The sequence below is a fragment of the Aphidius gifuensis genome, linkage group LG5, assembly GCF_014905175.1.
Source record: "Aphidius gifuensis isolate YNYX2018 linkage group LG5, ASM1490517v1, whole genome shotgun sequence".
Lineage (NCBI taxonomy): Eukaryota > Metazoa > Arthropoda > Insecta > Hymenoptera > Braconidae > Aphidius > Aphidius gifuensis.
In genome coordinates, this window is record NC_057792.1 from 20852079 (window position 1) to 20924167 (window position 72089).

Here is a 72089-nt window from a genome sequence, read left to right on the forward strand (position 1 = left end):
ATTTTTAACCACTTTACTATAATATTTTTTTTCATTATTATTTATATTTTGTTATGGTTGATTTCATTCAAGTTATACATTTATTCACAACTCGTGTATTAGGTTATGTACATATCGATAAATTGAAAAATATAATAAAAAAAATATAAAAATACTCTCGTTGACGGAATAAAACGTAAAATGCATTTTCCATAAACACGCAGCTTTTATATTCAAGTGCTTTTACCTCATATTTATTCGTATTTTAATATTTATTTATACTTCTTTATTTTGACATATTTTTAAATTTACAAAAAAAAAACCAAAATTCCATTTTTTTTTTTTTTTTTCATAAATTTTACTTGAATAAACACGTTACCGCATATTCACCTTTATAAATAAAAAATACAGCTATATATTTGGCATGGAAAAAAAATATATACCTATATAAATACAATTGTATTTTTTTTTATATAAAAAAAGAAAAAAAAAAAAATTTGTATGTGTGAATGAAACGATACAAAACGCCATTTGCAGAAAAATGGCAAGATGAGGTGGTGCCAAGTGAAGAAAAGTGTGAGTCAACTGAGCTTTTTTACATCCAAAGAAAATATATATTTTTTTTTCATTTTCTGTATATGAGAATTGAAAAAAATTTTATACCATATATTGTAAATACAAGAAAGGGCAAGTAAAAGAGGTTCTGCTTTCAAATTTTATGGAATTTTATTTTTATTTCGTCAAAAGTGAAAAAAAAAAATCCAAAAAAAAAACGTGCTGAGTGAAACAAGTTTTTTTTTTTTAATTTAAAATGAAAAAAAAAAAATAAAAATACATTAAATAATGGTGGTACGTATATAAATGAAAATAAAAATGATTGTTGGTTTTAAAAATGTTGAAAAAAAAAAAAAAAAAACTATATAATAATTAAAAAGAAAAAAAAAAGGAAAAAAAAAAATCAACGATTCATCCAGCTTGTTTAATTTTTAATTTATTTTTTTAATTTTTTTTTTTCTCTTATTATCGTGATATGGAAAATGGTGTATTAAAAGTCACTGTGTGTATGTCTATACGATGTCGGTAAATTTTTAAAGAGAATGATCAGTTAATGATTACCAAAATGTTAAAGATTACGTCGTTCAATCATTGATCTAAAAGTATCGTGATATTGAGTGACATTGAGCAGGATATTCTTCATATACAAATGTTGTTGTTTTTTTTTTTTTATATTTGGTATTTTATGTGTGTATAAATGTATATATAAATTATATCTTAAATGATCAAACACGTGAGTCATCGATTATGCGGATACGTGGCATTTCTTCTTCGGAGAGACGATCGGTGTCAAGCTTAAAGTATCACCACAACCATCAGCCGGTTGAACCGGTCATTCTGCAGCGCTGGATCATCATCTTTAATCGCTTATGTTTATTTTTTTATTTTTTTAAACTTTTATCTTCTCGCACTTGTGCAATATCTGTGTACTGTCGATTATCTACCAAATTGGACGAGATGAATTTTTTTTTTAAATTTCAAAATTTTAAAATTTAACTTTTGCTGATGAATATCAATCTGCATTTAAATATTCATTTTTATATATTATTTTCTAAATATCATTTTATCATTTACTATTAATGTCAAATTTTTCAATATAAAATTAAATATTTATGGCATTTTGGATTATTGTAAATTGAGTCATTCAATGACACCTAAATTTTCATGAAAACATCTTGCATAAAATTGACACAAATCATTTAATTTAAAAAATATAAAAATTTTAATTTATTCAACAAACAACGTGATAAATATTAATTTAAATAAAATACACATTTTTCTTTAAATAAATTTCGGTATATAAGCTTTGAAAATACACAAAAAAAAAAATTACAAAATAAAATAAGTGGATGAAATACAAGAAGCCAAAGAAGAGCAACAACAAAATTAAAAAATAAAATATATACAATAATAATAATAATAATAAACTTTCAATTCATCGATACATGTACATGCCAATCAATGAAAAAAAAAAAACAATGTAACGAAACAAAGTAAGACAAAGAATAAACATAAAACAAAATATAAAAAATTGAAGATAAGAAAGGCGCCAGAAGCAAATAGTTATAATGAAAAATAAAAATTTTATCTATATGATATGCGTGTACATAAACAGATACATATATTTATAGTTTATGTAGTGAATAGTAGAGTACAGTGTTCACAATCTGCGTTAGTATAAAAAAAAAAATTGAGAATGTTGGGCGCGTCGACTTCTTGCGAGCGCAATGAACTTGACCATGTACATTCTCTCTCGCTCTGGTTAATACCCACCACTTTTATTTTATTTTTTTTTTTTTCATCTTCATGATGTGTACCATGAAGTGCAGCAATACCCTGGTGATATTCAAGGTTATATTATTGAATCTCAAGAAAATGTAGACTTAGATAAATAAATAACTTTTTGAGTTTGTTTATAACCCAGGTATTTTTTTTTTTTTTTGCTTGGATCCCTTTCGTGCACTTCTTTCGTATATAAATTTTAATTTAATTTTTTTATTTTTTTGACTTTTCTATTTTATCGTTTTCATTTATTCTCATCTTCATAGCCGTATTTTTATCTGTTAATATGTGTTTGTGTATGAGTGTATTTATTGCTGGGTATATCGTCGACTTTGCTGTCTTGAATGTCGTTGTGAACCTCGATCTTTCGTGCCACTGTCCATTCTCTGGTTTATCTCGAGTCTTTGCTTGCTTTGCTTTCAATATATCCCGAGCACAAAAAATAAAAAAAAATAAGACGTATGTGCTTGATATTAAGAGACGAAAAGAGTTGAAAAAAATAAAAATAAAATACAAGTAAAAAATAGAATGAAAAATAAAATGAATTAAAAAAAAAATTATTCTCTGAAGAGATGAGGATAGATCGATCGGTACAATCGGTACAATCGGTATACGATCATACTGAACCGATCGTGACGATGCGTTGAGCCGAATCGGTTACGCTTGGATGGCATTGCGCGTGGAGTCTTCACGATTCAAACATTTATTTATCCATATAATAATGTACAAGAATTTACCTATATACATGTGTGTGTGTGGGGTACTTATGTATATACATGTATAAAATACAGCATATCGAATGGACTTTAAGAGAAATCTTGATCTTTTTTCCGCAATTTATTTATAAAAATTGTTATATCTAAGAAAAAAATCATCGAGATTTTATAATGATCATACGGAAAATATAACGGTTATATTTTCAATAAAAAATAATAATATTAATATATCGAATAATTATTTAATAATACAAATTAATATATTTAAAATTTCATATTTTATCTTAATTTTAATTTCGCAGGTGTAAATTATTTGGTAGTTTGTAAAAAAAAAAAAACTACTACTTGTATTTTTTAGATTAATTATTTTGTTTTTTAATCAATTTTCATTATTAAAATGGTAAATTAATCATCAATATATTTTAATTTTCAAGTCATTTAGCATAGTACATTGTTAATTAATATTTATCATTACACAAAGATAATTATTTCAACGTATTATAAAAAGAATAAATAAAACCAACAAAGCTGCAGTATAAATATAAATAATCTCATAACAACAGGAAGAATAATATGTATAATAACCTAAATTTATAAATACATATATAAATAAATTTATCCAACTACAGAATAAACTATTTTACCGTATAAAATAAATAAATATATTCAGTTGTATTTAAAATTAAAATAAAAAAAAACCATTGCAGTTATTGTTGATTATAAAGTGGGTATATGTATGTTTAATGAATATATAAGTCGATTAGAATTGCAAAAAGACTCGAGTTTATTGGAGTTTATGTAATTCAAAGAGATGAGAAACAAACGGAACAAACGCATTTCTCTTGGCTTGTATATACAATCTGCACAACTGAACTCGTTCTTTGTCCTTGTTTTTTTTTATTATTTTTTTTCAACTCTGTAATTTGTATAATATGTATTTTGTGTTGTGTGTATATGTATATATGAAACACGCGCGAGTACACTTTTACAATTTTCATATTTTCTTCTAGCAGCAGCAGCACAATGATGTTGATGGTGGTGGTGGTGGTGATGCTAGTAGTAGATGAATAGAAACCTGAAGTTTCTTGTGGTCCGTTTACCTTCTACGAACTCATCTGTTATGTTTGCCAATTTTTTCCAGCATCCACTGTACTATATATATATATGTACAAATACATGCGCGCTCAAGGCGTTTGCATAACCCTGTGGGCAATGGTGGTTAGGCAAGGTCGGCTAGTGTAGCTTGGCTTTATGCAATAATGTTTATTGTCGAGGTGGTGGTGGTGGTGATGGTGGAGATGGTGGTAAAGTTTAAGGGATGAAAATAAAAATAATAAAAAACAAAAGACTCACGTGGTAACTTTGCTTGCACTCTTAACTCTGAATGATGAAGATCACGGTGGTTTTCATTACGCAGTACATGCCATAGGGCGGTTCACCCTATTTTATATATCATCCCTTTTTGAACACATATTAAACAAACATGATGATCTCTCTTTCTAAATTACCTCAGGGGGTTCTCAACCACTACTTATGTTGTGCCCAAAATAACCACACAATACACACAATGAAATTTTAATTTGATCTACATGTATCCACATGAGTTATTTTAATTATTTTCAAAATTCATATTTACTATGTTATTTTAAAGATAACATAAATATTTGTATGTATTTATTTCACTGCAACATGTTGCATTAATTAAAATTGTTTTTTTTTTTTTTTAAATATATTTGTATTACTAATAATTCCATTGTTTTATTAATCTATTTATAGTTTTTTTTTATCGATTAAATCAAGACCTCCCATGTGGTTTGAGAGCTTAAAAAAATTCCAATTTTCAAAGTTAATTTATAATCATAATTTAATTTTAAAATTTCGACAGGTTTTTCGTTATTTAGTGGTCTATATGTCATGAATTTTATTATAGTTAATTTACTAGTTTATTATATTTTTGATTTTATGATGATGAAAAATGTATATATTTTCACCTGAATTATTGTTTATCGATGTGCAAAAATATTTTCATTAAAATTTTAACAATGCACTTGACATTTTAAATTTTATTTTTTGATAAATTAAAGGTTGTAAATGAATTATTATTTACCGTTTGAATATTCAGTCAATTGGAGGATGATACAGCAAAGTCACCCCGCACGACCTCAGTTATTTTTTTAAAATTTTTTTATTTCATGAATTTAACATCGCGTGAAACAATGTCTTACGGCTCTTCGGCCTCGTCTTATCCTCCGCCCTCCATTGTTTTGTACCGACATTTTCTTCGCCTCTTGTGCGTTTCGCGCCTGTAATATCTTTCTTTTGCGGGCTCAACTCTTTCGCCCCCCAGACAAACTTTCAGTCAATATAAAATATATATACATGTGTGTTTATAAATTTATGTATTCTTGTTAAAAGACTTGTTGTTGCATCCCATTATTTCTTTACTTGTGTAAATTTTTTTAGGGTGGGATTTAATGGTACTTGCTTGATTGTTTTATACTAAAATTCATTTTTTTATATTTATCTTTAATCAAAAATAATAAAAAATTAAATAAAAATAATTATTTATTAAAATAAATACCATTTATAAATCCACTTTTTAAATATTAACCTTTTTTTTTTATTCATTTTGATTTTAGTTATCTCATTGTACCTGTGTGTAAACTCAAGGGCCATATTTATGAACCATAAATCTTTCGTACGTGTATATAAAAAACAAAAAAAAAAAAAAAGCTTTATTTTTGCTGACATTTTTATTGTTAAATAAATGCTATTATTGTTATTTGTTTTTTGTTTTAAATTTTAATATTTGATGTATACAATTTTAATGAAGAAAAAATGTATAATTAAGGTTTGCTTGAGTCATCTTGAAGTAGGTAATTTTATGATGCATTAAGAAACTTGACAAAAAAGTTGGTTTAAAAAATTAAAAATATAATGCAGCTGACGATACCATTTCGAATTTTTGGCATTTGTGACTCTATTAGTCACAATATACACCAGCTTTTTGTAAAATTATATATTTTTTTTTTTGCTCATTCTTATTATGTAATAATAAATTTATGAAATTTATTTTATATATATTTTAGCTTGATTATGATTATCAACAACTAACGAATAAAATAAAAGTTAATTTTTAAAAAAATATATATTTTTATATTTTTTTAATTTTTTGATAATGAAAATTACAAAAGAAATAAAATAGGATGAAGGCGGGTACATTTAAAATTGCATGGCCATTATTTTCAAATCTACAAAATTACTGACATCCTTTTTGAGAGGTTTGTTTAGGAGCGCATACATATATCGTGAACAATTTTTGTCCTTTCGGCATTCAGCCTAACGATATAGCCGAAAAAGGTTTTTACAAAAAAAAAGGTAAAAATTAAAAGAAAAGAAGGACGGACAGTCAACGAAAACTACCGGGTTTCAGATTGAACAGTGCCCTTTTAATTTCGTAATTACCGGACGTTTTTTCAAGCCGCACTGTCGTTGTGTCGTCGCACCCACCGACTCACAACCCACACACACACACGCACGCACGTGATGAATTGAAATGAATTTAGATCAGCATTTGGTCGAAAACGGATACGAGGATGACCAGTATACATATATATATATAAATTTATCTGTTTCCTATTCTGCCTACAATATGTCCATCCAAATTTTTTTATATCTGTCTCTCGTCAAGCATTGCATTTCCGGTCGCTACATTGCCCTAAAAATTATGGGTGTGGTTACAAAAACCAATTACAAAAATTTCTATTTTTAATTTTTTTTATTCTCTATATATATTTTATTAATTTTTTTTTTTTATTTTCTGGATAGAAAGAAAATTATTCACTGCAGAAAAATTCAAATGGAATAGTTGAATATTTTTTTTTTCCATTCAGTTGAATGAGAAAGAATTTTATTTTTTTTTTGTTTCGAGTAAATTGTATTTCAATTTTTGAAACAGTAAAAGTTGCATGCAAAAGTCGATGATCTTTTTAAAATTGCCATGCACGTATATTAAAAAAAATATATATCTATGAAATATGGGATCGTTTTAAATTGTCCTTAGTAACCTAAAATTATTTTAACGTTTTCATAATAATATTGTCTGGCTTTAATCTCTGATTTTAAAACCTTTATTATTTATATGTGCGTGTGTGTGTTATTTAGTTTGTTTTTTTTTTTATCTTGATTTAATCATTACCCAACCTAAAAACGTATTCATTTAAATTGTTTTGAAAGTAGTTTTTTTTATAATTTTTTATTCTTTCTAATTTTTTTAAATAATGTCCCAGAGAGTCGTTTTGGCCCTAGTCATTTTGTTCGCATTTAAATGACCTTTTAATTTGGTGTGACTCGAGATATTTGCTTTAACGAGGACCTGAATTCGAGAGGGCCATTTCTTGGCTATGAATAGCATTAAAACTTTGATAGTAAAAAATAAATAAAAGAATAAAAAAAAGGTGCAAAGTAGAGAATAAAAGACATATCAATAAAATATTTGATCTTGAAAGAAAAAAAAAAAAAAGCTTGAGACGATTCGTCATGAAATAAATGAAAAATATATCATTACTTGAATAAAGAAATAAAAAATAAAAAACACGAAATTTCGCTTCGCTTACGAATACATTCGTCATGTGTCTGTGTTTATTACGAAAGCATTTTCAAGTTTTTAAAATAAATTTCCCAAGTGATTCGTTTTGACTTGAATGATTTATTTCACTCAGTACATTTGTTGTTTTTATTCCGCAGTGTATTTTTACCTCGACAAATTATTTATGATTTTTTTTTTTTTCATTTTTATTTCTCAGGTTGATTTTTGCTATAAATAAACTATCGATAATTTTATTTTTAAACTTTTTCTTTTTTTATATATCGTCAATTTCGATCGTACATATTTTATTCACAATGTTTTATTTTCATTCAATGATATTTTTCATTTAATAATTTGCTTGACTAAAAATATAATTATCGACTTGGTTTTTATTTTTTTTTGCAATTTAAATTGGTTATATATTTTTAAATTTGTGGATTTTTTTATATTTGGTATAAGATTTTGGTTTTTTTCACGAGTCTCGTTCGTAGAATCAAAGGATCACAAGTTTACGACTTGGCCCTGAAAGTTTTTTTTCAACGTCTCTTATCTCGGTAGCCAGGGTATTTCATGATTATCAGCACGACAGGGTCTTCAGTGTGATCAATGGACCAACCACACATCCAGCCAAAAAAAAATCATATATATATTCATCTTAAACAACAAGAAAGATTTCTAAAAAATCCCACAACTTTTTGATCCTCAACAAAACAATAGTAAAACCCTGTCAAACAAAAAAAAAACTACAATAATACTAAACAAAAAATAAACTTAAATCTTACAAACTTTATAAAATTTCTCGGTAAAATAATTTATAAATAGACGAAGAAACAAAAAAATCCGTAAATAATTCAATAGTCATAAATGCAGAATACCCATTCATCCAAAATAAAAAAGAAAAAAAATAAAAATAAATAATCCAAAGTAAAAATTCACCAAGTCTATATCATTCTTTACGGTGGCTTTATTTTGTTGGACGAGCGTCAAATAAGCCGACCACAAAAAAAAAAAAAATGTAAAAAAATAAAAACCTAGGATTTCATAAAGTAAAAATATCTAAACAGGTGAAATATTGAAAGCCAAAAAATAAAAAACAAAAAATGATTTCGAACAAAAGAAATATGTGAAAAGAGCTTTGCGGTGACGATTAGTGTGTCTCTCGATGGAACAAGCTAAAAAGTCGCGGTTAAAAAATGAAAAAAATATAAAAAAAAAAAAAAAACGACTTGATTTTTGCACACGACAAAAACGTCAGTAAACGTTAATCCCTCAAGTCTGTAATCCACTCAGAGAGATAAATACAAAGGTGAATGAAAATGGTCTGTGTATAACTGTAATTATAGGGGATAACATAATGGACCCTGTTAAATTCACCGTCAAAGTATTATTTTGTCTTTTTTCAATCTATAATATTATTAAATATATTTATCTTTTTTTATTTAAAACCATCACTGTATCTTGATAGTCCATAGAAATCCCAATCGTCCACTATTAAACCCAACTGCGACTTCTCCACCCTCAATTTTCTATTCGTATATTTTGTGGCCCTTAACCTCGAAGAAGCTCAACAATTTTCACCAACTTTGGCAATGTTGCTTCCAAGTATTACAGTCTAGAGATAGACTCTCAAATCCTCCTTCTTCTTCTTCTACTTCTCGTTTTATTTCTTCTAGGACTTTCTGTGAACCTTTTACACGAAAATATACTGGAGATATACTCGAATATCTATACCCCTTCCTCGTTAATGGCAAATGCCTAAATAAGGCTAAACACTGGACTATTAAATTCACGTGTTTAAAAGCCAACGACTTAACTTATCTTCAAAAAACAATTTAAACTTTGGACTATTAATATTAACCAGTTATTTACTAATTTTTTTTTTTTTTTTTCTCTGCAAAATAATTTTTAGTCATTTTCATTAAATTCAGGTGGTTCGTATGTAACCTGTCATCATAGTTAAGAAATTTTTTATTTTTTTTTTTAAACCTAAATTTGTTAAACATTTTTAAATCATATATTGAATAATTTATTTCATGATATAGTTCATGAATTTTAGAATAAAAATTGTAACCCTCTAATTTAAAGTAAAATTCGTGCGGTCAGTGGAATTAATTTTTTTTTTTTTTATTTTTTTTACTGAAAAAATTTACTTGTTGATGCGTGTGATTGTACCTTTGATCAAAAATTAATCTAATTGGATGAACACACCCTACAGCAATTATTTTTCAAAGCTTGATATAATTTTTTTGTGAGAAATAACAATTTAACAATTATTTTTTTTTCATAGAAAAGTACTTTGTTATTTGTAATTTAAAAAAATTTAAAATTCAAAAATATAATCGTTAATCATTATTTTTTTAATAAAATAAAAGCAATATGTAATCGTTGATATTAAAATTTAACACGTTATTATTTTTTTTTCATGTATAGAAATAATAAAATTTATATAACAAAAAAATACTATGAATAAATCGAGCAGGGAGCAATAATATTCCAATAAATTTTTTATTTTTTTTATGCGTATAATAATGTATATTTTTATGATGTGACAAGGGTGCAGATATTGATGTCAATATTAACAATAGAAAAAAAAATAATGTAAAATACATATTAAAGTAAAAAAAAAAAATATATTCATAGCTTTATTGACCGTAATGGGCTAACACAGATCACGTTTTCCATCATCTTGTATGTACTTGCTGTATCTGAATTCTCACACCTCGTCCAGTAGATATCAACACACACACACACACATGATATAGGATATGTATCATATCATGGATCGAGCATTCTTACGACATGAAAAGTTCTCATTCCAATTTCGATCGTGATGTGGATACTTGAAAAAAAAAATGACCGTTAAAAAAGTAAATAAATAAATAAGAAAATTTGACGACTTGGTAAATGACTTAACTCTATTTTCCCCAACTCAATTTATTTTTATTTTATTTTTCAATTGTTTATATAATTTTTAATAAATGTATTATCATGGCAATATATGTCAAGTATGTATTTATCGATTTACATTTGAATGAAAATCCTAAGAAGCTTCCGAAAGATGTTTTTTGACTGAATGAGAATGAAAGAAAAAAAAAATTCTGATTGAAAAAAATATTAAAAAATAGGTGTGAGCCAGTGCAGGAAGATGAAAAAAATTTATAAGAAAAAAAAAAAAAAAAAAAGATACAGCAGGTGCAAGTAGGTAGTAGCAACAGAAGGAACTTCCTTTTTTTTTTTTAAATATATATTTTTATATTTCAAAAATTTTCATCCGTCAAAATTAAATTTTGTCTTATGTTACATGTATAGAAAATGACAAGTAAACGACTGGTGTCTATCTGTTTTTTCTGTCGCTTTTCCTTTGAATGACGTGGTTGATGAAAGGACGACAGTAGCGACGAGCACGTTTGCCCGCCTGTAGTAACACACCCATCTTCCAGGCATTCCAAATGTTGCCTCTGTCTAAAAATAAAAAAAGGAAATCTTGATTACAAAGTAATTTTTTTTTCAACTCTAAATCATATATAGAGGATGTTATTATATAATGCTGAGCAATCATTATTTAATTTAATATCTCAGGAAATCATCAAACATTATACTGTTATTAATTATTAAATATATAGTGTTAATTATAATTAATTTAATTTATTTATAAATTCAATAACGGATATAAATTATAATAATAAACTAGCCCATGTAAATGTAATTTTGTCATGCTCGAAATAATATTCTGAAATCAAAGAAACAAAATGCATATCAATTTATCGACAAATATCCATCAAAATATAAAAATTATTAATTCAAAATTAAACTTCAAAGAGAATATATATTTATGATAATTTTTAATATTTACATTTACCCAATCGATCAATATATATTAATAAAAAAATTTGAAAAACATAAATTAAACGAAAATCTGATGTTTAAAATTTAAATTGAATGCACATAAAGACCACTGCCAATATTTACACGAGTAGTATAACGTAATGGATTATAAAGTCTCTTTTGACCTCTCCTATTTATCTCATTTTCAAATTTCGATGATAAAAGCCCATATGCCCTCAACATGTGTAACATGATATATACAAATGACGTATAGTTTTAAAATATATATCTCTCGGCTTCATAGACACGCGCTTTTGAGCTTTTATAAATGTAGGTCAACACACATATACATGTCCTATTTTTTCATATGTGTCCTTTGCACGAATGAGATGCATCAAAGCGGCAAAATAGCACAAAACAAATACATTTGTATACACACTAAAGTCTAGAACAGCATAGAAATTTTCTCGAGTGACTATTTGCCACACAAAAGAGTGAAAGAGTAAGATGAATATAGTGGGGTCAAGAAAAATAAGAAAGACATACTTGTTGGTTATTTTATATTTGCAAATGTGTAAATTTATAAACACATAATAAAATAAATTGTGCCAGATGATACAATTAGTTTGTATATCAAGAAAATACTGGTGTATGCACTAACAAATTTATTTAAAACACTTTGATAAAATCCCTTACATCACACACAGCTGGAAAAAGCACACGGTTAAGTAATATGTGTGCTTCCGGGTGTTGGCAAGAGTCTAGTGAAACGTTTATACTCAACGTGCCCAGAGCATGAGGATATAAAATATTTACAAGTTAGTTTCCACTTTAAGGCTTGGGTTACTTGAAAGACCCAAAGTTTTAAAGTGTGTGGTGACACATATATATACATACACATCCAATGAGAGACTATCGACCACACTAGTTTTACTCAACTTTTATGCCATTATTTTTATTTTGTTTAATTTAATTTCATAAACACTATTCATTAAGTTTTATAACATTAATGTGTGTTTGTGATTTTAGAAATAACAATTTCTTGACAAACCAAGTATATAAGGTTTGTTAACAGTTGTTTTTGATATATATGTATAATGTGTTTATATATCAACATCAAAATATAATGCATACGAGGTTAAACTAATTTAACAGGTCGATATTCTGCAGTTGTTATACATAGCTAAAAGACAAAGTGTTTCATATACATACATATGTATATAACAAATGCAGATGATTCTGTGTTTATGAAATGCTGAAGGTATAGTTAAAATTATGTCTTTCCAAATGTATATGCTGCAGTTGGTCTTTTAATGTTATATGTAAGCCTCAAGCAAAATTTTATACACATACACATATACGTAAAAGTATACGATGTGTAAAATGAGACACAGAGTGCATTCCCTCGGGGCAATGAGGGTTGAGAAAGAGACACAAAGATAAAAACAAAGATATTCTATATAACAATGTATAAATGAGTGACTATGTATATGTATAAATTGTTTGGATATGGGTGAGTGTGAATTGATGCATGTTGTTAGCCTTTGGGTTTTCGCGGGTGTGTTGTAATAGTAGCTAAAACAACGTGCGTTCTCCAATGTTCACCAACACACAAATGAGATTATGGGAGTAGTGCGAAACCGCTAATGTGTTTACACACAGTGGCTATAGGGAGGAGGAGAAAGGAAGAAGGCTTTTAAAGGGGGATGACCACGATGTGGAATCCCGCAGGTAAAGACACAAGATAGCCGAGATGGTGATGATGATGATGATGGTAGTTTTGATGGGGTTTGTTCTGAAATCAACATTGTTGTAATTCAATATTTACGAGTCAGTCAGTCAAACAGTCAATCAATCATCAATATGTTAATTAAATTTTAAATATTTATTTCTTCAAATTTTTCAATACAATTAATTTGATTAAATAATTATCATGATGCATCGAATTTAATTATGATAATGAACATGTTTTTTGTTTTTGTTTTGAATTAAAAAATAATAATACTGATAATTCAACTAATTGATCATGTATTGTGATTAGCAATCAAGAATCAATTGGTCAAACATGGAAATGCCATTCATTTATTAGGTAGCTAATTATTATTATTTTTTTTTATTTTTATTTTTAAATATATTAGACGCCTACCTGACGAGTTACAATAAAAACTTGTTGGAAAATTATTGGTGGCTTTCAGCGGGTATATTTTAATAGTGCATTAACATCTACCAACGATATGATCATCATTCATCACACACGCAATATGTACAAATTTATTTATGTTCATTCTTTTAAATTTTTTATTATATATACAGTTATTATTATTTTTTTATCTTTTATTTTTATATGAAATAAAAAGATAACAGAATGAAAAAAAAAAAGAAAATCTTTTTATTTTGGTGTTATGTAAAATAAAGAATTTTTTGGGGTTAAAAATATATCAAAAAAGCACTTTTAAAAATTAATAAATTCACAAAGATATTTCAATTTATCTATTAAAAATTACAACAAGGTTTTTTTCTTTTTTCCATTTTAATAAAACAAATTGAGACTGTGAAAAGATGACAATCATTTTATTGAATTAAAATTCAATTTAGCAAATGAAAATGGGATATTCAATTTTACATTTTTACAGTATTAAATTATATTTAAAAAAAAGAAATAATTACAATATTTAAAATACCTGTCTGCCAAAGTCCGATTAAATATTATTTCAATTCTAAAAAAAAAAAAAAAAAGAAAAAAATAAAACTAGTCTGTAAAATGAGACATGCAAAATTAATAAATAATAATTCATTCTTTTTCCATAATTTTTTCAACTAAATAAAACTTGCAGTCATGTCGAATTATTGCATTAGTTAACTTCAAATATTGAATGTCTAAAAATATTTATAAACCAAGTCTGGATGAAAATAAAACTCAGCAACTAATTGCAAAAAAAAAAAAAAATTAAGCTCACAATGACACGAGTTTTTTTTCGACTTCAAGTTCTATATATATTTTGAAATTTATACCTTGAAAATAATGACAAAAAAAAAGTGAATTGTCGTTGAATTACCACAGTGTAGCTATGTCATACTCAATTCTCGGATGAGTTACACTACTTGACAATAAAAATAACCGAGTATGTACACATACTCAATCAAAAAATGTCATCTGATTTTTCATTGAAAATACTTGGACCATCCTTCGAGTCTAGAATTGTTACTTCTTTCCTGATTTTTGCAATTCCATTTGACCTACTTCCGTTTCATACAGTCATTTCTATATTTCCTTTTCTTTTTTTTTTTAATAATATTTTTTACTCTATTTTTCTGTTATCTTGACTTTTTTATTTTTCCTTTCTTTTAATAATTTTTTTTTTTTTTTACATTACTTTTTGACTTGATCTATTTTTTTTTTTTTTTATTTTCTTTTGTTCCAGATGTTCAGGATTGTTGAATACCTTGGGTTCAATGAGTTTTCGTTGCGGGCATCTGTATATATGTCGATAGAAAATTTGTACAATTGTGATAGTATACTATCATCACCCCAAGGATTTCTTTCAAAACTCATTTCATCTTTTCTGCACTTTGTTTTATTTTTTTATTTTTTTTATCTCTATATCTTTTACTCTTGTATTTTTTCACTCAATGCGCTCATCTTTATTATTTCTTTTTTTTGCACTGATTCTCTGCCAAATTATGCCCACGGGCAAGTGAAACCCACGCTGCTGCTTTTGTAATATCCTTTGGTTCGAATATATGTGCACGCAAAAAAATAAAAAAATAAAAAAAATATACGATTTGTCTGTCTAACGAGTGATAGTATATATTCAACATGGCCATTGTATCATACAGTCAAAACAAATAAACCAAACAAATCAACCAAAAAACCTCGGGTTTGAAAAAATAAATAAAAAAAAAATGTAAAATAAAGAAAAACAAACAAATGAATCGACTAGCCTGATAGAGAGAAAACTGATTGAACATTGCCAATGCAAGCCTTCAAAACCATTTGACTATACATTTGAAATAAAAAATCTTACACAAGTAAATATATTTTAAAAATAAAAAAAATAAATTAAACCATGTTAAATTAATTAAAAATAATAATAACAATATAATGAAGTGGTCAATTTAAGAGTGTAAATTAATGACAAAATAACCATCTCAAATATAATACATGTTATATTGTAATATTGCTGGAGGGTGATGTATGGAAGCTCGTTTAATTACTTTAATTGTTAAGCAAGATCGAGCACCACTAACGTATGTTGCCTCTAGGCTATATCCTCAAGGGTCGATAAGAGAGAAAAATGAGAGTGAGTGAGTGAGAGCTGGCCCCTGAGGTTTGTACATTGGTAAATCGATCTTATGTACAATGTTGGACGCCATTCGTCTCTATAATCTACTCGATACTCTTGTTAAATGCGTGTGGACATCTCGATCGATTTAAAGACCACCGAGTTTTTCTCTACAATAGTTCCACCCTTTTTTTACAATAAATACACAACGTATATATTTTATATATTTTATATTTTTTTTCAAATAAAACTGTATAAAGTTTTGCCTTTTATTTGACCCATGTCAATTGTTTATATACACATGGAGAAATGCGAATATAACCTGGTCCATGTTGTTGATAAATTCCAAACATATACAAGTTTATATATTTGTATTTTCATGGTAAATGATACAGATGAAAAAAAGTTGTATCAAGACATACGTTATTCAGTCTACATGTATTGTGAATCCCCGGAAATCTTGCCGGATAGTAGTGCCGCAATCAATTTAAAGCTTCGTTGAATTTAATCCGGGATAGAAAATAACGAGGGTAGACGACTCTTCATCAGTTTTGTCGAATCATCCAGAGTATATATTTATTTATTTACTTTTTTTTCTTCCTTTTTAGCCTGAAGTTTTCTTATGTATACATCAATTGCACAAGTTGCCAATTCAATCCAAGGTCACATATCAAGTATTCAACAAATTTATACATATACAAACTCGTTTATTTATATACAATATTTTATTATCAAGTTTAAATAATTTGAAAATATATTTTTACGTAAACTGTAACCTCAATTAATATCAACTTTTTATTTATTTTATTTTTACAAAATTATTTCAACTTGAATCTTGCATTAAATTGAAATTTAAAATAATAAATTTTAGCTGAATTTTAATATTATTTATATTTTTTTTTAAATTAATGATGAATATAAAAAAATAAATAAATTGAATATAAAAATATAATAATATAAACATTGAATTATTTAAATTAAATAAATATATTTGTGCGGTCAAATTGAATATTGTATAACCAACGAAGTCACGTTTGTTAGTTGAATATTTTTGCAATGTCTTTGGCTTCTTTCTGTCTCGATTCAGTATTTTTTTTTTTTTATATTATTATTATTTTATTTATTTTATATAAATTTTTTTTTCAAATATAATGTTGCTTAGCGTGCAACGAAGTTAACCCTTGTGTGGCCAATCGGCGAGTGTATTATAACGACCGCGTCCTCAATTGTTGAGCATAAATTTTTTCCTCGGGTTGATGGCTAAGTTGAACAAAAGTGCGTTACACATATACAAACATACATGTATTCTTTCGTATTATTATTTAATTTTTTTATTTGCTCATTGCCTCGAGTGCGCGCACACACATAGTTATGTTCGGAAATGAGACTTTGAAATTAGTTTGGTTATCGCTACAGAGGTTTTATGATATAGTTACAACAACGATTGTTATCACAATAACCCAAACGCGATGACAACTGTATATAGAAAAAATAAAAAATTGTTTATCGTTTTTTTTTTTTGTATGTGTGTACAGCTTTACAGAGCCATCAATGTTTTTTTTTTTTTTATAATATTGATTTGCTAGTACAAGAAACAATTATTCCAAACTCAATTTAAAAGCCATATGAATTTTTTAACGACTTTTTTGCAAAACTATAACACAAGTGTGTCAACAATTCATTAAAAAAAAAAACAACAATATTTAGTTGCATTTATTTTTTAATGTATGCCATTGAGTTAAATGATAATCAAAGTTTGATATTAAATTTTTTTTATTACACAAAATGTAATTATTAGTTAAAAAAAAAAATAAGAAAAAATTTGTATAGTAAATAATATACAAGTGAATTGTTTACAATGTAGACAACAATAATCAAAAAAATAAAATTTCCAGGTATTTTAAAATGTGCAAAATCCCGGATGAAAAGTACCATCACACGGAGTAACGAATGCTGAAGTGTGTCGCATATATACGAATGCGGCTTTAACCCATGGAAATCATGAAATTGTTTAAACAAGACGTGCACGATACACCAATGTCATTCAGTGTTTGCAATGCTATTCAGACGTTATTTTCATTTGTATATTTACAGCAACGAGAAAGGATGAGCTTCTATCGTTTTTCTCTTTTTATAATCTGTACATGTATCACTGTATTTCAACTCTTTTATTTCATCTTTATCATCCCTCTTGTCTACAATTCAACTTGCGTCAATGAAATGGGGGATTTTTGACAACAAGCATTGCGACCGGAATTTCACTTCGTCTGTCTTCTTGCGCCCCCCTTCATCATCATCAACATCATGACAATGATGAGAAAGCTTGAGGGTTCTAAAGGTATCTGTTTCCTTCCGCTATATATTTTCCCAGTGTACCCAGAACAATTTAACCAAAACTGATAATTACTTTAGTCTACATTGGAGACAAATCGACGTGGCTTATTCACCCTTCAATTTCGTTTGAAACATGAAGACCCATAATCTCAAAGGTTCAACAAAGTTATCTACAGGATGAACATGAAATTTTACATATATTTCAAATTTTCAAGGTATATAATATTGGAGATGTAATGTGATGATTAATAATTCAACAACAAGCATAACCAGTATTTTTTTTTGCTTTAAAAAAATAATAGTCAAATGATTTTTTTAATCTTTATATATATATTCAATTTTATTTTAATATTTCCGGTATTTGATGATGAATTATTGGCAATTTTATAGCTAAATAATCGTAAAATATATTGAATATAAACACAGACTAAGTATATGTCTGTATGATTCAATATTATTTTCTTGAAGCATATCTTTTTCATTGACGATTTCTTTGATAATAATACAATTCTAGAAATGTGTCGCCTTGGGGCACTTCCTACGCCCTCTCATATTCACTATCACTAAATAAAAAAATATATGTGTATACATTTATTGAGAAAAAATGTACTCTAAGCTCATCCAAGGCCCCCAAGGAAAGATGAACGAAAAAGAAGGAAGGAAGGAAGCAAGCGAGCAAAAACAGCGTTGGCGGTCACCTAGAGTATACGTGAGCGCAGCGAATCAAGATGAGATTACTAACGGGTTTTTCTCTCTTCTGCATGTACCCATAGAATCTATAGAACGGGTTCAAGAGGATGAAAGTTATATACATTTTGTATATATGTAGAATCATTGGTTAAACCCACGGAAACTTTGACTATATTATATTCAAATGATAGGTCTTTTGAACCGTTAGGAATACATCGAAACGTTCTAATGCCAGCCAAGAGAAATATGCCAATTTTGGTCCATTGAGATTGTGAGTTAACCAGGTGTTCATGTGGATACAATCATGCCAACAATATTAAATTCAAAATATAAAACAAACAAACAAAAAAAAATGACAAAATTATGCAGTGGAATTTTGTAGGCGTTTTTTTTTTTCTTCTTCTTTACAGCTACATGCTGAATTGACTTTTTTTTTTTGTATATTCGATTGTATACGAGTTGATTTTTTTTCTGTTCTTTGTACACAGCTGGAGTTGGTACACTTGAGTCTATGGACTTCATTAAAAAATTAAATATAAAATAAATAAGTTTTTAGTAGTTTTTTTTTTGCTATTTAAAAAAAAAAAACAACCCTCAAGTCAACCTCGTTAATTTTCAACAAAAAAGTTTTTTGTTGAAAAAAAAAGAGAAGGAGAAATTCAGCAAGGTAATTAAAAAATATCAGGTTAATATGCAAAGTGTATATATATATTTTGTTGATAATTATCGTGGTCAAAAGGTAGAACCATAGCCTGGTCGTTTCTTAATACAATGTAGCAAGTGCGGCGAAACTATGGGCACGCAACTTACCTTATCAATGGTTGTGAAATTACGTACCTCACTATGTACAGAGTAATAGACGTGGTTGGTCGAAGTTCGCAAGGTATTGTGGTTGTATCTATAGAATGTTTCGTTCGAGGAAGGAAGAAAGCAAAGTGTAGCAAGAGGAAGGTTTTGAGTTGGTTAAATATACCAAGACTCCAAGGGTTGATAGTAGTGGTGGTGATGGTGGTGCTTTAAAAGATAGTCAGAAAGAGAGAAAGAGGGTATAGTCTAAGATACATATAGGCTTGCCTATGTACTTGTTACAAAGTTGGTGAATTTGCAAGGCGTCGTTAATTACCCTCACTCTTGCATAGTCCTTACTCCTTCGTTCTGTCTTCTCCCCCATTTTCAAAATTCAAATACTACTGTGCACTACCTATCTCATCGTCCTTTTTGCCTCACCAACATCTCTTCTTCTGCACTTTCATTTCTATATCAGACACTTTGTCTCACTTTCTTAAATGGTATTTTCATCCAGGACCGTATTCTGTCGACCAAAAACGTTACATGTAGAAGGAGTATACTCACTTCCTTGATAGATATGTATATACATTTAACCACCATCTCTTTCTCCTCCTCCTCCTCCTCCTCATCTTATTCCACCTCAAAATGGGTAAGGTTAAAGGAAAGAGATGTATATAATAGGGTCTACAAATTATACTTGCTACTATATAGCATATACGATGGAGGCCATGGATAACGTGTAGACCGAAACGAAGGTTAAAGTTAAGTTTTGGTTGAATTGGAGTGCGAGAGAATGTAACGATAAAAAAAAAAAAAAAATACAATTGAGTAAAAAAAAAAGTAAAAAAAATATATACAATTGAAATAACGTTTTAGTTTGCTGACTTTTGATTATTATCATTATGCTAATAAATTTTTTTTATTTCTTGAATGGTAGACATGCATAAATACACAAAGACAAATAAATAATATACATATATAATTTATATATTTCTATGTATACTTAATCGAGACACTATGGATATTTGGTATACGTAAAAAGAGAATTGTTTCGCACGAAATAAAATGAGGTTAAATAAGATAAAAAAAAGTATAAATAGTTGGGATAAGATAACGCAGTGACGAAGCCACACAGGATGGTATTAAAAAAAAATCAAAAAGAGAGAAAAAATATATATGTGTAAAGTGGAATAAAGAGAGAGAGGAGAGGAGGGATGCAGGGATTTGCAATAATTGCAACGATCCACCTCCGATCTGACCCTTGTTGCTCGGATAATCTTTATCGTGACCAGTGAATTCAATTACGAGGCTTGTTGGAGGGCACCCGCGGGGCGTATAAGTGTACCTGCCGGGAAACGAATGCACCAGGTCATCTCACTGGGTATACATAAAATATAATCACAAAATCCACGACAGTTGTTGTTTGCATTAATTTTCATGCAATATATATACTCAATATATATTATCGTGACATTTTTTTAAATTTTTGAATATAAATATGGTAAATCATGCGCATGATCTATTTTATTTATTTATAACAATTTTATCAGGAAAAAAAATATACAGAGTATGGTAATAGAGCAGTAATAACGTTTTAATTTGTAGGTTTTTTTTTATCTATTTAACTAAGCTTATTTTTGATGTGATCCAGTGAAACACGACAAATCCATTAACATCATTTTCAACTCAGTCATTAAAGCATGCTAAATACGATATTGAATAACACAGTAGTTTAATGTTTTATCAAAAAGAAATTTAAAATAAAAAAAATCAAACCACATGAAAGTACAGTTTTCCTCACTTGTTTTTGTATTTTTTATTTTTGTTTTTTTTTATTTTCATTTATTCAAATCCAACCATTAATTTTCAGACTTTAAATCACACACTATTTTATACATTCATTTTGTTTTAACGTTTGCAAAATCACTGATATATAACAGTAAATCCTTTTGAATCCCGCACTTTCTCATTTCTTATTCTGTACACTTGAATACATAGTCTGTATATATTTTATGTGTGTATATAGCTTGGATCGTTATATCCAGTTTTAACAGGAGAAAATGGGCGACTATTTCAAGTTTTCCTACAAGCTTCCGAATTCCCTACTTGACCTGGCTTTTGAGTGCCAGTTATTACCTGAAACTGCGGCAAAAGTACTCTTGGTTTTCCTCGCATGACTATGGTACATCTATATATAGTCTTTAAAAGATATCAAGAAAAGCTCTCTACAATACATGCTCCTTATAACGAAAAAAAAAAAAAAAACAAATATATGGAAATCGAAATAACAAGTGGTTCCAATCGGATATCATCATCGTATGCTTTTTCAAAAAATATATATTTATGTTTATTTGCATAAATATTGAGGTAAATGATATGACTTTTTTTTTTTTTTTTTTCATTTTAAATGACGGTCTATTCAAAATATCTCAAGAGGAAAATCTCAATTTTCTTCAATATGGCTCAGCTCATTTTCCAAAAATGAAGCTTTTATTCATGAAAAAAAATTTATAATTCAGTATACAATTTTTATTAAATTATAATTTAATTTATTTATTTATAAAATCAATAATACTCTTTACTTTTTAATCAACAAAAAAATAATTAAAATGATTATGTTATCAAGTGTCTTATGTAGTTTTCAATAACAATTTTATTAAGTTTTATAAAAATGACAAATTATTAAAGTCGTTAATAATCTTAGTAATGAATAAGACGTTAAATGAAATTAATTAGTGAAAAAAAAAAAAATGAGAAAGAGATAAATCAATACTCATCAATATTTAAATAGCAAACTAATTACGAAGAAATAAAAAAAGGAGAAAATAAATGAAATTAAAAGATAATTTGGTGAATGGCATTGATTAAAAAACAATAATGTCAATAATGAAATATATACAAGATAATCTAATTTTATCATTTTCAATTCAAAGAAAATCTTCTTTGTTAACCTGGTTGAGCACGAGCCAAATAGCAACGATATATCATAAGTTTGCACGGTTCTCCAAGCATTATTAAATCATGCTGCAGTTGGTAACGTGCTCAAGCCAAGATACGTGTCCCGTGTCGATTATCGAACGATAACAAGCTTCGCGATATCAAGTTAACTTAGGGCACCAGGACACGATCGAAGAACAAAGAGAGGGAGAGAGGGAGAGAGCAAAGGAAGGAAATATATGAGGGGTGATTTTGTTGGCACACAAGAGAGGATGGGTTAACAACGAAAATCGAGTATTGGAAATTGGATGAGAGGAGTAAAGAGACAAGAGCATGGAAACAAGATCGTATCCCAAGGTACAACAAAATGTGATATAGAACAGTTCCGTTCCAAGCTTCGATAAAGAGTCACACACAAAAAAAAAATAAAATAAAATGAGAATAGTTGGATGAGAGTTTGAGTTACGCGAAAAATAGAGGAAGTCCGATTGGCCTGTGTGCTAGATTTGAAATCAGAAAGCTCCATGATTTTATACTACATGTATAAAGTAAAATTGATTCACTGGATCCAAGAGTGGACATATTGTGCAATAGTTTTCCCAATGCATTCTCTGCTTCTTCCTTTTCATCGAATAGCTCATAGTGATGATAACAGATCACAGATTGAATCGAGAATTGCATGTATGTTGGTGAATATCTCCAACTCTTTTTTTCTCTCTCTCAATATTGGATCGATAACCAGACGATTCTCATTATAGCTACGATAAACTGGGGGAAATGACATATTTTCATGATCCATTTTGCATTTTATCAACTCAATTTCATTGTCTATATGTACAAGTAGACTTGCTAAATATAATTACCTGATGTGACGATTCGCTTGAAACTTGTAAAATTGCTATTCAGCTAATTGCCGTAAATGCTGATCCTCTCGAGTAGGCAGTAGAAATAAAAAAAGAAATTGAGTGTTCAGAGTAAAAGCAAAAAAAAAAAAAAAAAAATGAACTGAGAGAATATCTCGTTAATCGAGGGTAGAATTGAGAGATAGTCGTGTAAAAATTGCGGTGACACGTCAATGGCGAATTGTAAGTGGATCAGAACAAGCCTGTTCGAACATGCCAGATAGATAGTCAGGCAAGTAAAGGTAGATCGAAAAATGAAGCAAAAAAAAAAAAAAAATAAGATGATGAAAAAGAAAAAAAAAAAAAAGGTTGAATTGACGAGAATGCACGGGGGTTGTCTGCAGGGGTAGTCGCAACCTGAGTGAGATAAGGGGCTTTAGTAGTTTCAGAAGACAATGCTTGCCATAATTGGATCACGAGGCTCCTGCTCTAGAATTCTTAATTTTGTCGATTGGTTCAGCCCAGTCCACTTTGGGGTGCTTGGTACATCCTACTCAATGGCATTCTTTCATCCAACTGTGGCCCATCATTTTCCATCTAGTCTTCCTACTTCAATTCACACTTGCAATATATATATTTATCTTTTACTGCTGATTTCTTTCTTTTTTTTTTTTTTTTTTTTCATTTTATTTCTTCTTCTTTTGCCAATTTTTACCCCATTGCACTTTCTTATATATTTCTTTGTTCGCTCTTTACGCTACCTGCCCCTTTTTTTCTTTTCTTTTCGTTGTCTTCACAATATTTTTCACTCAATGCTTTGCTCAACCCTCTACATTTGTGATACCAATACAACCACCCTGTCATTTTATGCTTTCTTCCAAGATCACTGTATTTTGTTGTAGCGTATAAAAAATAATATTCAATTCAACTGATTTTCAACATCCAGCTATCTTCAGGAAATGAAAATTTAAATTGTACATTCATATTATTTACACATTGTCAACAAGCAAACTCTGCAACTATACATATCAACATGATAAAAAAAAAAAAAAGTTTTTCATTTTATTTACAATACATGTGTGTTCACAATTTTCTTCTTTTATTTTAATAATTTAAACAAATGTTTCTTTTTGTTTTTTTGTCATAAAATAAAAACCTTAAACAATGATATATATTTAAAAAAATTTGTACACGTTTATAAACATGCGTGCGTATTATTTAAACTCGCCAAGGGCAATCAAATTAAATCCAACAAAATGTTTGCACATCGTGAGTAGATCAGTGTGTATATATTTATTGTATGCAAAAATATATATATAGAGTAACTCCCCATTGTGCATATCAAGATTTTATTGGTTGGGAATATATATTTATATAGTGTATGCCCAATGCTGATGTGTACAAACTACCCTATAACAAAACGAAGACTTACTCTTCATTAATTCAATCCTAGCAGGAGTAGAGGGACGCGCCCCGTTTTCATACAAAGTGTACAGAGGGACATACACAAACGACCAAATGTGAAAGCTTGAAAAACATATATCTATATATACGCAGATAGAGGGAGAGGGAGAGAAATGGGATATAGCCTAAATCATTATTCGATTAGACATATACACATTGCAGTACAATGAAACCTAGAGGGTGGTGGTTCAGGTGTATATATATTTTAAATCACCCTCTCTCACTCTTCCGGACGCACAATTCCGTTCTTGCGCAAATTCAATTTCAATCTGACGGGATTTTATTGTAAACACGAATAGAGAGATGCTGGATTAATTTGCCTTTTGTGAAATACACAATGTTGCCACCCTCTATCATAAAAAAAAAAAACCAAAAAGAAATATTAATAAATAAAAAAAAAAAATTGAATTTAAATTTAAACTTTTGTGTGTTGTAAATTAAATTCTTTTACAAATAATACACAATTGCAATTGTAATTTAATTTTTATTACACTAAATTATGATATTTATTTTTTTTTTATTATTGTTATTATTATTTAAGCTAGAGTGGATAAAAAATTTTTTTTGTATTTTATTTTTTGTTTTTTTGGTAAGAATGATTGATGTGTTTTCGTTATTATCAAAAAAATATATGGACTTTGCTAATGTATTTTTGATTTTTCGCGGATAAGACCAAGAAGTTGATGAAAAAGTAAAAAAAAAAAAAAAATGAACAAGTCAGTCAACTATTTCATTTGCCCTTGGGATTTGGGAATGAGTATCGAAGGGTCGTGTGTGTTTTTGAGTGACATTCACGCACTGTTCCGGAAGTCTTATTATTATCAAAATATCAACGCTACAATACATTAGTAAAAATTCGTCTGGATGTCGTCCATAAATGTAGATGATAATAAAATATCACCCTCTTTGTATATTTATATATTTTTTTGTTATTCACCATCACTTTCGTGCACTAATATATTTTATTTTTGCAATAATATGCGGAGACTTGGTTTGAGCTGTCGTACCCAGTGATTGTCATCTGTCAACGTTGGATCCAATTCTCTCTGTGTATATATAAAATACAAACCATTTCTAACATGCATAAATAATATACGCACGCTCACGATTTATGAATAACTCGTCTGATTTCAATTTCATGAATTTCTATAGAACCCCAACACTGTATACACTATGTTCGAATTGTTATATATATATTCAAACTAACATACCATTCAAAATCTCATCCTTTTGATGAATAAATACACAAATTAGGCAACTTGGAAAATTAGGTATTCTCTAATAGACAGTATCTTGCTGTGAATTCCCACGAAAATATACTACTATTGTTTTTTTAAATTAAAAAACACTTGATGTATTTTTAATTGTTCAACACAAATGATAATACATGTAAAAAATATTTCTAAACACTATAATAAATTTTTCTAAATGTCTAAATAATTTTTTCATTTAGCTTTCTAAACAATTGATGTTTTATTTTTTTGTTTGTTAATCATTTAAACGTTCAATTAAAAATACAAACAAGAAATATGGCTGGCTTGAGGAAGGTTCTTTTCTCTAGAACATTGCGAGTCACTTGGAAAAACTCTCTCGTGTTCAATACATATAAAAAAAAAAATAAATAAAATAACAAACAAACGTAATGCACATTTTTCACTTGAGCAAATAATGTTTTTGTATTTTTTCCTGAAAGGATTTAAAGCATTTCTATTTTTTATATATATATATTTTCGTAAAACAAGAAAAATAAAAAAAAGCCTTACACGTCAGCTTAATAATGGATTCTTTTTATGTCACATTATTTCCGCAGTTTCATCGAAAAAGTGAGAGCGAGCAATTTCATCCAAAAATTGTCCATCGTATTTTTTTTTTTCTTCTTTCTTTCCTCAACTTTTTTACCTACCAGTATTTCTTGTCAGTACTCTATATATATATTTTTTTTATTTCCATCTATCCACATAAATAAACTAAAAAGAAAAATAATAATGAAAAATAAAAAATAAAAAGTTGAGTCGTTCCTATAATTACGTCGAAACGATAATGGAACTATTGTGAAGCGGATCAAAAGTCACTGAGAGAAATACATGCGGTACAGTTGGACTTCAGTTGGTTTTATATAAAGAATGGTATTGCTGACTCAACAAGAGTTTAGAGTACAGTAAAAGTCTAGCCGTGTGTGTGCATACACAGGTAAAAAGAATGAAAAAAATAAAAAAATAAAAAAAGAGGGTTGGAGGTAGAGTTAAATATAAAAAATAGAAAAAAAATTTCAGGAGGGTTGAATGAGAGGAAGATGAGGGTTCGTCCTCAAGTCAGGAGGGATTCAATAGAGCCATTATACAAGAGCCGTTAAAATTTTGAGACCGCGGTTAAGGTCAGTGAACACATGAAGGGATAAAAAGTGAAAAGCTGTCGATGAAGTGTACTGCTGCTGCAATTGACAACGACGAGACAATACATAAAATATTTGATGGGCTTTTGTTTTATCCATACCTCCATATAAATAGGCAACTGTCATTTGACAATTTGCCATGTCAATCTCTATCTCTCTCTTCAAGTACAAATATTCAAGTGGAAAAGTTTTTTATTTTATTGAAAATTGCGTCAACGATATTCACGTCTGCAGAGTGCAACTAGGGTAACATGTTTAATCCTCGCAGAGAGTGTGCAGGGCTTATGATTGTATGATGGGTATATATATTCAAGCTGAAATATATCTACCCTGTATATTTGTTCTCTTTTCTCCATGTTCATGTGTTGTTGATATATCAATATATATGCTTGCTATTTCCAATGGCCATCACCATGAGAGCATTATAATCCAGCTGAATGAACACACGGATTCATATCAATAATAATTGCTTCTTGTTTACTTGTTATTATTCTCATAAATCAATTAGTAATATTGATTATTCAATACTGACTTGGATATATATATTTATTATCAGTTTAATACTGTAATAATTCATGAAAATCATGACAATCATTTTTATATATATTTTATTTTTAATCTTCAATCAAATATTTCTGTTTGACATTTTTTTCTAATAATAATTTCACATTTGTCATACAATTATTATATAAATTATAATTGTTGTTTTGTTTTAAATTAATTTTAATTATGTGTATATACTACTGTCATGTTTAAAAAGTATATAATTTGTAGCTTTTTTTTTTTGTCTCTTGGGAGGGTTATCATGACCATGGAGAATTTAGTTTTCCAATTTGGTAAATGAGGGGTTCCAATTGTCAGAGGGAAATGTATATATATATATAAAAAAAAAAAGGGTGGGTGTGACAAAAGCCCAGACAAGTTGTGGTTCTCGATAGACCGCGTATATCCAACTCGCGTACGTGAGAAACAAGCCATCACTTGATTCACGTTGAAAAGCTTTGGATACTGTCGTACTCTTATATAACTACGTGGGTTATTTTGAATAGTATCCAGTTATTTCTTCTCACTATTTCCAATACGTGCTTTTAGTCTGAATTGACGAAACGCGCAATTTCTAAAAACGTTTTGTATTAACCACATACATTTATGAATATGACACTTTAAGGGTCTCAAACTCTCAAATGCATTTTACCCCTTTTTATTTTTTTTGTTCTTGAATTTATTTTTTATCAATATTCTCATTTTCTTTTTTTGAAATATATGGTATACATGAATAATACCAAGAGTGAAGTGATCTGTTCAACTGAAAACCGAAGAAATACGAGATCTTTTTAGAGGTGTAATAAATTTTACTATGATATTTTTTTTTTATTTAATTTTTTTATCCATTTGAGAATAATAAAAACGTTTGAGAAATATATAGGATAGCTTGTATGGCATGTGGTGCATTTCTGCATCCTACACAAATTCAAAATGATATGTGTACATACACAACGGGTGGTTTTGTGCGAGCTTTTTCATTCATAAAAAATTCAATGAAATATCGGTAAGTGTTTTTTTTTATTTATTATTTTTTACTGAGCAATTAAATTACAAGTATATATCGGTGTATCAAGTAATTTTATATATTTTATATATGTTTTTCAGTGAGTTAGATATAAAATTAAATATATTTTTATGTGGCACGTGCGAATATATAAAATTTGCAATGATTTAACCACAATTTAATGTCAAACCAACTCGTACATTAGAAAATAAAAATATATGTAACATGTCTAGTGAACAGATAAATTATTTATCAAGAAAATATATTTATTTTTTAAAGAAAAAAAAATATATAAATTATTCCAAGAATATTAATTGATAATTAATTTAATGTAAGAAAAAAAAAATGGAAAAATGTATGTTGTAAATCGTGTTTTTGATATGTTGAATATTATTTTTGATATAAAAAATAATTTAAGGTTGTTGACTGTAACATTTATTTGTATATGTAATCACGTTTATGACTATCAGGTAAAGGACAACATTCCAGTATATATCCAAAGATGAAATACGATGGGCGTGTACAGTGGACTGCTTGGACGGAAAATGTGGTTAGACTTTAGTCAGTGAAATACATACTACTATTATATTGATGGATAAATATATATAGATGATAATAATAATATTGGTTGTGCTTGTGATAATGTATTTGTGTGAGGTTTATATAGTTGAGTGCTATGTTCGTTCAACCGAATCGAGGTTGCTGATCGTGTATGAGAGACTTAGACATTTACCAACTCGTTGCACTGACCTGTACCTATAGATATTTTTTAATATATTTTTTTTTTTTCATATAGATTATACACGCGATAAATATTATACATTTTGACGTTTTAACTTAAATGACATGTACACAACATCAGCTATTTGACATGTCATTTGATTACTAATGATATAAATTTAAATAGACCTAGATATTTCTTGAATTTTAATAATATTTAAATATAGTCGATATGTTTATTATTTAAATTGTATTTTAAAATAAGAACATGAATTTAATTATTTAAATGATTTAATTTTTATTCAATTATTTCTATTATCAGAAAAGCTTTACTGTTTTTTTAAATATAAAAATAAAAATTGCAAAGAAATAAAATAATTATAAATTATTAAAAATAGGATTGATATTTATTTAGAAATTTTTCTCTAGCAGTTAAAGTATTGATTTATAATTTATTTGAATTTTTTTTTTTTAAGCTAATTACAGTGGTGGATTGAAAATAAATTTTATTGGATGAATTGCGTATTGATCAATCATCAAGATTAATGATTATGTGAATATTAAGTTGTCTCGGTTTTGTATATAATGTTCATGGAAACTTTAGTAGACGAATGCTTACTTGCTTTTTCAAATTGCAAAGAAGGAAGCCAGCAAAATTCTCTATCAACGAGTTACACTTAACTCTCTGTCGACTGTGATCGACGAAGCGTACCAACAAATTTAAACTGCATATATATATACTTTGAACCTTACCAGTGCAAAATTTTCAGAGTACCAAGAGAGATTCCGGTTACAAGCACGGCTTACTTGTAATCGAGAAAGTGGTGATGAAGAATTTAAATAAATAAAAAGTATATAAACTCAAACAACGACATAAAACTATTTTTTTTATTTTTTCTTAAATTTATCTTTATATATAAATTAAAAGAAAAATAAAGAAAAAAAAATATCTGACATTTATATCACAAGTATAAAAGCTCTGTACTATAAAATATTTTATAGTAAAAATTGAACTGGATTTACATGTTTGTACTTGTTCGATTATCTGTCGGAGAAAAAAAAATAATAATAAAATACATTTCAAGCTTCAAAGAAAATCTTTTTTTTTTTTTTTTCATTTATTTTTTATTAAATTTTATTTATATTTTTTTTTTCTACAACAAATTCACAACGGTATAATCACTGACCATGCTCTGCTTATCGAGTAAAACCGGATCAATAAAATTAACTGAGCTTTTTTTACGCATACGTGTTCACATTTACATACACACACTAATAAATTTCATCATCCTATTATCTACTTTGTGTAAAATGCGTACAATTAAATTATTATTAAAAGAATAATATAGTTTTAATTAAAATAAATAAAAAGACCAATGAATATGAAAAAAAAAAAAAAAAGCATTACGTATCGAGCTTTAATTAACGTGTTACACAATTCATTGAACTAAAAATAAAAAATTCATGGCATTGTTAAATTCAATAAAAGAATATTTAAAATTAAATAATAATAATAATTATTATTATTATTATTAATAATTAAATATAAAACAAAAAAAAAAAAAAAAATTCTATAGAGCCTTGATAATTGATATACTAAATTGAATTTCAAAATAAAAAAAAAAAGAAAGGCTATATTTTTTTAGAATAAAATGACAATTTTTTCGTTTGGAAAATTGTCGATATTGAATTGGAATAATTTAGAATAGTCGCGTTTAAATGTGTGACTGAAACATATATATTTAAACCACAAAACGAAAGAGAGAGAGAGAGAGAGAGAGAATATTGTCGTTGTCGTCGTAGTTCGTCATGGATAATGTTCGACAGTGTGCAAAATTCAATAGAAAGAGAAGGTCATTGTAGTTGGTGAACGAAATTATCTAATTTTAATATATATAGGTATGTTTGAATGGCATATATGTGTGCTTGTATGCCATGTATGACAGAGACAAATAATTCAAAGTTCAGGAATGGTATCGACATTGCTGCAATGGTCGATGGTTCTGCATGTATACATGTATATATGCATTACAGTCTGTGACAAACGTAAATCGGGCCACTCGACATCCCAAGTCATATATATATAAATATATATAGTTGAATGGTTTTCTGGTTTGTGACGACGTAAGCGTGTGTCTCTCTGCGTTGCGTTGATTTTCTGCGGCCGTGATTTGGGACTATGATTTTGCTGATCTCACCAGTTTAACAGCAATTTTCAATATATATATATATATTTTAATATACATATAACCCTTAACTATTTTGTATATATGTGACTGGTCTGTGTATATACTGTTACAGAAAGTACGAGGTTAAATTCTCTCAACCGAAACCAAATAATCCAACCCGGGCAAAATTGGAATGAGATAGGAATATATATAGGATGGCGCACACATTGCACATATTTGTTAAGTCTATATGTATCACCTCATTTTAGCTGGTACATATGTGATACAACGCTACAGGTACGTGCGAAATTTCTCACGTTCAAAATAATAATGTGGCGAGAGATGCGTTATCCACCGTAGAATCGTGACAAATACGCCTCTTTTGTTAAATTTTATTCTTCGTTATAATATTGTTTTATTTTATTCTTTTGTTTGTTCTTTTATTTAATTTTTTTTTTTCTTTTCATTTTCATTAGCTCACAACAGTCTATGTATATAACAACGTGACTCTCGTAAAATATATATTTTTTATTTTTTAAATATATATTAAATGTGTATAAAAAAAAAAAATAATGGCCAGTCTATGTTAATGCCGAAACGACAACGTTTTACTTTATGAATTATTACGAAAATTTTAAGTGCCCTCAAGGTGTAGTCTATCAATCATATTCACAGCCGGTCTAATGGTCCTCTCGTTAATTAGCGTGAAAATTTCCGTGTCGTAATATACTCTTACACACACACAAACGCCCTTTAAAAAAAAAATCGAAAAAGAGAAAAAAATTCATAAGCATATTCATATTTATTCAGCGACTTGAAATCTCAATTATTATTTTAAAATAAATTATAAATTAATAGTATAATGAAAGACTTTTTTTATGTTATTTACACAAATTTATTTTTTTCGTGTGACATGAATATAGACAGTCACTAAGACTCCAGTTTGTTCTGATTTTTGCGTGACCAAAAAAATAAAGTATCACTGCGGGGATACATTAATTTTATTCTTGGCGGGTGGGCGAAAAATACGCATTACAAATAAAATAAAATCTGGCAGTGAGTTTTAATTAAAATTTTTTGGGTTATATGTATCTACATTATTTTATCCATATACACACAGCTGGATTTTAAATAAATTAAAATAAATATATAAAAAAAATATTAAGCTTGGAAATCACTGTTTAAGATGAAGATTACGTGTCGGGCGCCAAAACAATCTCGTGTCTAGTTAAACTGACAAAATTAAAAATAAAAAAGCACAATATTGAAATTAGGCTTACCTTCAACTTAGTATTCTTCGTCTTTTTTTTTTTTCGTTCATTTATTTTATTTGATGGGCACAAAACCAGAAGATAATGAGAACAGAAAAATAATAATAATAAAACAAGAAAAAACAAAAATGCCAGAAGGCAAGAGTAAATTGAAACGATGCGTGAGTAAAACGCGGGGGTGTGAGACAAAGACGGAGAATGAAAATTTAAGGGTGCGAGGAGTATGACGGTGAACACGACCTTATTATACTCACGGTATGCTACTCCCTTAAAGCGACAGGATAATCTACACACACACACACAGATACAAAATAGAAAGACGATTGCAAATATATATAAAATGAACTTGAAAAAAAGAAAATCCCGCGTGCATTTCATTTGTCGACCTTTACTACCCTTTATCCCTCAACTCCCAACCCCCTTTTTTATTTTTTTTTTTTTCTACCCCTAAGCTATGTCATGTATGTGTTTTTCTCTATTCTCTCTCTCTTTTTTTTTTTTTTTATCATTTTATTTTCTCTCTGTGAACTCGGTAAGGGAAAAAAAATACCAACAAAATTATTGCAATGAAAAAACTATAATTTATAAATTTTCGATTATAAGTAGCTTGTTTATTTTTGTTTACAGAAAAATAATTTTATAAATATTAACACCCCTTGAGTATTAATAAGTGATATTTTTTGGAATTTTTAAAATAGTGAATATCTAGATTAATATATCGATGTATTTACAAGTATTAAAATTAGACTTGAAAAAAAAATCTGTCAGCGCAAATGATTTAAACACATTATCACGGTCTTCAAAAGATACATAAACAAATATTGCTTTCTTATGACATAATGTTAATTTTGACAATTCTCTGGCAACTTCAATAGTTATGTTAGTATTTCTAACATATAAAGTAGTTAAATTCGGCAAATTTTCAAAAAGTTTGACCATCGATCTATTAGTGATTTTAGTAAAATTAGATATATTCAAGTATTCTAATTTTTCGTTAATTAAACATTCAATTGATTTATCCGTGATGAAATTATTTTCTTCTAATTCATTTAAATTAAATTTGAGTGATTCTAATTCTTTTAGATTATTGAGTGCAATCATACCATTATCTGTTATATTTTTACCAATTATATCTAAATGTCTTAATTTTTTAGCATTATTACTGAGATTAATTAAAAATTCATCTGTAACACCACAATCAAAATTAATATATAGTGTCTCGAGATTTTGTAAATTTCCAATTGGATACATATTAATTTTTTCATCAAAAACTGGATCATTGTTCAGCCAAGAACACATGAATCTTAGATGAACCAAATTTTTCATTTTACTTATCGACTGGAGTAATAATTGGCTTGGTTCAAAATAAATTATATTCAACTTTTCCAAAGTGATTAATTGAAGAAATACCTGTAAAAAAAAATAAAATTATTAGTTAACAATGAAATAAAAGTTTTTATAGTAATATAATATTTAAAAAATTCAAACGTACGGAAGCCAATGAATCTGGTAGGCAGAGATGATCTTGATTTTGATTACGTGAAAGACATAGCTCTTTCAAGGTTCCACCAACTTGTTCTAATGACTCAACCAAAGTCAATGGTAGATTTAAATCTTCACATTGCCAATTAATCCTCAGTACTTCAAGATGAGACATATTAGAAAAAACATTTTCAAAATCTTGGCTTTCAATTTTTTTGAATTGTAATATAAGTTCATTGAGATTAGGACAATTAGTATTGATCAGTGGCATTATTTCAGAAAAAGGATATTCTTCTACATTTAGAACTTTTAAATGTGATCCATATAAATTAATTAGGTATTTAAAATCGTCCACTTTTTCATGTAATTTCTTATCTGAATGAGCTTTACCCTTATTAAATGTATATGACACATAGCTTGAATAGAAGAAATTGTTCCGACCATCTATGCATACTGAAAAATTAATTAAATATCATCATTAGTATTTATAATATATAATACAAAATTTGGTTTTTTCTATTAAAAATTATTGTGTTGTTGTTTTCTTACTTTTTTCGAGTCGTGGATCGCTAGCTATCAGTCGTTTCATGTTAAACACAGAAAAACGAGGATATTTTATTGCTTTTTGCAAACTTAGTTTGTTGGAATTATAATAATTATTATTTACAATATCTTCAATATAATCGTCATTACTTAATAAACGTATTATATCAGTTCCCATATTAATAAAATTGATTTTATCGTATTCGTAGCGTTGAGAAGCCTATAAAAAAAAAATTTTTCTGTTATTGAATTAATTTAATTTATTGATTATTATTAAATTTATAACTTTTCTTATTTTTTAAAATATTATCAACGTTCAGAATAATGAAATTTACTCAGCCAATAAGCAATAATTTATTTGTTGGCTAACCTTAATTTAGATTTTCTAATAATCTTGTTCTTAATGATAATGGAAAAGGGAGCGCGAAATTATTAGTAATTATTATTATTAATAACTATCATTATACGTCATTATTTCATTCGAAAAATTAAAAAAGATTTTCTTCAAATTACGTATTAAGTTCGGAATAAAATATTATTAGAAGCTAGTCAGTCTCTAATTTTTTTTAAAGAAATGATAACATTTCTGAAATCCTAAAGAGCGAAGCCGGGTTTATCACCTAATAGAGTATACGTACCAAGTATGCTCCAAACTATGTATTATCTGTATAAAATCTATACATGTCCTATCTAAATTTTATATGAATATAGTCTATTCTATACTGGAAAACGGCAAATTCAGATTCACTAAATAAGATCAGGCACACACCCAAATTTTCACCTGGTCATCCACCATAAAAGGAAATTTCTATAAAACTTCTTATATTAATATTTAATACTTTAAATAGTTATAAATTATAATCAACAATAAACAATTACATGAGCTAAAAACTTAATTAATTTACGACTATTTACTTGATCTTGATATAGTATATAATTTAAAACTTACAGTCCAAAACATTCTTCTTGCTTCTTGCTCCGTGAATTCAGTCTCCATCTTTCTTTTTTTTCTTGGATTACTCTCCATTTTTTATTTTTAATAAAAAATTCGATGGATAATTCAAGTGTTGAATACTAGATTTTAAAAATTTGATTGAAAATACTTGATATAATTAATGACTTTTTTAAATGTATACGTAATTAAAAACTGGGTTTTAACTTTCTGTTCAACAGCAGTAAATATTTGTATCATGTACAGTTGTGACAATGTTGCAACCTATTACAACCACATCCAAAACGTATATGCATCCAGCATCCAAATGATCCAGATAGTCCCGATCGTCCAGCTGATCCAGCTGATCCAGCTGATCCACAAAACACAGCTTTGCGCATGTCACATATCTTTACTCCACTTTCTCGTACATTAAGGTTGTTTTCATGGGTTGCTACAATTGCTATCTTCGGGTTCGCCTTTACCTTTATAGGCAATGAAAAAGTGCAGTGATATTATTATTAATGAAAATTTATAGATGAAAGTATAGACTTCAAATAATAGCAATAAATGATATTATAAAAATGCATGTAAAAAAAAAAAAACTTATAATGCGTATCTGTTTTTTTTTTTTTTTTTATTATTTTATTTTCTCTCTGTGAACTCGGCAATAAGACACGTTCTAAAGCTCAAATGTCAACAGAAGTCAGGACAAGGGAGAGCTCACAGGACCATTTCACAGATGTCCTCGACTATTTGTTTCAATCTTCTCTCTGTCCCTGAATATATACTTGCACTGTGTGTATGTGATATTTTTATGGGGATTTTAGTTTTTTTTTTTTTTTTTTTTTGCGTTTAACGCTAAAGCATCCCTCTTGGTTTTTTTTCGCTCGATAAAACTATCTTCGTATTGTCGCGTATTTTTAAATTGCAAGTAGTGTGTCCTGCCACACAATTTACTTTTTTTTGTCAACAAACGTTTATTTTTTAAGAATATTCTTTTCATTTATATATATGAAGAGATGGTGGTAAAACGACGGGAAGAAATGACACTGGTAAAGAAAGCTTTTTTTATTTTTTTTAGTTTGCAATGTTAAAGAGTAAAATGAGGGTTGAAATCATTTATTTTTTTTACTTTTTCACTTGGTTTAATATAGGTGTATATAAAGTGAGTGAGAAAAATAATAATAATAAAGATAAAATGAATGAGATCGTTTGCGGGCGAGACATACAATCGTAGTCATTTCGTATTGAATTTCCATTCGATTATTTTCATCGTTGAAATAAGATTTTTTTTTTTTTTTTTCATCAGCAATTTGAAATGAGCTACACCACGTTTCAGATCGACCAGACAGACTTTTATTTTCAAATTGACTTTACAAAGTGTATTTATAAATTCAACGGTCTTTTTTTTTTTTTCTTATTTTTCATTCACGAAAAATGTTACGCATTCCAGGGAGTCCCCTGTTTTTTTTTTTTCGATTCATATTGAGTCTATGACCATTTATAACATGTGTATATATTTTTTATACGAATAATGTAGATCAACTCGCGCCTTTTTTTATTTTTTGTCTTGCGCCTCTTTTCACTCCCTTCAATGTGCCCCACAGGAGGCAACACAATTGTTTATCAGACTGAGCTCACTGGACAACCCGCTGGGTAAATTAATGTCTTTGCTTTTGTTGTACTCTTCTTTCATAATTTTTATACGCTATTATTTATTTTATTTTTTTTATTATATACGCACCTCTTCAATGATTATTTTTTAAAAGAAATATGTATATAAAAAGACCTCCGCGAAAGACTATATAGTTATAAATAAAAAGAAAACAAAAAAAAATAAAAGCTTGTTTTTCGAACAGTTGCAGAACGTGTCGACATTTGGTAGCCATTTCATCATCTTCAAGAAAATAAAAAGGGACAATATATATCCCTCAAAATAAAACTACAATTAAATACATGTAAAAAAAAAATAAAACATATGATACGTATTTTTATAATTATAAAAATAATCAAAAACCGGAAAATAAAATTTAAAAAGAGAAAAAAAAAAAATTGATTATATCCAGTCTTGTTTTTCCAGCTGTTTTCTTTTATCTTGGATAAATATCACAAGTGAGAAGTGAGTATAAAAAGTTGGTATTGAGAATGGAAATAAAAAAAAAAAAAAAAAAAATCACGGTTAGTAAACGATTCAAGACGAAGAGAGCTGTCGAATCACCTGTCGTGAGCAGCATTTCTAACAGCTTGTAAAGCCTATGGCATAATAGGAACTGTTGTCGTCAAGATTTTTTTTTTTTTTTATTCCCAACTCAATTTTTTTTCCCATTTTCAGGGTGTTTAGTAAGCTTTTACGTATATACGCAATTTTGGCTGATCGAAGTATCGCGTGAATAAGGTTGACAACAAATCCATTGGGAGTGAAATTCGGACAAAAAGAAGTTGAATATAACTATCAAGAAAAAAAGTGTGGGTTAGTTTATTTTTTTGCAAAAGAACTAACAAATGAAATACGACAAAATAAGGGTGCGGTAAAGAAAAGAAAGTGATCCAGTATATAGTCAACACATGTGAAAGCTCATTCTTCGAATTCTGTGTTCATCTTAACTCGTGTGAAGGGTGTATATGGGGTTGAAGGACCATTCGATTCTTTCAACATCCTCCTACATCTCCAAAATTTCACTTTCACATATCACACATACAAGGGCTACAGAAAAAAAGAATTTTATCAGTTTTTCAAGCACCCCTTTGTTCACAATATAAATACCTTACCCCTCAAATGATAATATTAAAGAAAATCCAAGCAAAAAAAAAAAAAGCACACCCTCGATTAATCACATTTGTGATGCTCACATGTAAAAATAAATGTACAATCTTATTTTTTTATTCGTTTTGTTATACTCAATTATATTTTAAAATTATATTTTCAATATATGTGTCACAAAAAACAGTGAAAATATGACATAATGAAAATATTAAAAAATATATATATGAGATTGCAGTCGTGAAAGAAATTGTGAGAAACGAGTAAGACAAATATTCAACTTGGGTTATTTTTTTTTTTTTTTTTGCCTTTCAAACGCAAAATTCAAGACCCTGCCTCTGTACAGACAAAAATATAAGATATGGCAAAAAGAAATATTCGCAGGAAGGGAAGAGAATAAAAGAAAAATGAAAATAAAAAAAAAAAAAAAAAAGAAATGAGAGATATATATGTATATATAAAGATGGTATGATATTTGTATGAGGGGTATGAGGTATCTTATTTTCCAAGCTGAGGGTAGAAAGAACGATATATCAGCAAGATTTCTCACTGAAACTGAATATTGGATTTCTCGGTAGAAGAGCAAACTAACGCTTTTTCCTTGACTGTAGATGGTTTGAATATTAAAGTTTTGTTATTAAGGCGTTCCAAATGTTGAGGAAAATGTATCGCATCTGATTCTTGCACGTGTGCATTTAAACTATACATATCTTCGTATAAATTTATAAAATATTAATAATTTATTAAAACAAAAAATAAACCAGCTGAAAATTCATATCGACTTTCAAGCTTTAAATCGAAAATTGAGTTAGAAACAATGTCGATCTAAGCACAGAATTTAAATGACTAGATAATAAAATAAATAATTAAATTGTTAGACTCACCATTGGTGCACTTGATCATGATAAAAAATTTAAATTAAAGTCGTCAGCTTTTTCATTAACAACCACATCATCTGCAACAATTAAAAAAAAAGAAAAAAAAACAGTTGAAAATAATAAAATAATAAAATTTATAAAATAATAAAATTTACAACAGATGTTTATTAAAAATAAATAAATAATGTAATTGAGATTTTAGCTGTACATACACGAGTAAATTTGCCATAAAATAATTGAAATTACAATTAAATTTTAACTTGAAAATAAATTGAAAAAAAAAAAGAGGAAAAACGATCATCATGATGGAATTATATTTGTGTTTACATATGTGCCTCGGATATATTATTTTAAAATAATATGCTAATGGTATTTAGTTACCTTTGTAAAATAATATATAGATATAATTGCAAAGTGCGCTTATATATGCGTTGCACTAACAATTTGTTACAGCACCGATATAACCATAATCTTTTAAATGTATTATCCTCGTGACCCTCTCGACACATACAAATAAATACACCACATGTACAACAATCCCGTCACGTTTTTTCATTTTGTAAACATTTTTTTTTTCTTGCTTTTATTTGTCACATAAAAATAACATCCAAGTATTAAATAACATTTTTATTTTTTTATTACATCGTGATTGTTTTATACTATTATTTTAGCTTTGATTTATCAAAGATTAAACTCAAATTATTGTTCAATTGTTTATAAATTACAATGAAATATAAATAATAAAATTATATAGACAAAAAAAAAATTTACAAACATGTATAATATTTAAATAAATTTTCTCTTATTTAAATTTATTTTTTTTAATTAAATTAACTGTCATAATTATTGATTAAATTATCAATAAGTAAAACTTTTTTTTATCCGGCTTCAAAGCGACATAGCATCACACCGACACATAAAAAATAAAAAATAAAAAATAACTGATAAAAGAAATTCTAAATTGCTCTCTTATATATACAAAAAAGTTTTTAAAAAATTTATAATTTGCGTAGTCTAAGGACAAGTTGAAAGGACACCCTGTGTAAAGAGCCATACAACTAAATGACAAAGTAAAAAATAAAAAAAAAAAAGAGGAATATTCTATAGATAAAGACATGAATTAAATAAATGACAGAGATAGAAAAGAATAAAAAAAAAATTATTTTGTCTTTTATATAGAGAATCGACCATTCAACTTGTCTGGCAAGTGAACCTCTGAGCCTACATTTAGGCATGAAGCCCCGATTATTAATCCTGTCACCGGCTTTGCCAATGTAACCAGGGATTAATTTGTATATACTCTCTCTTCTCCTCTTGTAATTTTTCTCTCTTCATTTGCCCTTTTCACCTCTCTCTCTTTTTTTTATTTTTATTCTTTTCATACCCACTTTTAGCCCACCCATCAACTTTTTTTGCTTTTATCCTCTTCATAAATATATATACACCATGTTTCATTGATTTTCTTCTCATGACTTAAATATATATGAACAAACTTGTTCTTAGCTTGTTGTATAAATTATGTATTTTATTATATAATCAAATATTATATTTTTTAAATTTCCCTATACTTTTTATGACAATTTGTTTATTTTTTTTTTATTTAAAATTAAATTACTCTGAGATTTGTTTGGAAAAAGAAAACAACTTGGTAGCTTTTATATTTTATATTTCTATATGAAAAACAATTAAATTAATTTGTATTTTTATCAATTAAAAATATATAATTGATAAATGTTTTAATTATGGTTCAATTGATGTGAGTAATTTTGGTTTATTCTCTGTGATCATACATGATCTTGGATGCTGAACATATTGGAGGGAATAACACCAACGCGATCACGATTCTCTGAATACTGCGAACGCAATCAGTAAGACCATCATGTATATATTATAATATACATTTAGATTAAATATATATGTGTGTGTGTACATTGGGGATAAGTTCAAAGGGTCCCAATTACCCTTTGATATGACTGGCATATGTGTCTGTCAAGGTACAACCGCGTTTCGTACCCCTCTGATTATATTCTATATTAATTCTCATTGTATAAATATATCTCAATCATTTATTTATTGTGTTTATATATTCGAATTTTTTTTTATTACAAATGAAAACGTGTTTTGCAATAAACGAGTTATATTTTTATTTCAATTAAATTATTATTTTCATTTTATTTTATTCAAATCGTTGCGAAAAAATATATTTCATTTTTTTTTTCCAAATTGATTTTATCATATTTATTTGAAAAAAAAAAAATAATTGTATAGAAAAAATTAATTAGATTGTTTATGTAATATAAAAAATATAAAAAATATTTTTCAATAAATTTTACATTCAAATCTTTTTTCATGTCGATAGAAATAAGATGACAGGTGTCATAGAAATTTTCCAATACATTTGTCAATTGGAAAATGTTATTTTTTTTCATTTTCATTTAATAATTATTATAAACAATTGAAGCTGCAACTTTATGAAAATCCATTTAAATAATATATAAAATAAAAAGTTTTTAATTTAATTTTAAAAAAGTTAATATATCACTTGAATGTTTAAAAGTATCATTTCAAAGATATTATTACATAAAGATGATGTTTATACTTGAATATACTTGATTTTATTTTTATCACTTTTTTTATTTTATCAACAAACTTAAATGTACATGTATAAATTATTTTATTCATTTTTTTTTACTGAAAAATAAAAAGTGGCTTTGCATGAAATGATAAATTATCTTGAGCCGCACAACTCGCGGTCCTCTTCTTCAACCTAATGGACTCACTGTATATAGCATATTTGATGAAAACAATTTGTACAAAATTAGTTTTGAAAATTGTTTTTACAAATATTTTAATTTTATTTTTTTTATTCTACTTATTATATTGTTATTACAAAAAACATTTTATTTATTATTATTATAACTGATTGCAATTTAAATTTGTACAAATGTATTTTTTTTTTTTTTGTTTTTAAATACACACATGGGAATTTGTATTTTAATTTATTTTGATCTAAATATAAAGATATACAAAAATTGTTGGCAGACCAGAGACATTACTAATTTTTTATTTTATTCATCTTTGTCTTCTTCTTCTTTCTCTTCTTTTTTTATTTTTATTTTTATTTTTTTTTTTTTGGAGAACTACACATTAATAAAATTTATATACAAAACATAGTATATTAATTAACTTTTGATGAAAACATTTTCATTAAATCTTCATTAATCAAATTTTGATAAAAACAACTCTATACATCACTTTAATTTATTTTAATTTCTAAATGAAATCATTATATAAAATATGACATGAAACACGTACTTGATTTTCATATAAAATTATCAGTTCTCTATTCATTCAAATAAACATAAAATTATTATTATATAAAATAGTATATAGTGGTCAATAAAACCACAGAATTTATTGAATTATTTTTTCGACCTACATTGCCAAAGAGCTGTATATAAAGTATAAAAAAAAATTTAATACATAAATGAGTAAATAAATAATTTTCATCCCTCCGAGAAACAAAAAATCTCAAAAATAAACTACACATGAAAATAATAAATTGAATGGATAAAAAAAAATAATAAAAAGTATATAATAAATAATAAATATTGAAAAAAAAAATTGCAAGACGCCCCCATATGTGTGATGAGGTGAATCGTGTCCAGTTACATTGAAAAGTCACACGCCCCTTTTCCAGTCATTGATCTCAATTTTTTTTCAAGATGTATATTCGCTTTTGTCGCGGCAAAATCTCGAATTACTTCTCACACCCAGTACACATATATGTAACTATTAAATACACATATTTAAATAACAAACGTACAAATATGTGGGTGTTTATTATTTTTATTTTCAAGTGATCATATCCCCTTGGTTTTAATTCTTAATAATTCTTATTCTCTGATATGAAATAATACATATACGCGTGTTAATCCATGTTTTTTTAATAATAAAAAAATTATACATATAAATATGAATTAAACACATATATATAAACGCAAACACACTCATGGATATAATCCCTCTTGGCATGGTATCGAGATTATAATGCGGATGTGCAGGGGCGGACACCCAAACTCATATCGCGACTTATCTTTTATTATTTTAATATTTAAAAAAAACAATGAAATATAATATTTATTTTTTTTTATTATAAAATCAAAAGATAATGGAAATTGAAGAAAATAAGATGTATAAAAAATAGAAATAAATTAAAAAATCATGGGATATAATGTTTAATCTTGAATGAAGCATCTTGATGTTGAAAAAAAAGTGCGTTTTGCATTTTTTCATCAAGATTCATCAAGACTCAAGTCAAGGTACCAAGTTTTTTTTTTTTTTTTTTTATATTTTTTTAAAAGCCTCATGTTTCAAAGTTTCTACGAAAGATAAAAATGACAAGAGAGAAGAAAGAGATTAAAAAATAAAAAAATAAAAATAAAATATGGTCAAAGGGTCAAATGTCTCAACGCTCAAGTCACCTATTTTGTGTGTGTTTATATTATATGTGATATATATATTTGTAAATTAACAATGTTTCATCATGGTATGTGTCTTTCCTGTTTAATTAGTAACCACGAATAAATTGGCCAATTAAACAATTATCCCTATTTTACCTCTTTGACTCCCTTGGCCCCCAGGGTCTCTATATCTATTTGTAAATCTCTCCCTCTCTCCCTCTTTGTTTATTTGTGTGTTATATATATGTATTGGTATTGTACATGTCTAACACAATCACAAGTTGTTTAATAAAAAATTTATATACATATATTTAATAATTGCGACACAAAAACAACTTTACTTTACTTGTTAATTTTGATTTTTAAAAATGTTTTTTTTTATTTTTTTTATACGACGTACTCAAAAATAAATACAACATCAAATTCAAATTCTAACTGTATATATTAAATCGTAAAATTTTTTATGGCTATTTATTTATTATATAGAAAAAATTATATTGAATAAAGAATAAATAATTTATTTAAAATATGTAATAAATGATGAATAAAATTTATATATTGAATCAATAATTAATATATAAAAATGTCTTTATTTGGAATTTGTTTTTTTTTTTTTTTCGTTGACAAACCTTTTTTTTTTTTTTTATGACAAATTGAATGACTAAAGTTTGAAGAAGAAAATTATATATCAAAGTAAAATGCGAGTGTAGAAATATTTTGAGTGACATTTTAAAAAATAAATGAGGAAACAAGTTCACACGATGGACAAACACTATATATAATAGTTGTATGATTGAGTGAGAGAATTCGTGCTTTATTCCATCTTAAAATTCTTAAGGTTATAATTATGTTGCGCAACTTGTGGTCTTGCTGAGATCCCGTTTTGGGATACGCACTATTGCACGCCACCAAGACAAGTATTTCAAATAAAAAAAAATAAAAATGTCACGCTAAAAAGGTGGGTTCTTTTTTAAATTGTTGGTGACGCGTACAAATTTTATATGAGAATGAGAAGAGGAATAATATTAAAATGATGACATACATATGGACAAACTATTTTTATTATTATTTTTTTTATTTGAAATTTAATATTTATCATTTTTAACTTTCCATTTGACGAAGGAAAATAATTATCTTTGCTCCATAATTATCCAATTGAGATGGAATAAAATTTTTTAAAAATAAAAATAAAATTGAAACAAGTATAAAATATTGCTTGACATTTGTATTACAATTTTCTGATAAAATAGAAATGTAATAAAAAAAAAAAATGATGACGAAGAAGGGTGATAGATTAATCAGACTGGAGTATATACAAGCTGAGGAAAATTTTTAGGGTGAGTGTTTGATTGAAGTAACGAAACATGAATCACACGCACAAATATAAAATAAAACAAATAATTCAGGGGCATTGCCTCACTTCAGTTATATTCACATCCAATTCATATTGGAAGCTAAAGCTAATATATATAAATTTTCGATCTCACGAAGTAAAATTAGATGCGCCAGTGACATTTCGGGCGTGTCATAAACTTACTAACAACGATTCGTCACAGATAAGAACGTACGTGACTCACATGTATAGCATAAAATTCATCATTGAATAAATAAATACATACATATAAATCTCAACAATAAAAATAAAAAAAATAAAATAAAGAAAAAGGGGGAATCATAAGGGCCATCAATGTAACACAAAATAAGGCAAATTCCCTTTTAAGCAACCACCACCAGGGGTTCGTCTCAAAGCTTTATGATAAAGCTCTCTTTAAATTTATTATTATCAATATAATTATAATAAAATTTATAACAAATAAAAAAAAATAAAAGCTGGATGGTTAATTGCAAACGTCAGCAATAATTAACAAGTCCTCAACGAGGTCGTTGGTAGACACGCCGTAGCAAATATAAGCAAAGAAAAAAAATAAATAAAAAAATAAAAGGTGGTTGGCATTATGTACATAGTAGTCGTGATCACAAGATCACGGGCGTGTGCGCGCAGGTGCGACGTTATATATATAAATAAAAAAAATATTATTATACACACACACACGAGGAAAGAATGAGGAAGAGCAGCAACATTGTTAGATGCAACTCTTGAGGAAATCTCTCTTTCTGTTTCATATATGATTTTTTGTATTTATCAACAAGAGATAAATAACTTTGCGTGTATAAATATATATATTTAATATTTATATAATACATATATTATTTTTTTATGTACAAGTTTTAAATAAATATATGCTTGTTATTATTATATGTAAAATGGAAAGATGTGGATGGTCAATTTTGCGCGGTGGTTAATTGCAACTGATGAAGTTTGTTTGAGGCAAACGAGATTCTCACTATGCTGTATGTGTGTGTATAAATACATACCACACGTTTCTCATCATCCAGCCCAGCTAACCACCAAATATATATATGTTGTGACATTTATTGTTATTACACTCGAGACTATTATAATTGAGACATAAAGTCTTGACGCTTTCTTCTTCTTCGCTCGCTCGCTGTTGGTCAATGAGATAACACACATGAATATACATATTTTTACTTGTTATGTACTCTTATTATAACTCGGTGCTTTATTTTTCATACAGTCGTCTTTAATTTACTTTGCTACATTTTAGTTTTCTCATTCTTTTGCTCGCACTTCTGTCGCACAATTTTAATTTGCTTCTTAAATTAAAATTTACATTTTTTTTTTTTTAATATTGATAATGAGATTTATAAAATGCTGCCATGTTTTATATTAAAATTTTAAGTTTGTTATTTATTGATAAACAAAATATAATTTTAATTAAATAAATAAATACTAATAATTTTTAATTTGAAAAATATTTATGGAAAAATTGTCCAGCAATTATTTGAATTGGTCAGTTTTAATTACTATTTTTATTTTAAATTTTTTTTGGGAAATTTTTCGAGAATTAATTTATCCAATTGAGCAATTAAATAATCATCATAATTAATTAAAATTAACCAATGAATTTTAATAACAAAAATTCAAAATTTAATTTATATTTTTCTAATAATTTTTTAATTGAAATTTAAAGTTTTTCTATTCTAATTTGATGAAAAAGAATTTTTTTTTTTTTTTTTCTACATGAAGGTTTTTTTTTTTTTAAATAAATAATTTAGTTGGTTTACATACACCACGTGCCGTCATGGTGAATGATTGCACACGAGACACACACAAATATATACATGACAATTTTTATGAAAAATAAAAAAATAAAAATAAACATGGTCACTGTATTTTACACAGTCACGAACGCCAAGTTAAATTTATACTTCAAAGCAACTGCAAAATTTTATTTTAGCTCGTGTTTATAACTAATTTTAATAATAATTTTAATACTCTAAAAATTACTGACATTTCTATGGTTATTTACGAAACATTAAAATTTGTAAACTTTGTATTTCAATAATTTAAAAACTTACGAGGCATTAAAAAAGTAAAAACAAAATTTAATGGTTGAATTGTTAATTTATTTTTTCATTTGGCCAGATTAAAAATTAAATGACTCGATGTAATTTTGTAAAATGTATTCAATAGTTTTAAAGAGACAATTTATCAGTGTGAATAATTACCTTGAATGTAGATTTTCAGTACACGTTTGACCCGAGGTCTGTCCTTTTAGTTTGTCGTAAATTGCCGCAAGTTAAGCTCTTCGTTGACGATAATTATTTCCTTCATGAGTCACAATGAAAACGACGAATGATATTGTCTCGTCCCGTCGACAATGAGTCTTTCCTTTTCGTGATATACAAGAATAAACTGGCTGCAGCATTAAATTATTATCAATAATAATTGTTGTCTGTAAATAAAAATTATATTTAAATTATTATTTATTTATTTTTTGTGTGTGTCTTTGTGTCTTAGTTGGCTGATGATTTTATCTTAGCTATGAGTCATTCTGATATAAATTTATAACAATTGATAAATTAAAAATAATAAAATAACTCCAACATGACCAAGACAAATGGATGAGACACTCGCTCAATTGACATATTGGAAAAAACTTTCAAGTATATTTTTCTTTTTCATAATAACACTCGAATACATATTTTTTTTTTTTTATACATACTACTCTTTGCCAACCCTCTTTATAAATATATATTTACTTTTTTTTTTTTCTTCGTTCCGGACAATTGGCAAATGTCTAACTCTGATACACAGGGCAGTTATTTATTAAAACAAATTGCCCTTTGAATGCGCAAAAGCTTCCTCGATCAATTCAGCTGTTAACCAAAATATCTTGTTGAGCTGGGTTCAATCGATTTTTCAAAATAATAATTTTTACATATAATAAATTGACCACTTAGTGTGTATATCATTAATAAATACAATAAAATTTAATTCATCCTACTGTGCGGTCAATTAGCTTCAACAAATTAATCTAAAAAATTTTTCATTTCCATTTCAACAAAAGAAAGGTAAATTAGTTTGTTTATATACGTTTTTTATTTTCTAAACTACATTTAATTATCTTGAAATTTCTAGTCAGGAAGTTGTTTAATAACCCAGTTGACGATAATTTAATCTTGATGTATTATTTCCCACGAAAAAATGTGACAAAAATATAAGCTATTATCATGATTAATAAAATGAAAATTAATAAATATGTATTGTACAGCTGATAATGAGATAAGAAAATAAAAAATAAAAAAAATAAATACTGAGGGTTGAAAACAAACGACGAGATATATAAATTATATAATAAATTTAAATGTGGTATAAGGATAAAAGAATAATTTGCCACTGAAATTCCAACAGCGTAATTAACTGTCCGAAAGTCAGGCGGGCTTATTTCAGGGTAAACCCACTACCTAAATGAGAAGCGGGAACAAAAAAGAAAATAATAAAAATAAATACATAAAAAAAAAAAAAAAAGAAGAGGACATGTGTATTAAAGGGACATGTGGGACGTAGAAAATTAAACGAAAAAAATAAAAATAATCAAACTCAAGGGGTGCTTGAAAAAATAGAAGGCGCGAGAGGAAGGGGGAGGAAAGGGGGTGACTATGACAAGAGGATAGAAAAGATTTAAAAAAAAAAAAAAAGTACGTCATAAAGCAATTAGGAAGACACAACCAAGGGATAATGATGATTCTCCTGATGATGCGACAATATGTTACAGTCACGTACAATCTTAAAATAACTTTCCAATTATTATGATGATTTTCCATCATCATCGTCATCAATAAATACGTCATCTTTTTTTCTCTCATTTACAGCTGTATTATTTCAGTCATTTTAAATTATATCAACCCCTCATTCAAACGCATGTACTAACGACAATTCAATTGCCAGCATGCTGCTACTGACACTGACGTAATTTTGATGTACACAAAATTCTCATTAACGTATATATATTTCAAATATTATATAATTTTCATAGCTTGACACTGTGTGATGAGAAATGATGAAAATTATACTTGGAGTGTTAAACAGAGACTTTCAATTAAGATTTTAAATAATAGAGACTTGAAAGTGTTGAAAATTTACATTTTTCATTTTTATTTTATCATGTGATAATATAAGAGAAGAAATGAAAAATGCATTTGTATATAAAAAAAAAAAAAAATATTAATAATAGGACTATTTGAAATTTCCATGTCACACCCCTGATGGCAAAAAAATGTACCATGGGGGTCGAGCCTAGTGGGGTTGAATTGTTAAAAAGAAAAATGAAACGAACCCCCCTTCCTGCCCGCGCTCTTTTAAGCTGAGTAATTTTTATTTTTTATATATATTTTTTTCGCAAGCTTTATTCGCGTCTTGGCGAGTTAATTTTTTTTTTTTTTTTTTTTTTGAAATATATAACGGGGGGTTGTTGTGAGCGGGCAAGTTTTACCGACTCGGCTTTTACTAATCTTATAAATAATGAGCCTCATGCCGAGATTACCCAGAGACATATATATGGAATGAAAAAAAAAAATACAATAATAAATAATAATAAATATATATAGTAAAAATAAAAAAAGTTTCATGACCTTTTTTGTATACATGCGAGATATTGAAAACAAAATAGATGTCACTATATTCAGCACTGCACTTTTCACCTTTTTATACCCCAGTTCATCCAACTTCATAATCTCATATTTCAATATTTCATATTATTATTTTTTTAATTTTCATTCCCAACTCAGCAGACGTGATCAAAAAAAAAAAAAAATGAAATAAAAAGAAATTCAATATAACGTGATTTACGAATAACAAATTGCTTTTAATAAAAATAATAATAAAAAATTTAGATTGAAAGAATTGAAATTTACATAAAGTAAAATATATATTTCTTTTTTTTTTTTCAGTTGATGTATGAGTCACTTTAATGGCAATTTATGAACTAAAAAAAAAGAGAGTTTGTATTTATTTTTCTTTTTGGATATTTAAGTGTCTTTTAATTTGACAATTATTAAAATTAAATAGGAAAATTTAGATTGACCATGGTAAAAAAGATAAAGAAATATAAAAGAAAGAAATTCAACAAAATAATAATTACGACTATTTATTTTAACAAAAGAAAATGTAAAACTATTAAAGACAAACAAAACTATTTGAGTGTGTACAAGTTTCAAGATTTTTTTTATTTTTTTTTTTGTAACTTTAAAAAATCGGTAACGCTATTGGCACTCAATACGGGGGAATTTACGGGGACATTTATACAGGTTATGAGAAAATTTACGGTAAACATAGCCACCGTTGTATGTGTAGGACTGATTACATTGTGTGTGAAACCCGTCAATGTCCCCGTATTTCCCGTAAATTTCCCCGTATGAGTGCCAATAACGATTTCGTTAAAAAATTAAAGGCAAATTTTATATAAATTTTATAGATATTCCGCGACAACCCGCAAAAACCCATGAAAACAACCTTAATGTACGGGAAAGTGGAGTAAAGATATGTGACATGCGCAAAGGTGTGTTTTGTGGATCAGCTGGATCAGCTGGATCAGCTGGACGATCGGGACTATCTGGTTCATCTAGATGCTGGATGCATATACGTTTTGGATGCGGTTGTAATAGGTTGCAACATTGTCACAACTTTACAAGATATAAATAATTACTTTTGTTAAACAGAAAATTAAAATCCAGTTTTTATTAAGCTACATTCGAAAAAGCCAATAATTATCAAGTATTTTTAATCAAACTTTTAAAATCTAGTATTCGACACTAAAATTATTCATCGAATTTTTGATTGAAAATTAAAAATGGAGAATAGTCCAAGTAAAAGGAGAAAGATGGAGACTGAAATCACGGACCAAGAAGCAAGAAGAATTTTGAGGACTGTAAGTTTTAAATTATTTACTAGATCTTTCGAATAGATACTTAATTCTTTTTTCTATTATTATTTATCTGATTTACATTGAAAAAAAATAAGGTAAATTAATTAAATAACAAAAAAAATTTTTTTTCATAGGCTTATAACAACTACGAAAACAATATAAACGGCTTTATTGATATGGGAAATGATACATCGCGTTTTTTATCTAATACCGATCAGGCTAAAGATATTGTAAATAACAATTATTGTAATTCCAACGAACTAAGTTTGCATGGAGCACTAGAATATCCTCGTTTTCGCATGTTTAACATGAATCAACTGATAACTAGCGATCCACGACTCGAAAAAAGTAAGAAAATAACAACACCTTAATTTTTAATGATAAAAACAAAATTTTGTATTATATAATATAAATACTAATGATGATATTTAATTAATTTTTCAGTATGCATAGATGAGCTGAACAGTTTCTTCTATTCAGCCTATAAATCATATACATTTAATAAGGGTAAATATCGATCAGATAAGAAATTACTTGAAAAAGTGGACGATTTCAAATACCTAATTAATCTATGTGGATCTCATTTAAAAATTCTAAATGTAGAAGAATATCCTTTTTCTGAATTAATGCCACTGATCAATACTAATTGTCCTAATCTCAATGAACTTATATTACAATTCAAAAAAATTGAAAGCCAAGATTTTGAAAATGTTTTTTCTAATTTGTCTCATCTTGCAGTACTGAGGATTCATTGGCAATGTGAAAATTCAAATCTACCATTGACTTTGGTCAAGTCATTAGAACAAGTTGGTGGAACCTTGAAAGAGCTATGTCTTTCACGTGATCAAAATCAAGATCATCTCTGCTTACCAGATTCATTGGCTTCCGTAAGTTTGAATTTTTTGAATATTATATTACTATAAAAACTTTTATTTCATTGTTAACTAATAATTTTATTTTTTTTTACAGGTATTTTTTCAATTAATCACTTTGGAAAAATTGAATATAATTAATTTTGAACCAAGCCAATTATTACTTCAGTCGATAAGTGAAATGAAAAATTTAGTACATCTAAGATTCATGTGTTCTTGGCTGAACAATGATCCAGTTTTTGATGAAAAAATTAATATGTATCCAATTGGCAATTTACAAAATCTCGAGACATTTTATATTAATTTTGATTGTGGTGTTACAGATGAATTTTTAATTAATCTTAGTGACAATGCTAAAAAATTTAGGCGTTTAGATATAATTGGTAAAAATATAACAGATAATGGTATGATTGCACTTAATAATCTAAAAGAATTAGAATGGCTCAAACTTAATTTAAATGGATTACAAAATAATGAGTTCATAACGGATCAATCAATTGAATGTTTAGTTAACGAAAAATTAGAACACTTGCATATATCTAATTGTACTAAAATCACTAATAGATCAATGGTTAAACTTTTTAAAAATTTGCCAAGTTTAAACACTTTGTATGTTAGAAATACTAACATAACCTATGAAGTTGCCAGAGAAATCTTAAAACTATCATTATGTTATAAGAAACCAATATTTGTTTATGTATCATTCGAAGATCGTGATGATATTTTTAAATCATTAAGGCTGTCAGGTATTTTTTTCAAGTCCAATTTTAATGCTTGCAAATACATCGATATGCTGAGTTGACTTACTGAATTATTAATACTCAATGTGTATATTTGTACAACTGTTTTTTTTGTAAAGAAAAAATAGAGCTACTTTTTGTTTTCAATAAAAAAAATTTATTAATCATATATTTTTCATTCTAATAATCTTTTATTACTTGTCTTTTTTTTTCTAGATAATAATATAATACATATAACAAACTCCTTGACGAAATACAAATTTATATATTATTTATTCCCACCTATAGCAACAGACAAACTAAAGATATATATTTCGCTATTGTCGCTGTTGTTGATATTATCCAAAAAAATAAATAAAGTACATAAAGTAAAATGTATGTATATTTTTTTTTTTTTTCAGTTGATGTATGAGTCACTTTAATAGTAATTTATAAACAAAATGAAAATGGAATTTGTATTTACTTATTTATTTTTTTATAATCAAGTGTCTTTTAATTTGACAAATTAAAATTAAAGAGAAAAATTTAGATTGACCATAGTAAAAAAGATAGAGAAAAAGGTAGAATAGGTGATGAAAATTTAATTAGGCCACTGGTATATAGAAAATCCCAGTGGCTTTTTACTATTAGCCCGATGAAGCACTGGCACGAATTTTAAATGAATTAATTCGTGATTCAATGAAGAAGTATGATCGATTATGAGAATCATAGAGAAATAAATGAAAACTGCAGTAGACAAATAAACTGCATATTTCAATAATCTATTCTTGCTGAAATATAAAAGAAAGGAATTCAACAAAACTTTTCATTCATTCTACTATATTAAATTATAATTTTATCTATACCTTTATCAATTAATTTATCTAATCTTTTTAATAGCTTTCCTTTCATTTTTAATTTAAAAATATAATTTCAATTATTTACAGTGAAAAAGATAATTTTTTTGACATGAAAAATTACGTTAAATGTCAGCTGCTTTTATATTTTTTACTTGTGAAAATATTTTCCAGACAATTTTGTAAGAAATAGATGAAAAAAAATCACTCTAATAATATTATTTCATAATTATTTGTCATTTTTCTATTTAATTTTTTGTTTGTCATTTTATTTTTATTAAAACGGAAATAAAAAATTTCTCATCAAGTACATTGTTTGTTGAGTTTCATGCACAATGAATGACAAACAAACAAAAAGTATTTAAATTTTAAAAAATACATGACATGTGCATTTTTTATTGTGTTAATGTAACTTTGATAATATCAACATGTCTTTGTGTGAATTAGAACGAAATATTTTCTAATGAAAATTTTATTATTATAAGTTGGTTATACACATGTATAGCTTTCTTGTTTGTGGCTGGGTATTTCACCACTAGAATATTAATTGCTGTTGAGCATGTTGCAAGACAGAATTGCTACTTGATCATCTTATAATTAAAATATAAAATATACTTAATTATGATTAATTTATCATCAATAAAATAATTAAATAAAATATGAAATTTTAAAAAATTTAAATTAATATTAATCAGTTAAAAAACTATTAAAAATTTATTATAAATATTTTTAAATAAATATATAAATACAGTGTTACGCATTTATCGAAAAGTTTAATATGATAAATAAATTTACCTGATTATACTTTTTGATGATATGAATGGCTTTTTTATTGCTGGCAATTAAATTTGAATTTGTTTTCGGCGACAGCTTCATCTGTAAATTTTAAATAAAATAATAATAATTATTTAAATGTAAATATATTCACATATAAATTAAAATACAAGAAAAAAAAAACATTAATCACATAATTTATTACTTTTTATTGAACAACTGTTTTAAAAAATCATGAAAATAAATTTTGTCTTTTACCATTACGTCATTTAATAAATATTATAATAAATAATAATTTTTTTTAATTGTGATAACAAATAAAATCTCTCAAATGATATGACATTATTTTAGATTGTACAAAGGCGATAAAAAAAAAAAAAAAACAAATTCAATATTGAAAAGTTAACAAGTTGACACACATTAAAATTTTTTTATAATAAAAAAAAATAAATAATAAAAGCTGCAAAATAAAAACTAAAAAGTATATTAAAAAATAACGAAATAAATATTTTTTTAACCATTAAATAATATATTTTTAAATCCTGATAGCATAAAATAAAAATTCCAATAAAAGTCATAAATTTTCTTGTTGTCTACGATGTGCATTTTAATATATAAGCTTTCAGCCAGCACCATCACTCTTATAAATACCCACATATATCTGAATATAAATATAAACCACATGAAGAATGTCCACTACCTCCTCGTAAGCGGAAACTAAAAAGACAGTGGACGAATTATCTACCCCAGCCACTTATACTCAAGAAAAATAATATAAAAAAATATAAAAACCATACTATCAAAACCTCACCTTTAATTTTTTCCATATAAATATACAATATGCATCAGCCTATCCACACAAACACACACGGAAGCCTAAAAATATGCCGTTATATTTTAACCACACGAAAATACTTAATCTTAAAAATTTTATCGTTTTGTTTTATATTTTCTAATCATCAAAAGAGGCACCATAAAAAAAATAAAAGCACACATTAAAATTAATTCAATCTTTTCTAAATTTTATCATCATTATTATTACTATTAAATTTTTCATTTAAATAATGAATAAAATTTAGAAAAAATTTTTTAAATGTCAGCTGATTGGGGCTGTTGATAGGAGCTTATTTTTGTCATTGCAAAAATAGTAAAAATAAAACAATATTATTCACAACCATGTTAATTTATAATTATTATTTTTTTTAATTTTTAAGGTGTGTGTGTGCAATGGAAAATGTTGAATTTATATTTAAAAAAAAAATAAGGTTTAGAGGGTAGTTTAGAAGGTTGGTAAAGTTGGTACGAATAAATATGCGATAACTCGACATCCGATTATAAATTTAAATGCCTGACGGTGACAAGTCACGCAGCAGTTTCAAAACGTCACAAAACAATATAGAGCTAAATAATATTATTTTTTTATTTTTCATAGTTTTTTCTGCAGGTGTATAGCATTACTTTGTTGAACAGTGTATTATTGCGTTACTGGTTGTTTGTCATATGTACACTGCTAAAGCTAGATCATGCTTACATTTTGAGTTCTTATCCACATAACAAAATGTCTAGCTTGGATATTATATTACCTTCATATACAAAACCCAAAACCCTAAATTTAAAGGAGAAAAATTTTAATACAATTTGCTATATCAGGTATATACACAGCCTTATCTTTTAACCACGCGACGCCTTTGTAATATTTTTTTTTTTTAACTTTCATATACAATAACACCTAAAGTAGGTCAAAAATGTGTTGTAAATTTCCCACTTTGCACTTTTTTTAAAATTTTTTAAATTTTTATTTTGTTTGTTTCATTCTAATTTATGGATTTTTATTTTATCTTTTTGTTATATTAAGTCAAGTTTATTTATCTAAAATGGTAATTGTTTTTTTTTTATTTTTTTTTATTTTTAAATATTAAAATAATATTTATGTTGTTGAATTAAAATTAAAATAAATTAATTTCATAGTTTTTAGAATGAGTATTATATTTTTTTTTATATGCGGTTTCTAAGAAGATGCGAATAAATAATCACATGATACATCTGTCGTTGAATTTTGATATAATAAATAAATATAAATCGAGTGATGATATTGCCTAAAGGGTCATGATAAACTCTTGAGTAATTTACTGCTATCCACTTGAACATATCAAATTGAGTTTATTTTATTTGATTCACTTGGTTATTTATTTATATTCATTTGCGGTCATAATATTTTCTTGATATTATTTTTACGATATCATTATTATTTATTAGTAAAACCATTAAAATGTATTCTCAGAATTATTTGTCTTTAAATGAGGCATCAATTAATATTAATTACTTTGCGACAGATATTGGCAGAGATTAGGTTTCGTTGAATAATATGACTAATCGATTTCATGAGTCAATATTTAAGTGCCAGATAAATAGACCTACATCATCATCTACACAACACATTTACTTTGATAAATAATTTTTAGGTGTATCATATTTTCAAGGACAACAAAGGTCAGTTGTCTTTGAACATATACCTATATTTTTTTTTTTACTATTCATATTTAAAATGACCTTCAGAATAAAATTATTATTATCTTTAAAAATCAATTTTTTATGACTCAAATAATATATTTGCCAGTTTTATATATAAACTCAATTTTTTTTTTACTTTTTAATTTTTTTTTTTGTTCGATAACTTTATCTGATAAAAAGTATTGAAATTCCATCAACTGATAAATATAGAATGAGGCAATTGAGGCCACTTGTCAAATTTAAAAATGCCAATATAGCGGTGCTCGAGCTTTGAAGAGTTAAACCACTAAAATTCATTATTTTTTTTATTTTTAGAATTATTAATTTTTTATTTCATGACAGTGTGTTAATATAATGTATACATGTGGACTATCAAATGAATTATCTGTCGACGAATGAAGCAATTTATTTATGAAGAAATATATATAATATGATAGCTTTGATGATATCAGCTATTATATTTTGCTAATTCGTTATTTTATATTTATATTCATTTAAAAATTATGACTACATAACGCGGTGTGAATGACTTTGAATAATGATGATGTGTTTCATGATTTGAATGTTTGAAAAAGGAAAAAAATAAAAAAAACGTATTTTAAAAATAAACAGTAGCAATATACATACATACATGGTCCAAAAAAAAAAAAAATAAAAGTTAATATAAATGTCTTCCTGTCGTGTCCAACAAATGGTTAATTTCGTTTTTTCGTCCATTCCATTCCCCCAGAGATAAAATATATACATACATGTGAGAGGAGAGAGAGAGAGATGAGGGAGGAAAAAAATATACCCATGCATTCACGTGACTAGAATTTCTGTTGATTTCGACGACACTCTCGTCGACAAGAAGACCGGACGTGTGAAAACTGACTGTTTTTTTTTTTTAATATTTTTTTCCAACTTTTGAAGACATGTAAGTCCCCGGAAATATCCATTGGATCTTTTTGTTTTTACGGAGGGAAAATAATATGAAAAAATAAAAAAACAAATCTGTGTCTCATATGACGGCTGTTAAAGCACACAGGACGTTAAGAAAAAAAAAATATAAAAACTGTCATCGAAATAGTCATGTTTAAAAACCACAAAAATATTTTTAAAAAATTATTTTTTTAAAATATTAAATGTCATTTAATTATTTATTATCGTTTCGTCTTCTTTTTGACTAATTTCAATCTGTCGTTTTTTTTTTTGGTAAAAATAAATTATATATCACAATGGCACGCGGCAAAAAAGTAAGAGGACACATGCAGACCTCGTTAAAAAAAAAAAAAAAATATAATGATAATGACAACAAGTTAAGTATCTATAAATATATAATTCAAATAATACGCATGAGTTGTTCTTGAGCATGAGCGAATACTTGAACGAGCATTTTTATTTATATGATTTAAAAAAAAAAATATAATTTAATGGGTATAGGTAAAATGTGAATCGGAACCACAGGACAATGCGTATGAGTTCCAAACCGTCTATCATATACAAAAGCAAAATGTTCACTAAACAAATGATTTATTGACATGTCAATAATCGTTGGATAATTGACGTCATACAAAACTCCCAATATCAGATAATATATATTGCAATTTATACCCATTTTGTTATTTGTAAATTATTCCAGTCAATTCATCATTTTGTGTATGATTATATATATTTTTTTAATCATAAATCCATTACCTAATTATCCAATTGACTAATTTAAATTTCTCCAACAAATAAATAATTAAAAAAGAGTCTCATTAATAATATATTAATTAAATTAAAAAATACTTGATGCTATCTCGTAATTAAATATGTGAAAAAGTAAAATTAATTTATATTAATATAAACAAGACAATTGTTAAGCAATGAATTGAGTATCTGACACGTTGCAGTACAGTGAGGGTGGTAGTTTTGAAAATTAATGGTTACGAGATCCGTTGGAATGGTATAGTGCGATAATGTCAACGCCAGGAGACACACCGACTTGGTATAGCTTCCTGCTGGGCCAATGACAATAATATATATAATATATAAATATATGTACCATGTTGTACCGAGAATTCCGTCTGTGCGCACTCGACGAATTATATCATCATATAAAAGGGAGAAATGTGCAAGCCATATTACACCCCGGTGCATCAACGAACGTTATCTCAATAACTTTTTCCATTTCCCTTTTATCCCTCTCTCTTTTTATCGCCTGTCATTGTCATTATATTTATCAATTATGCAATTTTTATTACAAAAAATACACTTGATCAGTAAATTTATAAATTTCATTCAATTTGAAAATTAATAAACTATTTCGAGGGGCATTGGTGTAGTCATAGTGTCATTCAATATTTTTCTGAATTTCTCCGTGATTACTCCGAATTTTTCCCGTGTTGAGCCATGCGGAGAAATGAGGAGAGAATTTTTTTCTCCGAAAAATTCTAACTCGGAAAAATGTGAAAAAAAATATTGTTAAATTTATATATGTATTCAAAACCAATTACTTTTTTTTCTGGTATATATATTTATTGTTATTTAGAAAAATATTAAATAGGGTGAAAATACCAATCGATTGTCGCCCCTCAGTGTGTGTGTGTATGATACACCACACATGTATAATTGTATACACCATTATCAAAAAGTGAATAGCTTGAAAAATCACAGATTTTTGGTTTTCTATTTTTTGCCACACAATGACAATCAAGTAATAAAAAGGGCGATACTCTTATCTTAACGAGCGATTGTATATGTGTATATAAATTGAAGCTTATATTTAGGGAAAAAGTCAGAAGGCATGTTGAGATGTAATGGGGAGAAAAAAAAATATAAAAAAAAAAGAAAAAAATAAAATATGAAATGGCTTGACATTTGTGCGTGTGTGTGTATGAGGCTGTAAAAGTCATTCGTAAAATAAGGGATGATATTACTGAGCATCTCGTGTTGCTTCTGTCTCTCCCCAATTGACAGCCGGTCGACGAAAGCCTGACAAACAGATACCGAAATATATATATATATATGAAAACTGCAACCCCTGATTTATTAACAGATCGCCAGTTAACCCCCCTGTTCCCCCTGCACATATGGAAAATGTATGTTGATTCTATGGAAATTTAACTTTATATTTTCTTTTTTTTTTTTTTTTTTGTATTTTTGTTTTTAATAATATACCATTTCTTTTTTTAAATATATTAATTTATATTGATAAATGTATTTATTCGACTTTATATATTACGCTTGGATTGTTTTAACATAAATTAAATGACGATGAAATTTATAGTAATTTATTTCGCTAAACGAGGACTATTGAGTTTGCCAAAAAAAAAAAAAAATTTTTAAATATAAATTTATGTAGAGTAAATTTAAATGAGAAAAAAAAAAAAATTTGATATAATGACTTTAAATTAATTTAATTAATAAAACCTGGGATGTACAGACAGTTTCCTAAAAATCACGATAATAGTTACTTGTGTTCTCATTTTCGATTTAACAGTTTGGTCAAAAAAATAATTATCAGTATTGAGACTTTTGGAAATAATTACCAAGCAATCTCCTCATTATTTTTTATCAATACTTATTATTAATTTTCATAAATTATTATTCAAAGTTTCTGCAACCACTGCTGAATTGAAATTCATTTCTTTAGGACTTTTTGGTAATAATTTACTATTTATATATTTCTTATTCTAATGTTTAATTAATTCAAGGCCTCTATATTTTTGGTAAATTGATACGCATTATAAGTTTTTTTTTTTTAAATGCATTTTTATAATATCATTTATTGCTATTATTACAAGTCTATACTTTCATCTATAAATTTTCATTAATAATAATGGTATCACTGCACTTTTTCATTGCCTATAAAGGTAAAGCCGAACCCGAAGATAGCAATTGTAACAACCCATGAAAACAACCTTAATGTACGAGAAAGTGGAGTAAAGATATGTGACATGCGCAGAGCTGTGTTTTGTGGATCAGCTGGATCAGCTGGATCAGCTGGACGATCGGGACTATCTGGATCATCTAGATGCTGGATGCATATACGTTTTGGATGTGGTTGTAATAGGTTGCAACATTGTCACAACTGTACATGATATAAATATTTACTTTTGTTGAACAGAAAGTTAAAACCCAGATTTTATTTACGTATATACATTTGAAAAAGTCGTTGATTATATCGATTATTTCCAATCAAATTTTTAAAATCTAGTATTTGAAAGTAGAATTATCCATCGAATTTTTCATTAAAAATAAAAAATGGAGAGTAATGCAAGTAAAAAAAGAAAGATTGAGACTAAAATCGTCGTGCGAAAACCAGAAATTACTTTTTCGGCTGTAAGTTTTAAATTATATACTATATCAAAATCAAGTAAATAGTAGTAAATCAATTAAGTTTTTAGCTCATGTAATTGTTTATTGTTGATTATAATTCATAATTATTTGTAGTATTAAATATTTATATTAGAAAATTTAGAAATTTCTTTTTATGGTGGATGACCAGGTGGAAATTTAGGTGTGTGCCTGATCTTATCTGATAAATCTGAATTCGCCATTTTCCAGTATGATGTAGTCTCAAATTTAAATAGGACATAAATATTTAAATAGGACATGTATATACATTTTATGAAGATAATACATAGTTGGAGCATACTTGGTGTGTATATACTCTATTAGGTGATTAACCTGGCTCCGCTCTTTATGATTTCAGAAATGTTATCATTTCTTTAAAAAAATTAGGGACTCACTAGCTTCCAATAATATTTCCGTTTCGAACTTAATACATATTTTGAAGAAAATCTTTTTTATTGTTTCGAATAAAATAATCAGGTATAATTAAAATTATTAAATAATTTCGCGCTGCCTTTTTTATTATCATTGAGAACAGGATTAATAGAAAATCTAAACCAAGGTTAGCCAACAAATAAATTATTGCTTACTGACTGACTGAATTTTATTATTCTGAACGTTGATAATATTTTCATTAAAATACACAATTTATTTTTTACTTGAACCGAATATTTACCAAAATTTTTAGTGTTGTAATTTTATTTTTTATTATTTATCAAATTTACATTAAAAAAATAATAAGAACATTTTATAAATTAAATATTAATCAATAAATTAAATTAATTGAACAACGAAAAAAATTTTTTTTTTATAGGCTCGTCAAGAATACGAAAACAATAAAAGCGATTATGTTGATATGGGAGCTGGTACAATACGTTCGTTTGTTAATCTCGATTATATTAAAGATACTGTAAATAATAATTTTTGTGATTCCAACATACTAAGTTTGCATGAAGCACTAAAATCTCTTCGTTTTTCTGTGTTTAACATGGATCGACTGATACCTAGCGATCCACGACTTGAAAAAAGTAAGAAAACAACAACACCTTAATTTTTAATAATAAAAACCAAATTTTGTATTATATATTATAAATACTAATGATGATATTTAATTAATTTTTCAGTATGCATAGATGAGCAAAACAATTTCTTCTATTCAAGCTATGTATCATATAGATTTATTAAGGGTAAATCTCGATCAGATAAGAAATTACATGAAAAAGTGGACGATTTCAAATACCTAATTAATCTATGTGGATCTCATTTAAAAATTCTAAATGTAGAAGAATATCCTTTTTCTGAAATAATGCCACTGATCAATACTAATTGTCCTAATCTCAATGAACTTATATTACGATTCAAAAAAATTGAAAGCCAAGATTTTGAAAATGTTTTTTCTAATATGTCTCATCTTGAAGTACTGAGGATTAATTGGCAATGTGAAGATTTAAATCTACCATTGACTTTGGTTGAGTCATTAGAACAAGTTGGTGGAACCTTGAAAGAGCTATGTCTTTCACGTAATCAAAATCAAGATCATCTCTGCCTACCAGATTCATTGGCTTCCGTAAGTTTGAATTTTTTAAATATTATATTACTATAAAAACTTTTATTTCATTGTTAACTAATAATTTTGTTTTTTTTTACAGGTATTTCTTCAATTAATCACTTTGGAAAAGTTGAATATAATTAATTTTGAACCAAGCCAATTATTACTTCAGTCGATAAGTAAAATGAAAAATTTAGTTCATCTAAGATTCATGTGTTCTTGGCTGAACAATGATCCAGTTTTTGATGAAAAAATTAATATGTATCCAATTGGAAATTTACAAAATCTCGAGACATTATATATTAATTTTGATTGTGGTGTTACAGATGAATTTTTAATTAATCTCAGTAATAATGCTAAAAAATTAAGACATTTAGATATAATTGGTAAAAATATAACAGACAATGGTATGATTGCACTCAATAATTTAAAAGAATTAGAATCGCTTAAATTAAATTTGAATGAATTACAAAACAATGATTTTATAACGGATCAGTCAATTCCATGTTTACTTAATGAAAAATTGGAATTTTTGGATATATCTAATTGTACTAAAATCACTAATAGATCAATGGTCAAACTTTTTGAAAATTTGCCAAGTTTAAACACTTTGTATGTTAGAAATACTAACATAACTTATAAAGTTGCCAGAGAAATGTTAAAATTATCATTATATCATAAGAAACCAACATTTGCTTATGTATCTTTTGAAGATCGTGATAATATGTTTAAAATATTTGCGCTGACCAAGTTTTTTTTTAAGTCCAATTTTAATACTCGCAAATACATCGATATATAATTTAATTCTAATCTAGTTATTCACTTTTTTTAAAATTGAAAAAAAAAGAGAGCAAGATTTTTTTATTTATTCATAATTTTTTTTTATCATTTTTCTTGCAGAGGATTTATATATTCGTGAAAGAATCAGGTCCAATTTAATCCTCGATATTGTATTTATTTATTTCTATATTTGTGAATAAAAATATAATTAAGATATTATCAAAATTATTGTTAAATTATTAATCTCATTTATTTTACCGACACCAGGTAATTAATTCATTAAAATATTATCTAAATAATTAATCTTGTTAGTTTCTATGAATCATTTTTAAAAAACTTTTAGATAATTAACTAAAAAATTTTTTTCATTTATTTAAATAGAAAATATTAATTTGAAAATTTAAAAAAAATTAAACTACGAACTTTACTTGATAAATGTTTACAAAATTGATTAATTAAATTTTGAAAAAATATATATTTAAAAGAGTACATGAATATATATGTAATGTCAAATATTTTCTAATTTAATTAATAACAAAAAAAAAAAAAAACCGAATTTATTTATTTTTTGAAGTTTTCGTTGATAATTATTTTACACATATGCATTCAATTAAAAAAAAAAATAATTTAACAAAAAAAAACGCACGCTTGTATATCGGTATCTTTAATTTATTTAAAAATAAAAAATAAATTTTTAATAATTTTAACAGGCAATTTTTTGACAAGACAAAATCTTCAAAATCGAGTCTGGTAATCAAATCAAAAGAGGTATCATAAAAAAAAAGAAGCACACATTGAAATTATTTTAATCTTTGTGAAATTTTATTGTTATTATTATTATTATTATTATTATTATAACTATTCAATTTTTTATTTAAATTAAGAAAATTTCGAAAAAATTATTTTAATGTCGTCGATAGGAGCTGTATTTTTTGTCATTGCAAATAGTAAAAATTTAACAAAAAAAAAATGTTTTGGGGGTCGTTTAGACGTTGGTTAAAAATTGGTGCAAATAAATAAATTATTAATTATAAATTCAAAAACTGTAACAAGTCATGCAGCAGTCTTGTAAGGTCACAAAACAATATAGAGCTAAATAATATTATTATTTTTTTTTTTTTATCGTTTTTCTGCAGGTATATAGTATCACTTTTTAAACAGTGTATTATTGCGTTTTTGGTTGTTTGTCATATACACTAGTAAAGCAAGATATTATATTACATTTGTATATACAAAACGCCAAATTTGAAGAAGAAAAATCCTAATACAATGTTAATACAATGCTTCATAAAGTATATACACAGCCTTATCTTTTAATCACGCGACGCCTCCTAAACACCTCAAGTAGGCCATAAATTTAATGTAAATTTTTCATTTAGCACCTTTTTTTTTTTGTTATATTCAAAATAATAATTGTTTTTTTATTTTTAAATATTAAAATTATTCATGTTGATTGTTGTTGAAATTATTGAATCATTATAAATAATCATTAAGTGCCAGGTTACGGTGAAGGTTAATCTTTTTCATCAGCAAAACAATATACTTGTTCGATTTTAAACTTGTAGCTATCAAGAAGTGTTTCACGTTTAATAAGATTTTTGTATTCACTGCTGATATTATAGGTGTGGGGCAGTATTTCGAATGTCTCAAGATATTTTGTTTTAAACTGATGATTTATCACTTTGAAAGCTTTGTCAATTTCTTGGTAGACTGCTGGATCTTTTGTATTAATAATTTTAGAAATTAACGTTGCTTTGCAACCAATGGATTTTGTCCATGTTTCTGTGGAATATTTTAACTCGTCAAGAGATTTTCCATTACGACTTACTTCACTCTGAAAAACATATAAAAGGCAAATAAAATTATTATAATATAAAAATATATTAACGTGTATATTTATTCGATTAAAATTTATCATGTTTGTATTTTAAAAAACCAATTACCTTTAATGTTAAAAGTACCGAAACACATTTTCCTTCATCCATAATTAATATGGCATTATTTATTATTGGTAATGCTGTCATCAATTGTTTCTCAATAGAAAGAGGTTTATAATCTTCTTTTGTAATCAATGCCTTGACTCGTTCTATAAATTAAAGTTAAAAAACATCAGTTTCATTAACAAGAACTAAATAAATTAAAAAAAAAAAAATATATATTCTATATAATATGCTCTCACCGAAATTATTTTTGATGAATAATTTTTTTTTGTGTTGCAGTGTATATATTTTCTCGAGACGTATCCTGAACTTTTTTACATGCTCTTCAGCAAAACCACCGTTTGTTATCAGCGAAATCAAAAAATAAGCAATTTCACCACGTTCTTTGGTGCTTGGTTGAGTAATAAAATCAGCAGGTATTTTGCCAAAATAATCAAATATTAAGTTAGACACTAATTTCGTAAACGGTGAATGATTTGGTACCACCTCGCTGGTTAATTTATACTCATAACTCTCAACATTATTATTAATTTTTTTTTCCCATTTACATTGAATATCCGGGAATTTATTAAAATAGACGCTATAATTGAAATAAAAAAATAAAATATGTTTTTCATAAATTTTTAAATTTTTTGCATTTATTTAGTATTTATTATTTTTTATAATTTACCTGTTTTGAAAAATGATCAATTGGTCAGGGTCAGATGGTGTGTAACATACTGCCTGTACATCTTCTGATCTGTGTATACCTCTAAAATTTATCGCCGCCGCATTTTCTTCTTGATCGTCACAAAACTCGTTCTCATCAAAAGATAACATTTGGCGTTGATTTTTTTTTCCCGACATTTTATACTGCACTGTATCAATATATAAAATAACAAAAAAAAAAAATCAATTGTTGAATTTTTGTATTGTATTTTTTAATTTTATAAATTTATGTGTAAAATGATATATTTTTGTTTTTTCAGAGTTTTGCAAGTGTTCAATGATAAAAAACAAGTAAATTTTGCAAGGAAATATTAAACTATTGAAGATAAATAAAATAAAATTTTTTATGATTTAAATATACCTGATTTAAGTACCACTTATTCCAATTCTAAATATTTTCAAGACTTCAAAAAAGGCAAAATTCACAAATTGTTGTCGTCGTCGTTATTGGTGATGTTGCACTTTTTAAATCCTTTTAATTATATATATTGTGAAGTGTGGTTTCCCATTGACGATAAAACTAAATATATTGACGAAAAATTGTACGAGCACGTTATCTTCGTATTAAAATTTAACCCTTCAAGTTATGGTGGTCTGTTGTTAATTGGACTTTTTTTTTTTCACGTTGTTGCGTTCAAGACAAATTGTCAACTGATAGATTTTATATTGTATAAATTTTCTACCCATACAGGTGAAAAAAAAATAGAGAAAAATAAAATAATATTTTATATGTTTAAATATTTACAAAGAAAAAGTAAAATATCAAACCACCAATGGAAATTAAATTTTATTTATGAAAATATTGATTTTAAATATATTTATTTATTTATTTTATCGAATATCATAAGAGAGAAAAAAAAGACCTTGAGAATGGTTTTCCATGTGTTTGTTATTCTGGAGTAAATGATATATGAAATTTTTTTTTTTAAAATTTTTTTTTTGTACTTTAGAAGATAATGATAATAATAAATAATAATTAATTAATTATATAATAATGATAAATAATAATAATTTTAATACCCTCCCCCCTCCCCTGCTCCTCAGGCTGTTTCTCTACACACTCGGAAATTTAAGTTTATATTTTTTTTTTTTTTTTGTTTTGTTTTTTTTTTGGATTTTTTTGGACATAAATTAAATGTCGATGAAATTTATAGTAATTTATTTCGCTAAACGAGGACATTAATAATAAATTTTTAAATACGCTCGTTAGAATACTATTGAGTTTGCCAAAAAAAAAAGAATTTTAATATATAAATTTATGTAGAGTAAATTTAAAAAAAAAAAAATAAAAATAAATTTGATATAATGATTTTAAATTAATTTAATAAATAAAACCTGGAATGGTTTTAGTGTTTCTTTAATTTTCATCAATAAGTGTGAAATAATTATTTTTATTATTTTGCTATGAATGATAAATAAAAGTAAAATTTAAAAAATAATATTTCACGTTTACTGAAATTATTGTTGGAGAAATATTTAATAAAAATAAATAATTACGGTAAAAAAAAAATAGAGATATAATTGATATTTAAAATCAAGAAGAAAGCATTATGATAATAAATAATAATCACACAGAAAGTTTAAGTAAAAAACTTTTGTGGTGTTTTTAATAATAATAAAACAAGAATTATTATCATTAAAACCACACTACACGTTTCACTAAAAATATATTATTTTTTTTGGTATATTTCTATTTGTTTTAAAAAATATATATATATACTTACTCTATTTAACCAGAGTACAATGAAAGTGGAAACAACGAAAAAAAAGTGTTAAATTAATCAAATTTAATTCAACTATAAGCTGAAAGCCAGAGTTTTGCAAATATCCAATGATAAAATAAGCAAGAAAATTTTGGTGAAAACTCATGCGAAATCAAGAGAATATTAAAATAAAAAAAAAAAAAGAAAGAAAAAAAAAATATTAATTACAACTGTTTATTTTAACAAAAGAAAATGTAAAAACATATTGAAGAAAAGCAAAATTATTTTAGTGCATACAATGTTTATGATTATTTTATAAAGTTATTATTTTTTTTTTTTGTAAATTCATGTGGTTGAAAGCAAGCATTAAATGATAATTAATTTTTGAAATTTTTGTTAATTAACATAATCAACTTGGTAGACATACCACAAAGCTGTATCAACTGGAAAGGGGAGGGAAAAAAAAAAAAAAAAAAAAAAAAGGGCTAAACTTCTTCACTGGTAGCCCGGTACATTTCATCAATAAGATACTTGTACTTATCAACAACAATTCTTCTTTTCAATTTCAAAGTAGGCCCCAATTCTCCAGTTGCAATGGAAAAATCAAATGGTAATACTTTGAATTTTTGAATTTTTTGTGCATTACTGATTGCACAAGCATTAACTCTTTCAATAGCCTTCTCAATTTCCACGTAAACAGCTGGATCCTTTGTAGTAATGATTTCAGAGACTGATGCAGCTTTACTTCCAATGGACTTGGTCCATAACTTTGTTGAATAAGTTAAATCATCAAGTGGTTCCCCACGACTATTTGCCTCTGTCTAAAAAATCATATAAACAAATAAAATTAATTTTATTACACATATAATAAATTTAATAAATTTTGGTAATATAAATATATCAACATGATTGTATTTACAATAAATTAATTACCTTGAACGTAAGAAAAACAGTCAAGAATTTTTTATCATCACCAATCAACATGGCATTGCTGAGTGCTGGCAATTCTTTGAGCAACTGTTGCTCAATTTTAAGAGGAGGAATATTCTCTCCACCACTTGTGATAATGAGCTCTTTTATTCTACCTATAAAATTATTAAAAAAAAAAAAAAACCAGCATCACAAGTATTATTTTTAGTTAATTGTAATATAAAAAACAAAAATTTTATCATGAAAATTATGTTTACCTGTTATATAAACAAATCCATCGTCATCAATTTTGCCAAGATCACCGGTGTGCAACCAGCGTTCATCATCAATTGCTTCTTTAGTTTTTTCAGGATCATTCAAGTACCCCATAAATACATGGGGTCCTCTAATTAAAATTTCCCCCTCACCAAGAGCATCAGGGCTGTCAAGTTTAATCTCAAATTCATTTGGTACTTTTCCAATACTTCCCAATTTAAATTGCTCATTGGTTGAGAATACATGAGCACCAGTGCACTCTGACATTCCATACAAGTCAACAAGTACAATATCAATGCTCATAAAATATTTTTTAATCTCATCTCTCAATGGTGCAGCACCAGTTAAAAATAACTTGCATTTATCAAGACCAAGTTTTTCTTTAATTTTATCAAATAACAAATACTTTGCAACAGAATAACCCCATGGTTTTGAATCAACTCCATTCATTTTGTTGACACTGTAAGTTAGTCCTTTTACTTTAGCCCATTGAAGCATATACGTTTTAAACATATTATTTTTTTCAGAGAGTATTATGAAATTTTCATAAAATTTTTCCCAGACTCTTGGAACACCCAAAAATGTTGTTGGTTTGACAAAGACTAATGTGTCAATTAAGCTTCCTTTCAATGCATTTTTATCAGCGAAATGCACAGTGGCTGCGACTGTTAGACTCATTATTAAGTCAGCCATCTTAAACATGAAAAATTAAAAGCTCAATCAATTATCAAATTATTTAAAAATTTTATTATAAATAATAAATTATTGAATTTTACCTGAGCAGCAACGTGAGACAATGGTAAATAAGATACAAGTACTTCATATCCCTCTTTAAATTGATGTGTCTCTTTACTGATATGAGCTGTTGAAATAAAATTATCATGGCTCAACATCACAGCTTTAGGATTTCCGACAGTTCCAGACTGTAAAATAAATATCAAGTATAAAATTTTTAAAAGAATCATGTAACAGTTTAGCAACAAAATAAATAATAATATAATTACTGTAAAGACAATGGTGCAACACTCATTAACAGCAATTGTTTTCAACACAGCATCAAGTTTTGTGTCTAACTTAGTTCGGCCTATCTCTAGGACCTCTGCCCACTGTTAAACAATAAAATAATATTATAATCTTCATGGTGTTATATTTAAAAATTTGTCTAAAACAATATAAAACTCACACTGAGTACACCCTCTTTATCTGGTGTTCCTTCATACTGGATAATTGCCTTCAAATTTGGCAAATTGCCTTTGATTTTGAGAATTTTCTCAAGTTGTTTATCATCATCGACAACAATAATATTGGCCTTGCTGTACTCAGCACAATATTGACAAGCATCAACTGAATTTGTCGTGTATATACCAGTAGCAATTCCCCTTTAAATAATTTAACAAAAAATTTATCATTATAATTAAATTTACGTCTAGGATTATTTGACAAATTGATTAAAAAAGAAATTATTTACCCAGCATATATTGCAGCCAAGTCACAGATAAACCATTCAGGTGAATTAAAACCCAAAATGGCAACACTCTGGTGACGTTCTAATCCTAAATATAGGAAAGCTTTGGCCACACTTCTAACATCAGTCTCGTAATCTCTATTTAATTCAAAACAAATTATTGATATTAACAATTTAAATTTTAATTTAAAAAATACAGTTTAACTTACTGATAGTTGTATATCTTTCGATGACCATTTTGATCAGGTCTTGATACCAAGGCTGGATGATGAGGATATTTGGTTGCCATTTTTGACAACAAACCAGGTATAGAAAGAGCCTCATATGGCTCATGAATCAATTTAACTGGTCCATCAGCATGTGTTGTTACAATTGCATCAGATACCAGAATCTGATCTGGACCTGTTGATGAATGAACATTATAAATATCACAACAATGATTAATATTTATTCTTTTTTTAATTTTCAAATGTATATGATGAAATGTACCATCAAAAATAGCTGGGTCGTCAGGTAATTCAACATGGGACTCAGCAGGCACTGGTGTCACCTTGAATACAAATATTATTTTATTATTTTTTTTTTTCATCAAATTTTTTCACAATTTATGTAAAAATACGATCACTCACTTGTTCACCAATAATTGATTCATTTAAATCAATTTTCGACAGCTGAGATTCTAGCTCAGACATTTTAGCTAAATAACAGAATAAAAAAAAAATTAATTAACAACAAAACTAGATTTATTGTTTATTTTTTAGACAATTTGTTTTTTTTTTTTTTTTCTTGTTTTTGGTCGAGATGAAACCAACATATATCGGAGCAGGGTGGGGCTTGGGTTCTCTCAACAAACACATTGAAAATCTAATCACACAATGATTTATCAACAACTCAATTATTATATTTTCTTTATCACTTATTTAAACAATTAAATAAATAATTAAGTATTAATTCTTGTTTTATTTATTGTATAATTATGCAATTTATTTAATTTATACAATTAGCTAACCTGGTTGATATCTTAAACTTTCAATAAGTCGGGGACTATTTTTTTTTTTTTTTTGTCTACGTTGTGTGTCCTTAGACAACAAAAACGAACTAGTGAATTTTATTTTACAATTTTCTACACACATGCATCACACAAAGACAAGAAAAAATAAAATAAAAATGAAATCATAATTTCTACCTCAAATAAGATTTAGTCAATTCTTTTTCTTTTTTTTTTTTCTCTAAATGACAAAGAAAAAATATAAATATGAAAATAAAAATAATAAATATATATTTTCTATTTTAGTATTTAAAAATAAATTTTCCAATATTTAAATTTATGAAAAATATTAATTCACAATAAATTTATTATTTTAATTTTAATATTTTAATAAATTTATTTATTTTAATAAATTAGGGTTTTTAATAATTTTTTACGCAATCGGTCAAGGGTTGAGTTGAACTTGGTTTTACCGGGAAATTTTAAA

The 72089-nt window shown here is 26.7% G+C and overlaps 2 protein-coding genes across 3 annotated transcripts; both read right to left on the minus strand.

Annotated features, from left to right (window-relative positions):
- Positions 1 to 33545: 33545 nt before the first annotated feature.
- LOC122858472 lies at positions 33546 to 54558 on the minus strand. Of its 2 annotated transcripts, XM_044161397.1 has the most exons (7): positions 54478 to 54558; positions 47537 to 47763; positions 39489 to 39559; positions 35859 to 36325; positions 34916 to 35129; positions 34377 to 34819; positions 33546 to 34294 (listed from the first exon to the last, which is right to left on the minus strand). In XM_044161397.1, exons 4-7 carry the CDS (start codon positions 35934 to 35936, stop codon positions 33590 to 33592), a joined length of 1440 nt encoding a protein of 479 aa, XP_044017332.1. In that variant the 5' UTR covers positions 35937 to 36325; positions 39489 to 39559; positions 47537 to 47763; positions 54478 to 54558; the 3' UTR covers positions 33546 to 33589. The 2 variants fall into 2 exon arrangements, with proteins under 2 accessions (XP_044017332.1, XP_044017333.1); XM_044161398.1 differs by lacking the exons at positions 47537 to 47763; positions 54478 to 54558 and adding an exon at positions 39864 to 39928.
- A 13891-nt stretch (positions 54559 to 68449) lies between these two features.
- On the minus strand, positions 68450 to 71666 carry LOC122856565 (long-chain-fatty-acid--CoA ligase ACSBG2-like). Its single transcript, XM_044158246.1, has 11 exons — positions 71624 to 71666; positions 71244 to 71311; positions 71104 to 71164; positions 70824 to 71016; positions 70618 to 70752; positions 70333 to 70528; positions 70154 to 70255; positions 69926 to 70072; positions 69152 to 69842; positions 68898 to 69049; positions 68450 to 68785 (listed from the first exon to the last, which is right to left on the minus strand). The coding sequence occupies exons 2-11, from the start codon at positions 71304 to 71306 to the stop codon at positions 68450 to 68452; spliced, it is 2076 nt and encodes a 691-aa protein (XP_044014181.1). The 5' UTR covers positions 71307 to 71311; positions 71624 to 71666.
- Positions 71667 to 72089: the final 423 nt, after the last annotated feature.

What these genes read in the sequence shown, in the direction of transcription:
- LOC122858472 (XM_044161397.1), bottom strand. Translation starts at nt 35,936, where the DNA reads ATGGAGAGTAATCCAAGAAAAAAAAGAAAGATGGAGACTGAATTCACG. An exon ending in CGATCCACGACTCGAAAAAA is followed by an intron (nt 34,820 to 34,915) that starts GTAAGAAAACAA and finishes TTAATTTTTCAG; the next exon opens with TATGCATAGATGGTCGGAAC. An exon ending in TACCAGATTCATTGGCTTCC is followed by an intron (nt 34,295 to 34,376) that starts GTACGTTTGAAT and finishes TTTTTTTTACAG; the next exon opens with GTATTTCTTCAATTAATCAC.
- LOC122856565 (XM_044158246.1), bottom strand. Translation starts at nt 71,306, where the DNA reads ATGTCTGAGCTAGAATCTCAGCTGTCGAAAATTGATTTAAATGAATCA. An exon ending in TGTCTCACGTTGCTGCTCAG is followed by an intron (nt 69,843 to 69,925) that starts GTAAAATTCAAT and finishes TTCATGTTTAAG; the next exon opens with ATGGCTGACTTAATAATGAG. An exon ending in TGGATTTGTTTATATAACAG is followed by an intron (nt 69,050 to 69,151) that starts GTAAACATAATT and finishes ATAATTTTATAG; the next exon opens with GTAGAATAAAAGAGCTCATT.